Source organism: Zalophus californianus, chromosome 15, assembly GCF_009762305.2.
Source record: "Zalophus californianus isolate mZalCal1 chromosome 15, mZalCal1.pri.v2, whole genome shotgun sequence".
In the NCBI taxonomy this organism is placed as follows: domain Eukaryota; kingdom Metazoa; phylum Chordata; class Mammalia; order Carnivora; family Otariidae; genus Zalophus; species Zalophus californianus.
The window spans coordinates 1603505-1675593 of NC_045609.1; the positions used below are offsets into that span (position 1 = coordinate 1603505).

The 72089-nt window shown below is 41.5% G+C and overlaps 1 protein-coding gene and 1 pseudogene across 4 annotated transcripts; one reads left to right on the forward strand and one right to left on the reverse strand.

Moving 5' to 3' along the window:
* Nucleotides 1-5086: 5086 nt before the first annotated feature.
* On the reverse strand, nt 5087-5300 carry LOC113923855 (annotated as a pseudogene).
* A 9699-nt stretch (nt 5301-14999) lies between these two features.
* On the forward strand, nt 15000-48333 carry ZWINT (ZW10 interacting kinetochore protein). 4 transcript variants are annotated; one of them, XR_003520344.2, is made up of 10 exons: nt 15000-15158; nt 15765-15855; nt 16004-16127; nt 16272-16438; nt 16566-16622; nt 17134-17276; nt 17351-17510; nt 17605-17727; nt 35109-35572; nt 47889-48333. XR_003520344.2 is itself a non-coding variant. In XM_027596297.2 (9 exons), the coding sequence occupies exons 1-8, from the start codon at nt 15118-15120 to the stop codon at nt 17680-17682; spliced, it is 861 nt and encodes a 286-aa protein (XP_027452098.1). In that variant the 5' UTR covers nt 15000-15117; the 3' UTR covers nt 17683-17727; nt 47889-48333. The 4 variants fall into 4 exon arrangements, 3 of the variants coding, with proteins under 3 accessions (XP_027452098.1, XP_027452097.1, XP_035580160.1); XM_027596297.2 differs by lacking the exon at nt 35109-35572; XM_027596296.2 differs by lacking the exon at nt 47889-48333 and having other exon boundaries at nt 35109-43626.
* The last annotated feature ends 23756 nt before the right edge of the window (nt 48334-72089 follow it).

Sequence of the window (72089 nt, forward strand, 5' to 3'; positions counted from 1 at the left end):
ACATTCTTTTGTCTGATTCAGTTGTCTGATTGCTGTGGCTAGGACTTCTAATACGATGTTGAATAGCAGTGGTGAGAGTGGACATCCCTGCCGCGTTCCTGACCTTAGGGGAAAAGCTCTCAGCTTTTCCCCATTGAGAATGATATTCGCTGTAGGTTTTTTGTAGATGGCTTTTATGATATTGAGGTATGTACCCTCTATCCCTATACTCTGAAGAGTTTTGATCAAGAAAGGATGCTGTACTTTGTCAAATGCTTTTTCTGCATCTATTGAGAGGATCATATGATTCTTGTTCTTTCTTTTATTAATGTATTGTATCACGTTGATTGATTTGCGGATGTTGAACCAGCCTTGCAGCCCAGGGATAAATCCCACTTGGTCGTGGTGAATAATCCTTTTAATGGACTGTTGGATCCTATTGGCTAGTATTTTGGTGAGAATTTTTGCATCCATGTTCATCAAGGATATTGGTCTGTAATTCTCCTTTTTGATGGGGTCTTTGTCTGGTTTTGGGATCAAGGTAATGGTGGCCTCATAAAATGAGTTTGGAAGTTTTCCTTCCATTTCTATTTTTTGGAACAGTTTCAGGAGAATAGGTATTAATTCTTCTTGAAATGTCTGATAGAATTCCCCTGGGAAGCCATCTGGCCCTGGGCTTTTGTTTCTTGGGAGATTTTTGATGACTGCTTCAATTTCCTTAGTGGTTATAGGTCTGTTCAGGTTTTCTATTTCTTCCTGGTTCAATTTTGGTAGTTGATACATCTCTAGGAATGCACCCATTTCTTCCAGGTTATCTAATTTGCTGTCATAGAGTTGCTCATAATATGTTCTTGTAATTGTATTTCTTTGGTGTTGGTAGTGATCTCTCCTCTTTCATTCATGATTTTGTTGATTTGGGTCCTTTCTCTTTTCTTTTTGATCAGTCTGGCCAGGGGTTTATCAATCTTGTTAATTCTTTCAAAGAACCAGCTCCTAGTTTCGTTGATCTGTTCTACTGTTCTTTTGGTTTCTAGTTCATTGATTTCTGCTCTGATCTTTATTATTTCTCTTCTCCTGCTGGGTTTAGGCTTTATTTGCTGTTCTTTCTCCAGCTCCTTTAGGTGTAGGGTTAGATTGTGTATTTGAGACCTTTCTTGTTTCTTGAGAAAGGCTTGTATTGCTATATACTTTCCTCTCAGGACTGCCTTTGCTGTATCCCAAAGATTTTGGACAGTTATGTTTTCATTTTCATTGGTTTCCATGAATTTTTTAAATTCTTCTTTAATTTCCTGGTTGACCCATTCATTCTTTAGTAGGATGCTCTTTAGCCTCCATGTATTTGAGTTCTTTGTGTCTTTCCTCTTGTGATTGAGTTCTAGTTTCAAAGCATTGTGGTCTGAAAATATGCAGGGATTGATCCCAATCTTTTGGTACCAGTTGAGACCTGATTTGTGACCTAGGATGTGATCAATTCTGGAGAATGTTCCATGGGCACTAGAGAAGAATGTGTATTCCGTTGCTTTGGGATGGAATGTTCTGAATATGTCTGTGAAGTCCATTTGGTCCAGTGTGTCATTTAAAGTCTTTATTTCCTTGTTGATCTTTTGCTTAGATGATCTGTCCATTTCAGTCAGGGGGGTGTTAAAGTCCCCCACTATTATTGTATTGTTGTCAATGTGTTTCTTTGCTTTTGTTATTAATTGCCTTATATAATTGGCTGCTCCCATGTTCGGGGCATAGATATTTACAATTGTTAGATCTTCTTGTTGGATAGACCCTTTAAGTAGGATATAGTGTCCTTCCTCATCTCTTATTACAGTCTTTGTTTTAAAATCTAGTTTGTCTGATATAAGGATTGCCACCCCAGCTTTCTTTTGGTGTCCATTAGCATGGTAAATGGTTTTCCACCCCCTCACTTTCAATCTGGGGGTGTCTTTGGGTCTAAAATGAGTCTCTTGCAGACAGCATATGGATGGGTCTTGTTTTTTAATCCAATCTGATAGCCTGTGTCTTTTGATTGGGGCATTGAGCCCATTTACATTCAGGGTAACTATTGAAAGGTATGAATTTAGTGCCATTGTATTGCCTGTAAGGTGACTGTTACTGTATGTTGTCTGTGTTCCTTTCTGATCTTTGCTGCTTTTAGGCTCTCTCTTTGCTTAGAGGACCCCTTTCAATATTTCTTGGAGGGCTGGTTTCATGTTTGCAAATTCCTTTAGTTTTTGTTTGTTCTGGAAGATTTTTATCTCTCCTTCTATTTTCAATGACAGCCTAGCTGGATATAGTATTCTTGGCTGCATATTTTTCTCGTTTAGTGCTCTGAAGATATCTTGCCAGTCCTTTCTGGCCTGCCAGGTCTCTGTGGATAGGTCTGTTGCCAATCTAATATTTTTACCATTGTAGGTTACATATCTCTTCTCCCGAGCTGCTTTCAGGATTTTCTCTTTGTCTCTGAGACTCGTAAGTTTTACTATTAGATGTCGGGGTGTTGACCTATTATTGATTTTGAGAGGGGTTCTCTGTGCCTCCTGGATTTTGATGCCTCTTTCCTTCCTCACATTAGGGAAGTTCTCTGCTATTATTTGCTCCAATATACCTTCTGCCCCTCTCTCTCTTTCTTCTTCTTCTGGGATCCCAGTTTTTCTAATGTTGTTTTGTCTTATCGAATCACTTATCTCTCAAATTCTGCCCTCGTGATCCTGTAGTTGTTTCTCCCTCTTTTTCTCAGCCTCTTTACTTTCCATCATTTGGTCTTCTATATCACTGATTCTCTCTTCTGCCTCATTTATCCTAGCAGTTAGTGCCCCCATTTTTGATTGCACCTCATCAATAGCCTTTTTGATTTCGACTTGGTTAGATTTTAGTTCTTTTATTTCTCCAGAAAGCGTTTCTCTAATAACTTCCACGCTTTTTTCAAGCCCAGCTAGTATCTTTAAAGTCATGATTCTGAACTCTAGGTCCGACATCGTACTAATGTCCGTATTGAGTAGGTCCCTGGCTGAGGGTACTACCTCTTGTTCTTTTTGCTGAGGTGATTTTTTTCATCTTGTCATTTTGTCCAGAGGAGAATAGATGAATGAGAGAACAAAATGCTAACAGGTTTACAACGTCCCCAGCAAATATACTGTATACAAATCAGAAAAGACCTGAAACCAGGGGAAAAGAAAGGGAAAGAAATAAAAAAGAAAGAGAAAAAAAAAGAAAAAAAAAGATAAAAACAAAAACAGAACAATACAAAAAAAGGAGAATGTGATCAATATGATCAGGCTAGTGCATAGATCAGTGCCACACACTAGATTTTAGGTGTATTTTGGTCTGTTAGAAAAAAGTGCCTCCTAAAATTTTAAAGGAAGAAAGACATATATGTACAAAATAAGGGTTGATACAATGAAGGGATAGAAGATGACTGTAAAGATGAAAATTATAAAAGATTTTATAAAAGGACTTGATAAGAAGTTGTTTGTAAAACGAAAGAAGATTAAAAAAAAAAGAATAAAGGGAGGGAATGTGATCAGGCAGGAGCCTAGAACAGAACCATACACTAGTGATTTAGGGTATATTTTTATCTGTTAGAAGAAACTGTATCTCAAAATTTTAAAGAGAGAACAACTGATATATATATGCCAAAAATAAGGGTAACTACTATGAAGGGATAAAATATGACTCTAAAAATGAAAAATAAAAAATGTTTGTTTTTTTTTTTTTTAAAAGAGATTGATAAGATGTTGTTTGAAAAAGGGAAAAAGAAAAAGGAAAAAAAACAGTTAACAAAAATTAACTTTGATGAACTATGAATCATGGTAAAAAAAAGCCATGAATTCTATGTGCAGTATTCCCCTAGCGCTGGAGTTCTCCCGTTCTCCTTGATCGGTGAACTTGGTCTTGGCTTGCTGGCTGTTCCTGCTGATCTTATGGGGCAGGGCCCTGTTGCTGTGGTTTCCAAATGTCTTTGCCGGAGGTGGAATTGCCCCGCCCTTGTCGGTCCGGGCTAAGCAAGCTGCTCGGGTTTGATCTCAGGAGCTTTTGTTCCCTGCAAGCTCTCGGTACAGCCTTGGAGGACCAGGGCAGAAATGGTGGCCTCCCAATCTCCACCCGGAGGAGCTGAGAACTTGGGGCGCCGCTCCTCAGTGCGCCCCCAGAGAAAAGCAGTCACTCCCGTGTCCCCGGTCTCCGGCCGCACTCCGTGCTCACCCGGCCTGTGACCGAGCGTTGCTATCTCTGGCACCCGACCCCGTGTGGAGTCTCCAAACCCAGCAGATCCCTGCGGTGCGCTCCCGCGCCGCTCCTCCCCGGGGGAGGAAGGGGAGTGTCCCCAGATCTGCCTCCTGTTGGGTCCCTGCTGGAGGAGCAGTGGCCCGACTGGGCCGCAGATCACAGTTTATGGCCACCCCGAGCTGAGAGCCCGCGCCTCAGCTCCGTCTCTGCAGCCGGCTTCCCCGCTCCGATACCCGGGAGCTCTGGCGCACTCAGGCACCCCCGGTCTTTCTGTGACCCCAAGCATCCTGAGACCACACTGTCCCGCGACGGTTCCACCCCCGCTTAGCCACTGCAGCGACGTCCCTCCGCGGAGCCGGCTTCTAAAAGTTCCGATTTTGTGCTCCGCGGCTCTAGCACTTGCCAGAAGCGGCCGACGGAGGCCCCTCCCCCGCCGTCTATCCTCCCGAATATCGCCTCGGATTCACTTCTCCGCACGTCCTACCTTCCAGTAAGTGGTCGCTTCTCTGTTCAGAGAGTTGTTGCTACTCTCCTGTTCGATCTCCTGTTGAGTTCGTAGGTGTTCAGAATGGTTTGATCCCTATTCAGCTGAATTCCTGAGACCAGATGAAATCTAGGTCTCCTACTCCTCTGCCATCTTGCTCCGCCCCCTGTTTATGCAGTATTTAATCTCCGTGCCTACTTCCTTTTAAATAAGGTGAGTTATTGTGTCTCGTTCTTTGATTTGAATATAAAATTTTTTCCAAAAGTCTAACTGGTCCACCCCTCTGTCCTTATTATCCATTTGCATACCTTCTTGGGTGAAATATCAATTGGTTATTTGTTTTCTAAATATTGCATTTTTTAAAAGAATTTTTAAAGCTTTAATACAGTTCAAATCAGTGGGCCAGGGTCACTTCAGCTCCTTCACTGCCAAACCTGGGGGCAAGGACTGCTTCAGTTTCTCTGCCTTCTTCTTGTCTGTGATGACCAGGGTGTAAAGGTGTCTGCTGCACCGAACTTTAAACTTCACATTATCCTTATTTTTCTTGATCTTGACGGATTTGGCGTCCTTTTCGCCTGGCCGTGAGCAAAAAGTCCTTGATTTCCTCGATTTTGCGAGGCATGGCTACGGGGGGTGCACGGGAGTGCGCGGCGGGCACAGCAAGGACCAAGAAAGGAGGGCGGAGAAGAGCGACACGTCCCTAACTATTGCATTTTAGGAGTCGTTTCTATCCTACATGGAAGTCTTTTCTCTCAGGTATAGGATTTGAAAATATTTTTTCCCCCAGCCCTTGGCTTGTCTTTCATTTTCTTAAATGTGTCTTCAAACTACTAAGAATTCTTGCCTAGCAGAATCATATAATGTTTTTTGTTTTCTTCTCAAAGATTTTTCGTTTTGATTTTTACATTTACACTTACAGTTCATTTGGAGCTAACAGAGGGATTTTTCAGAGGAAAGTGTACATTAAAACCTCAAGATACCACTTCACACCCACTGTAGTGGTTATAAACAAAGCTGCTGAATACACCTCCATTACTAGGTATCTACTCAAGAGAAATATTCACATACGTTCACATACATACTTTTAAGGGAATGTTCAGGGAGGGATTATTTGTAAACGTCAATAACTAGAAACAATCCAGTTTCCATCAACTGGTGAATAGACAAACTGTATGTGGCATATCCACACAGGGGAATATATGCATCAATTGGAAGGTACAAATTACTGATGCATGCTACAATATGGATCATCCTCAAAACATTGTGCCAATACAGAGAGGCCAGACACAAAAAGCCCCTACACAGTATCTGTTTCTGGACTGTCCAAAAAAGGCTAGTCTCTATAGATAAGGCAAAATAATGCATCATTGCTGATCTGGGACTGTGGGTGGGATCAGGGATTACTGCCGACAGGCAAAACAGATCTCTTAAAACTGGTTGTACAACCCTGTAAATATAATAACACCATTGAATTTTACATTTATAATTAAAATTATAATTTACATTTCAATAAAGCTACCTTAAAATGTAAGTAAACCAATTGGAATTCCTTATTCCCAGAGCAAAACTGAAAACACACACACACACACACACACACACACACACAGGAGGATGTATTTATTGGTTGATAAATGCAAAAGAGTTCCTCATCAAGAGTTTGAGTCGCTATGAACACATTTTGATTAACTATTTCTATTGGCTGCCATATGACTAGCTTGCTGCATTCCAATCAGATATACAATTCACCTTAATGCATTCAAACACCTACACCAAAGAAATAATTATTTATCAACTTTTTAGGGAAGATTTTTATACTTCACAGTGCTAGCTATTGAAGAACACCCTAACAAGTTACTATTACCAAAAATAACTTTTTTAAAGAATTCAACAGGCTACATTATGTAAGTTCGGAAGTCCTGCATATAGAATATTTGAGATATAGAAAAAAATCCATCAGTCAATGGTCTAAAATGATATAAACATAGAAATATTCCTATGTTTAGGAACAAAGGAAAGAGGAAATACTTTTGACAGTTACATCTCAATAATGAATAAATTTAATACATTTTTAAGCATTTTTTGAAAATGTCCTGGCACAGATCACTATGCTTTAGCCTCTGAATTAATAAAAATCACAATGGAATTACACATTAGTAATCTGTGCATGATTGTGACATGGGAAGCAAAAAACCAGTGATTCTATAGAGAAAAAAGGCTAGTGTTAAAGTTCTAGGAGAAAATTGAAAGGATTTTGAAATATGCCTTTTCAGTTGATGTTTATGGTGATATACAAACACACATATAAAGATATGTGTGAAGACAGAGACAGGTGATAGATAGATAGTTACGATATATGTACCTATTTATATGCAATGTTTTATTCATTGGATTTCCCTTGACCCACTTAGAGGAACTTGCCACAGGGCACAGAAGGTCTGGAAATGCAACTTCAAATCCTAAAACGATGCTGGGAGAGCTGGACATACCAAATAGAAGTTTCTGTGCCATTGGAAATCAGTGCCCAAAACATGATATATTGTCTTTAATGTTTTATAAAGTACTGGAAGCGTTTTGCTATGGACAATTGCAAAGATGCGTCTTATCGCATTACTTATATTTTCTTAATGCTCTGTGAATTTCAGATGAATCTTCCCCATAATCACTTCATGCATCCCGATACAACAGTTGATGTTCCATTTGAATGCTAGCATAAGTACCATTTTCAAAACCATTTCACATGCATTACACAATAAAAGCTTCAAAATGAGTGAGGAAATTTTCTATTTCCAGGAGCATATGCTTTATTTTTTTATCTGCCACTTGTTCAGTGATTGAATAGATGTCACCATCTTAATAATGAAAATATAATACCCATATCAATTATATGCTTGAGGGAATTCACTTCCTCTCTGGTCGTGCTGTTACTGCTGCAACAGAGGAAGATTGGTTGAGGAACACAAAATTTCTATATATAATTTGTGGAGGGCATTAGAGTAGATTAGCTGCAAACAAGCACTCCTCAAACTTATAAACACATACAATTTGTATATTTGCAATTTCCTTACTACAAATGTGATATTTTTTAAACTATGGATTTTTTTAACTTGTTGGTTATTTTGAAATTAATGTACATGTAAACTTTTGTACATAAAGTATGGATATACATGTCTAATATACCTACAACTTTTTTTGAATCATTACTGTCCAATTGAATCTTCCATTACTGGAAATATTATTTTTTAAAGATTTTATTTATTTATTTGAGAGAGAAAGCATGTGTGGGAGCAGGGGGAGGGGCAGAGGGAGAAACAGACTCCTCACTGAGTGTGGAGCCTGACACGGGCTCCATCTCAAGACCCTGAGATCATGACCCAAGCAGAAACCAAGAGTCCACGCTCACCGACTGAGCCACTCAGGCGCCCCCATCAGTGGAAATATCCTACAATTTTCATTGTCTGGTATGGCAGCCATTAGTTATACATTGCTATTGCTCACTGAAATGTGGCTAATGTGATTTAGAAACTAAATTTTAAATTTTATTTAGTTTACCCTAACAATATTAAATCTAGATGTAAGATGAGGTCATTTACTATGTTTGGGAAAAAAAGGATTCAAAAGTCAAAATTTCCATGGAAATTTGTAATAAATAGATAAAAGGCACCCAAACCCTCAAACATAAACAGATTAACAAAACCAATCCTCATTAGTCTAATCAGATGTGCCTTTTAGAAAGTGTCGTTTAAAGAAAAAAGAAAGTATCATTTGTTTTCTCCACTGTATATATGTAGAATATTTACAAAGTGTTAAAAAATAGATTCATCAAGCAGGAAGGACTCTCAGGAGTCAGGCAGGAAGATTCTTTACTGAAAGCAGAGGGAAAGCATTTGTCATTACAAGTATGTACATAATACAAATTACAGTGGAGCTTATTAAAACCTCAGTGAAAAACTACCCTTTTTGGAAACCTTCTTTTCCCTTGCCTACAGCACATCACACTTGATTGCGCTTTTTGTTTTTTGTTTTTTTAATCACTGTAGACTTTTCTCTCTTCTTAAAAGCCATCCTTTCTCCATAAATCCATGAGACATCAGAGTTACTCAATGTATTGGCTCCAGCCCTCTCTGCTTTTTCACTACATACTATCAACCTAGAAGACGGTTCCCATCTCCATGGCTTCAGTTGCCCATATTGTTATAACTGGGAAGTGCATATTTCCTGTCTGTCCTTCTTCCACATTCTAAAACTACTTGTCCATGCATCTTAAAAATACCCGCTTGGACAGCCAAAACGCCTAGAAGGTCAACAGAGACAAGTCAAGGATCTTTCCCTGTTATTCCCCAAACAGGATTCTCTTCCAGGAATGGTTATTCCAAGAAATTGCAACATAATTCACCCAGTTGCAGAGTCAAAAATATAAGCTCACATTTCATACACAGTTTAGCAACTTCAATATATCTGGACCCACTCAATCATAACACCTATGGATTATTCCACCCAGATACATCAAGTTATTTCTATCTCCACTGCCACTTCACCAAACAGAATCATGCACTCCAAAAATGTTCTCATCTTTTACTAAGACTGCTGGAATAGTATCACTTCCCAGGCTTTTTTTCCACCCAGAATTCAGGTTTAATTTTACTGTACTGAGATCTGACTTGCCATCTAATAACCAAGAAACCTTCAATAGCTTGTAATTACTCTTATGATAAAACCAGCATTCTTAAAATGGCCTATTAAGACTATGCATAAAGCTGCCTCTCTTATAATATGCTATAACAAATTATTATTAATTGCTTACTATTGCTTATGAGCAAAAATATATCCAACTCATGCCCTCAATGAGTTTGCTTATTAGAAAAGGAGAAAGATATCATTCAAATAATTGTATAATCAATTGTAAAAATGCAACTGCAACCAGTATTAAAAAGTCCACAGTTTTGTGAAACTATGATAAAGAGGCTTGATTTAGGCTTATAGGTGAAGGATTTTGAGCAGAAGTCTAAGGAAAGTTTAAGAGTTAACTTGATTTCTTTAAAAAAAGACTACTCCGTGAGAGTATGTCATCATTTTTAAAACATGTAGAGGAAATTATTTGGATCCTTTGCACACATAAAACATACTTTGTATGGTTCTATTCGTCATTTGTATTTATTAAGATGCATTTTATGACCCATAAGATGGGCTTGTTTGATCATTTGGTGTGCACTGGGGAAGAATGAGTATTCTGCCATTTCGTGTAGTATTCTATCAAATATTGTAAATTGCTTACTGAAATCCCAACTGTAACTATAGATTCATTTCTCCTTTCAAATCAGTTTTTAATTAATATATTTTGATGTTCTCTTATTCAGTGTAAATAAACACTTATGATTATTAAGTTCACATGATGAACTGAGCACTTGATCATTATGAAATCACCTTCTTTATTTCTGGTAGTATTTTTTGCTCTGAATATACACATATATATTAAAATAACCACTCCAACATTCTTTTAATTAGCATCAGCATGATAAATTTTTTCCCACCCTTGTATCTATTTGTCTTTATATTTAGTGCATTTCTTTTTTTTTAAGATTATTTATTTTAGAGAGAAAAAAAGAGAGAGCACATGCAAGTGGGGAGAGGGGCAGAATTTGAGAGAGAGAGAGAGAGAGAGAGAGAGAGAGAATTCTCAAGCAGACCCATGCCAGGCGCATCCATCCCAGGACCCTGCGATCATAACCTGAGCTGAAATCAAGAGTCAGATGCTTAACCAACTGTACAACCCAGGTGCCCCTGGTGCATCTTTTAATGTAATTGTTGTGCTGATAATCTGATAATCTCTGCCTTTTGTGTCTTTAAGGCACTTACATTTAATGTAGCTATTCATATAATTAAGCTGAAAGTCTATCATTTTGCTATTTGTTTTCTATTTCCCTCATCTCTTTTTTCTCCTTCATTTTTTCTGTTTCTTTTAGATTTGTTAATATTACTTAGATTCTCTTGTATCTATTTTATTGGCTTATTAGCTGTAACTCTTTACTTCCTTATTTTAGAAGTTGCTTGTATTAGTTTTCTACTGCTGCAATACAAATCACCACAATTCAGTGTCTTAAAATAACACTCATTTGTTATCTCACATTTTCCATGGGTCAGGATTTCAGGCAGTTTCCATAGGACAGAATTTTTGCATTCTTTTCAGGGTCTTAATAGGGTAGCAACCGAGATGTTAACCTGGCAGGATTCTTTTCAGGAGGCTCAGTTAGGGAATAACTTGCTTCCAAGAAACACTTTAGCCTCTTGTGATTGTGTGACAGAGGGCCCCATCTTACTAGCCACTGGCTACAATCTATTTTTGGGTCCAAGAGCCTCCGTGATCCTCACCGCTGGTGGTTCCAACAGGCCTGTTTGCTTCTTCAAAGCCAGCAGGAGAGCTCCCTCTCGGGGTTGCTGCGGAGCATGATGTCATGAAATGACATCATCGGAGTGATGTGTTTTGCCTAATGTAGCCTAATCAACAGATGGATACCCCACCACCAGTACTATATTCTGTCGCTTAGAAACAAGTCCTATGTTTCACCGAGAAAGATTATACTAGAGTAACTCATTGGTGGCCACCCTGGGGGTATCCGCACCACTTCTTAAAGAGTTACAGTTCACGGCTTTATTTTACCAGTCTGCTTTCACCTGATATGCAGCTTTACATAAACGACACAGATGTGTAATTCACTTTTGTTTCTCCCCCCCCCCTTTTTTCCCACTGCATTTTACTTTTGTATATGTTATAAATCCCACATTATTGCTGTTTTTATTAATGTAGTTCATTATATATTTTTTTAAGATTTTATTTAGTTGAGAGAGAGAGAGAGAGAGAGAGCACAGCAGGGGGAGTGGCAGGCACAGGGAGAAGCAGACTCCCTGCTTCGCAAGGACCCCCAGGTGGGACTCGATACCAGGACCCTGAGATCATAACCTGAGCTGAAGGCAGACGCTTAACCAACTGAGCCACCCAAGTGCCCCTGTAGTTCGTTATCTTTTTAAAGATTTTATTTATTTATTTGAGAGAGAGAATGAGAGAGAGAGAGAGAGAGAGAGCATGAGAGGGGGGAGGGTCAGAGGGAGAAGCAGACTCCCCGCTGAGCAGGGAGCCCGATGCGGGACTCGATCCTGGGACTCTAGGATCATGACCTGAGCGGAAGGCAGTCGCTTAACCAACTGATCCACCCAGGCGCCCTTTTTTTTTTTTTTAAAGATTTCATTTATTTATTTGAGAGAGAGAATGAGAGTGTAGTTCGTTATCTTTTTAAAAAAAGATTTAGGTATTACAAAAAGACACATTTTTATTCATGTAGTGACTGTTTCTGGTGTTGTTCATTTCCCTGTATACAATCAGATTTCAATCTAATGTCATTTCCTTCTGCCTAATAAGAGTTCTTACACATTTCTTGTAGTGTGGATCTGCTAATGATAAATGCCTTCAGCTTTCGTATGTCTGAATGTGTCTTTCGTTAACCTTCGTTTTCTGGAAGGTTTGTTTCCTGTATCAGTACATTTATTTATTTATTTTCTAGCGGTACTTTAAAGGTGTTCCTTCACTATGGTGTTTCTTGCATTGTTTGCAATAAGAAAGCTACTATAATCCTTATTTTTGTTTCTTTGTATGTAACATACCCTCTCCCCGCCCCCTCCCCCCAGCTGCTTTCAAGAATTAAAAAAAATTAAAAAAAAATAGATTTTCTCCTATCAGTGGTTTCAAGCTATACAATTATGTAGGTCTTGGTATAGTTTTCTTCATGTTTCTTGTGTTTAGGTTTTATCGAGTTTCGTTTTCATCAAATTTCAAATTCTTTGGTCATTATTACTGACTTATTACTTTGTCCTCTTGCCTCCTTCAGGGACTTCATTTATAAGTATATTAAGCTGTTACAAAGTGTCCCACAGCTTACTGTATTTTGTTCTATTTCATTTTGTTTTAATTTTCTATAATTCATGTTAGTTTCTAAGCCAAAGTCTTCAATTTCGTTTTTTTTTTAAAGATTTTATTCATTTATTTGAGATAAAGAGAGAATGAGAAATAGAGAGCACGAGAGGGAAGAGGGTCAGAGGGAGAAGCAGACTCCCCGGTGAGTAGGGAGCCTGATGTGGGACTCGATCCCAGGACTCCAGGATCATGACCTGAGCCAAAGGCAGTCGCTTAACCAACTGAGCCACCCAGGCACCCTCATTTTTTTCTTTATGTAATGTTTAATCTGCTACTAACCTATCTATTTTCATCTATCACATTGTAGTTTTCACCACTGTAGTTTTCACAAGTTTGATTTAGACCTTTATTATATATTCCATATCTCTGAAAGAGCTTTATGGAGACCCATTTACGTGTAAATTGAATGGCTTTTTGTATACAATTGTGTAACCTCTCCATAATCTAATTTTAGGACATTTTAATTTACCCCTACAAGAAACCCTTTGCAGACCGTCTCCATACCCTAGCCACCACCCCCCTCGCCCCACCAGCGCCCCCACCGCCATCCCAGCTCTGGACAACCACTAGTATACTTTCTCATTCTTTAGATTTGCCCAGTCTGATCATTTCATGTAAATGGGATCATACAATATGGTCTTTTGTGACTTTTTTCACTTTGCACAATGTTTTCAAGGCTCATCTATGCTTCAGCATGTATGCCTCATTCTCTATTACTGAAAAATACCCGATTGAATGGATGTAGATTCTGTTTTCCAAGTCACCTGCTGATGGACGTTTGGGTTGCTTCTACTTTTTGGCCCTTGTAAATAACACTCCAGGGACACCTGCGTACAAGGTTTTTGCGAACATGCTTTCCTTTCTCTTGGATATATACCTGGAAGTGTAATTGGGTCTACATGATCACTCTGTGTTTAACATTTCGAGGAACTCCTAAGCTGTTTCCCAAGGCAGATGCATCATTTTATATTCCCACCGGTAGCTCCAACGTTCCACTTTCTGTGCATCCTCACCGTTTATATTATTTATTTTAACTTTGCTTATTTTTTTGAACATAACTGTTTTCAATATCCTTGCCTGTTTGATTCTAACATCAGTTTCTGTTCTGATTAGTGATTGCTTTTTTCCTTCTCATTATGGGTTTTCTTTTCCTCCTGTTTTGCAAACTTGGTGGTTTTTAATTGGATGCCAGACGTTGTAAATTGTACGTTAATGGCTGCTGGACATGTTTCTGTGGCTATTATTTTGCTTTGGTCTTTCACATATTGAGGCGATTTGTTCCCAGTCTGAGCCGTGAAGTGGCGTTAGAGGGGCGACCAGTCTCCGGCTACCTGCTCCCCACCGCGGAGGCACACGTGTCTGAGCACTCTACCCAGGGCCCCCAGCTGGTGCACCTTTCGGCCGGACGGGAGGAGCCAGTCACGGTTCCCGCCTCTCCGCGTCTGCAGACTCCGCAGGCCTTGTCCGGGCGGCGCCCCGCCCTCAGCGGACCCTCGACAACTCGCGGAAGCCCGGCCTGATCGGTGGGCGGATCCCCGGCTGGTGGGCGGATCCCCGGCTGGTGGGCGGATCCCGGCCCGGTCGGTGGGCGGATCCCCGGCTGGTGGGCGGGTCCCCAACTGGCGGGCGGATCTCCGGCTGGTGGGCGGATCCCGGCCCGGTCGGTGGGCGGATCACCGGCTGGTGGGCGGGTCCCCGGCTGGTGGGCGGATCCCCGGCGGGTGGGCGGATCCCGGCCCGGTCGGTGGGCGGATCCCCGGCGGGTGGGCGGGTCCCCGGCTGGTGGGCGGGTCCCCAACTGGCGGGCGGATCTCCGGCTGGTGGGCGGATCCCGGCCCGGTCGGTGGGCGGATCCCCGGCTGGTGGGCGGGTCCCCAGGTGGTGGGCGGATCCCGGCCCGGTCGGTGGGCGGATCCCCGGAGTGGCGGGCAGGCGCCAGTAGGCGCGGGGAGACGGACCCCCCGGACACGTCGGAAGGCGACTCGCTCCGGCGCTGGCATCACCGGCCCCCTGCACTTACCAGGATCCCTCTTCTTTCCTACGGATGCCAAGCGTCTGGGGAAGCACACCGAGTATTCTCCCTCTACCACAACATAATTTCTTTTAAGGGAACTCCGTGCCCAGAGCCTCCCCTAAAATCCAAACTCAGGGACTTGTTCTCTGTGTCCCGCGACGTAGGGACCCGCCGCACTCCGCGGACCGGGCCCACGCCACGCCTCCAGGCTCCGGCACCGCCTACGGGCAGCGCGCAGGCGCAGGATTCCGGCGCGCCGGCCGCGCCCAGCCACGACCGCGCCCGCGCCAAACATCCAGAGGTCCAACCGCTCGTCCGCGCCTACCAATCAGAGTGCACGCTGACCCTTGGTTCCCGCCCACTGGCCCTGCTGCCAATCACCTGTCCCGGCGCGCAGCCGCGGCGATTCCAAAGGGCACTCCGGGCTGCGGGCGGAAGCGCAGAAGCCCGCCGCCCGCAGGGATGGAGGGGGCAGAGGCTGGCGCGCGAGCCCGGGCGCTAGAGTAAGCTAGCTGGCAGCCGGGGGCGGGCGGGGCGGACCCTGCGGGGCCCGGGGGTACTCCGCCCACCCCCCGGTGGTCCCGGCAGCCCGCCGTGCCGGCCGCGGCGACTGCGGGAGGGCCCTCGTCTCCCGGCGCGCGCACGACTCGGCGGGTTCCCCGCACTTTCACGTTCCCGCGCGGGTGGCCGCGTCCACACAGGACACGTCGGAGGGCCCCTCAGCTTCTGTGTCCCCTGCGTCCGCGTGCATTCCGCCGTCCCTGCCTGCCTGGGGCGCTGCAGGGCCCCGCGGGGAGGCCCAGGAGGGCGTGGAACCAGCCTCAGACCCTGCCCCAGCACGCGCCCTGCCTGCGGCCCCCGCTGCCCGTCAGAGCGGGGCCCCTTATCTCCCTGTTCCTGTGTTCGCCTGACTCCTCTTGCTCTGCTTAGCTTTACTCAGGGCTTGTGTTGCCTTTATACACACGCCGTTCTTGCTTCCGGATGCCCTGCAGCCCCCCCGGTCAGGGCGAGACTCGGCACTGATACGGGTCTGCACGTGCCTGTGCACGCCAGCGGGCCGGGACGAGCACCCCAGGAGTCTCCCGTTTCCCCTGTCCTCTTCCTCTCAGGGCCCTGGCCAAGCTGGCAGACATCCTGGAGCCCATTGGCCGGCAAGAAGAGGCGGAACTGCCGGCCCAGATCCTGGCGGAGTTTGTGACGGTATGTGCAGGATGGGCAGCTGGGGCCTCTCCTGGGTCCTCTCCGGGAGCCAGTGGGCAGCACCGATGGTGGGCACCCTGGAAGGCAGTCTCAGCCTGCGGCACACACAGGTAATGATGTCCCCTGCCTCTGCCCGCTCTCCGAACAGGACTCCCGCAAGAAGGACAAGCTGCTCTGCAGCCAGCTTCAGGTAGTAGACTTCCTGCAGAATTTCTTGGCTCAGGAGGACGTTGTCCAAGGACTAGACCCCCTGGCTTCTGAAGACACCAGCCGTGAGTTGGCACCGGGGTGGGATGGGGAAGTAAGGGGATGTCAGTCGGGTCAGCTCTTTGGCTGACGGGAAGACAAGAAGCCCCAGTGTTGCAGGCAGGCAGCCCATTCTCCCTTATGTTCCCATCCCCCGTGGCTCCTTTCAGGGCAGAAGGCACTTGCAGCCAAGGAGCAATGGAAGGAGCTGAAGGCCACCTACCAAGAGCATGTAGAAGCCATCACAGGTGCCCTGACCCAGGCCTTGCCCACGATGGAGGAGGCTCAGAGGAAGCGGGCGCAGCTCCTGGGAGCCCTGGAAGAGCTCCAGGCCAAGGTGAGCCAGGCTGAGCGGAGAGGAGGGAAAGGGCATGCATGCCGGGCTGGGCCTACTGGCCACCTCCCAGAATCCAACCAGAAAAGCACTCCTCTTCTCCTTGCCCCTCTGCTCTGCTTCCCTACAGAAGCAGGTGGCCACCGAGAGACTGAGGGCAGCCCAGAAGCAGTGGCAGCTGCAACAGGTGGGTCCACACCCCTAGGGGTATCTCCCTTCCTCCCCACCGTGCCACTGCATGGGCCAAACCCTCTGCCCGGAGGCCCTCTGCCTCTTCTCTTATGAGGCACTGTAGCACAGGTACCAGCGTCCTCACTTCCTGTGTCGTGACTGGGCATTCCCCTCACTTCCTGTGCCTCTGGGTCTTGCCTGTGAAGTGGAGGTGACGCTAGCACCTACCGTATCGAGTTCAGGTGATGAACTTGTTAGCAGAGCAAGTGCTTATGTGGACACATGGCAGCACATAGCAGACCAAATAAGTTATCATGTCTGTGCCCCTTTCCTCCAGAATGCTTCACACTGGAGTAGGTCATTCTCACCCTTTTTCTCTAGGGCCCTTGTTTTGCCTAAAGTGGGTAGGGTCCCTCTTTCCATCTGTGGGTCTGAGCCCCAAGTTGGGTCTAGCCTGGAGGGGTTAAGAGAGTGGCTGTAAGACCTGCGCATCTGAGGAGCCGTGTTTGCCTTCTCATTCCTGGTAGGAGAAACATCTGCAGCATCTGGCAGAAGCCTCTGCAGAGGTGAGGCAGCGGCAGAGAGGGATGCAGCAGGAGCTTGAGCGGCTGTCTCAGGAACTTGGAAGACTGCAGGAGCAGGCGGGGCAGAAGCAGGACACGCTTCACAGGTGAGGCTGGGAGTGTGGGCTGCAGACCCAGCGTGGTCCAGTTTCCCTTCTTTACAGCCCACCTCTCCTTCCAGGCACCAGGCCTTCCTCCAGCTGCTACAAACTCTGCAGGGTCAGCTGCCATTCCCCGAGGCAGAGGCAGAGCTGCCACGGAAGCTGGATCTTCCTGAGGCTGAGCCCCAGGAGCAGAACCCTGGGGCTATCATGGGGAAGGACAGGAGTGTGCCATCCAAGGTGAATTGAGAGGTGGGCTGGGGGCTGGGGAGGTGCAGAAAGAAGCTGGGAGGTAGGCCTCACCCACCACCCATACCCTGTCTCCGTCCCTAAGGCTGATGGCCCACAGCCTGCTGGAGATGCGAGCTCGCCTGAGCTTCCTGAGGGACAACAACATGGGAAAGGAACCTAGATCAGGTCAGACTCCAGCTCAGGCCTTCGTGTCCCTGGACTGCAGGTACGGATGGAGGGAGGACCTCTGGTCTCTGTCTCTGGGCTCTATTTTCATGGAGGGGACAGAGGGTGGGAAGGAGCAAAGATTTATCTGTGGCTGAAGCTTATCGCCACATCCTGTGCCCAGCCTGCCCTGGGCTAACCCCTCTCTGTCTTCCCGAACCTCTAGTCCCACCCTTACTGCAGGATGGACTAGGAACTCCTGAGTGCAGCCTGGTTTCTGACCATGACCTAGATGGGGGTGCGCTCTGGATTCTGTTAGTTAAAAGCCCTAGAGCTCTCAGTTACCTCTTTTCCTATGTTGGTGGGAAGAGCCACACTTGAAGCCAACAGTATGACGGGTGCTGGGACTGGTGTGAATAGAGAGGGTGCAGATGGGAAGGGGGCCCTGGCCTGGAGCCTCCGGGGCTGCTTGTCCAAATCCATATGAATCAAACATGCCGAGCTGATTAAATCGGGGAGGAGGAGAGTGCTTTGTGCAGGTGGTTAGATCTGGGAAGATAATTTTAATTGCTGACCCAAACTGATTGAATCCGTGCTTTGTGCCAGGCCCCTTGCTATGAACTGAAGCAACAGCAGCGGGCTTGTCTGATAGTCCTTGGCTGTGGGGAACATAATGACCGTGAACAGTAAACAGGTCAATACCTGTTTGCAGAGTATGGCAAACATGGGAAAACAAACTAAAACAGTAGTATGGTAAATTTAGAGCGGTAGTAACAAGAGAGACCCTCATCTGCAGGGGTGTGTGTGTGTGGGGGGGTATTTTCTGTGTCTTTTCGCCTCCGCTCCTCCGTGGGTCTCTTGCTGGGTGCAGGGACAGTGGGGGTGTGTGTGTGTGTGTGTGTGTGTGTGTGGTGTGTTTTCTGTCTTTTCGCCTCCGCTCCTCCATGGGTCTCTTGCTGGGTGCAGGGACAGTGGGGGCATAGGCGTGTGGGGGAGATCACCTCCCTGATTGGGAGTGTGGGGCTGCTCGTGAAGAGAGAGAGGGATACCCGTGACGGCTGCAGTGGGAAACCCATTCTGCAGCTGAGAACAGGACCCTTCCATGTAAGCAAGACCTAAGCATCCCTGAGAAAGAGACACCGGGGCTTTGCTTTTGGCAAAAGAGAGTTTCAAGAGACCCTGGGCTCCGCTGTGTCTCCGACCAGCATGCCTTCTTGCAGGTGGAGATTGAGATCTTTGTTCACTCTGATCATTTGCTCTGCTTTTCTCAGGTCCCGAGTGTTCTAATTATTCTTTTGAATGTGTTGGCCCCATTGTTTAGGTATGAAATGGCACAGATAGCAGGTGTCTTTGAAGACTCAATCGTGACGGAGTGAGGGGGTCGGTGAGCATTGAGGATACTTCTCTAGGGAGCACACACATACCCGGAGAGGCTCCCTTTGTCTGCCCATCCACCTCCTCGTGGGTGGTTCTGAATGTAGCCTTCTAGCAACCCACATGGCAGAGTCCTATCCTTCCGCTGCTTCCCGCTGGGTGGGCTCCCCTCCCCTGCATTCTGGTTTATTTCTGTAGTCTTATAGACCCTGAAATTTTTATGGTATGCATGGGAGAGCAAGGATACCAGCCTGAGGAAGGCGGGCCTACTAGGGGGTGCTGGGGTATGGGTTGGGGTGGTGTGGACTCACCGTGTCCTTGCACACACGGTGGCTGACAGAGAGTCAGCAGGGACGGGAAGATACTCCCTGGAGCCGTGCAGGTGGAGGTCAAGAGGTTGTCCTGAGATGCTCCACATCAGCGGACAGGGGAAGAGATTGGGCAGATGCACAGTAGTCAGACTTAGACCTCTGAGGAACTTGTGGCAACCCGCTTTGTCTGGAGGAGTATGGACGAGTCAGTGCACACATGAGGCCAAAGGGGAGGGGAGGCTTGAGTGTTTTATTGGCCAGTGTGGTCCTTGGCGTTGGTGTTGTGCACTGACAGCTCAGGAATTGGGATTTATTTTCAGGTAGGAGCTGGATCTCAGCTTCTAGCTGCTCTGTCGTCCCTTAGGTTCCCTTAAATACTGTCCTTGTCACTGTTCTTGCAGCAAGCATCCGTGTGCGAGGTGGGAGCCTCCCCCTGGGAAACTGTGGTCTCTGCTGCCTGCTGAGCATCTCTTCCTGTTCTCCATCTGATGGAGGGACAGAGAGACCAGTGAGGGGCAGGCAGGGATGGATAGTAGTCAGGACTGGAAGTGTCACTGATAAACAAAAGGTGGTAGGCTTAGTCCGATTATAGAAAAACTCTGATTTCCATAAGAATAATGTTTTCCTTTTAAAATTTTCTTTTGTGGTGAAATACTATTTTGCTTTTTTTCCCCGAGTTTTATTTCCATATTTTCTAGCTATTGTCACATTTTTCTAAGAATTTTTCATTTCTAATTTTTTAAGCTCACTGGTATAAAGTGGTGGTGATTTTTTTTAATCCTTTTAATGACTACAGCTTGTAGGATGGCCTAATGTTAGACTCCTAATGTTTTTGTGTCTTACCTGAATCTCCCTTTGATCTATCTTCAGATATTCATTCAGTTTCAAATAGTGAAAGAGTCAGAGATTGGGTTTTGTGATCCAGTGTCATATGTCAGTTCTGACTCATCAAATTGTAGTCCTTTCTCCATCTCCGACCTTCTGTGTTTCGGTGGAGAAGATGAACTTTTTTGGTAAACTTTTGTATCGGTTGATAAACTTGTGTATTTGGTTCTTGATTTGTTTTCTCAAATAAACATGTAAGGCTATACATTTTTTCTGGTTTTCTCTTAAGTATTTTCATGCTCATTCAATTCATAGAACATTTTCTTTCCCATTATAATTATTTGATTTATGAGTCTCTTAGAAAAATAATTTGAAATTTTCTATGTGAGAAGATAATCTTTCTAAGTTTATTCTAATTTGGTCGAAGAATGTTATCTATATAATAAAAACTTTGAAATTTGGTGAAGAGAGTGGTTAGAGCCATGAATGTGGTCTCTCTCTTTTTTTATGTTTCACGTGGATTTGAAAAGAATGTCTCTTGGAATTGTCACGTGTGATGATTTCTATATGTCTGTTAGATTATGCTTGTTATGTGTTCGGTTAATCTTCTATATACTTAATTACTGTTTTCTGATTATCACTTTCTCAGAGGTGTGTTCAGGTCTCCAAGCGTGACAGTGGATCTGTTTATTATTCTTTCTGGTTCTGGTAAAGTTTGCTTTACATGCTCTGTGGCTACTTGATGAAGGCATGGCACGTTGGCATGTGTGTCTTTCTTCTAAATGGAACCTGACAGTCATCTAGTGGCCTCCTTCATCTCTGGGTGAGTGTTCCTTAGCTTGAGATCTGATGAATACCAGTACACCCTAGCCAGCTCCCTTGTCGATCCCTTGCCTGCTCCGTCTCTCCTACAACCTTCTGAGTTTCAACCTTTCTTTATCCTTATGTTTTTCACATTTAAAGGACTGTTTTTAAAGATCCAGTTTCATAATTTTTGTCCCTAAGACTTTGTATTTGTGTCACATTTTTCGCTCACTTTTCCTTTTTTTTTTTTTTTAACTATTATGTTATGGTAGTCATACATTACATCATTAGTTTTGTATGTAGTGTTCCGTGATTCATTGTTTGTGCATAACACCCAGTGCTCCACGCAGAACGTGCCCTCTTTAATACCCATCACCAGGCTAACCCATCCCCCCACCCCCCTCCCCTCTAGAACCCTCAGTTTGTTTCTCAGAGTCCATCGTCTCTCATGGTTCGTCTCCCCCTCCGACTTACTCCCCTTCATTCTTCCCCTCCTGCTATCTTCTTCTTTTTTTTTTAAGATTTTATTTATTTATTTGAGAGAGAGAATGAGAGCTAGAGAGCACGAGAGGGAAGAGGGTCAGAGGGAGAAGCAGACTCCCCGCCGAGCAGGGATCCTGATGTGGGACTCAATCCCCAGACTCCAGGATCATGACCTGAGCCGAAGGCAGTCGCTTAACCGACTGAGCCACCCAGGCGCCCTTCTTTCTTTCTTTTTTTTTTTTTTTAACATATATTGCATTATTTGTTTCAGAGGTACAGATCTGTGATTCAACAGTCTTGCACAAGTCACAGCGCTCACCGTAGCACATACCTTCCCCAATGTCTATCACCCAGCCACCCCATCCCTCCCACCCCCCACCACTCCAGCAACCCTCAGTTTGTTTCCCGAGATTAAGAATTCCTCATATCTGTGAGGTCATATGATACATGTCTTTCTCTGATTGACTTATTTCGCTCAGCAAAATACCCTTTAGTTCCATCCATGTTGTTGCAAATGGCAATATTTCGTTCCTTTTGATGGCTGCATAATATTCCATTTGTGTGTGTGTGTGTGTGTGTGTGTGTGTGTGTGTGTGTGTGTGTGTACACACATATATATATATATATATGTATGTATATACCACCTCTTCTTTATCCATTCATCTGTCGATGGACATCTTGGCTCTTTCCACAGTTTGGCTATTGTGGACATTGCTGCTATAAACATTGAGGTGCACGTACCCCTTCGGATCCCTACATTTGTATCTTTGTCTCCCTTGTTTCTTATATATTCCTTTTTTGCCTTTGGTTTTGTTTATCATTTCATTTTCATTCCTTTTTTCTTTTTCTTCTGAAGTTCTTCACTGATTATTATCCCAGTTTAGCTTTGATAGTTAATAAAGTCTACAGTAAAGTATAACGAGTACTGAAGCTTACAAGACTTGACCGTTGATGATACTCTGAACTAATAATGATGTTTTGTCCAGTTTATTACCTCTAGCCTATTTTGTTCTCGGAAGTTGGACTTCCTGTTCTCTACAGTGTTTTGTTCACGTTCACTCATTTACTTCGATTTTTTTTTTTTTTTGCCTGCTTGATTTTTATATGTCAGAGCTTTCATATGGGATAATGTCCCTACCTGAAATACATGTATCAGACTTCCTTGGTTAGGGTCTGGAGGCTGTATAACACTTCATTATTTTTTACTATGGAATGTTTTTATTTTATTCTCATTCTTTTTTTTTTTTTTTTTAAGATTTTATTTATTTATTTATTTGAGAGGGAGAGCAAAAGAGCACAAGCAGGGGGAGGGGCGGGCAGAGGTAGAGGGAGAAGCAGGCTTCCCACTGAGCGGGGAGCCCCGTGCGGGACTCGATCCCAGGATCCTGGGATCATGACCTGAGCTGAAGCAGACATTTAACCCACTGAGCTACCCAGGCATCCCTTTTATTCTCATTCTTAAAAGATGTTTTTATTATGTAGAGAATGCTTAGTAGACAGGTAGTTTCATTTAAAACATTGAAGATCTTGTCCCATGATTATCTGGCTTTCACTTTGCTGATAGAAGTCAGCTGCTTGCGGCGCCTGGGTGGCTCAGTCGTTAAGCGTCTGCCTTCAGCTCAGGTCATGATCCCAGGGTCCTGGGATCGAGCCCCACATCGGGCTCCCTGCTCAGCGGGAAGCCTGCTTCTCCCTCTCCCACTCCCCCTGCTTGTGTTCCCTCTCTTGCTGTGTCTCTGTCAAATAAGTAAATAAAATCTAAAAAAAAAAAAAAAAAACTGCCTGTTAAAAGCTCTTCCTATACGTCTGGATCATTTATTCATTCATTCTGAAGTTAGTTGGGCTTGCAAAATCTGAAATTACGAGTCTTTAAACAGTTCTGGAGTTTTTTCAGCCTGTTTAAAAAATGGTCTTACCTCTTCTGTACAAGCTTCTTCCACACCAGTTAGACATCAGTTAGTTTTTCTAACTTCGTTCTTCATGTTACATAAACTTTCTTTTATATTTATAATTTTTTCTCTCTAGAATGCATCGCTAGATGCTTTCCTTTATTTTGTTAACTGTATGTTACCAATCTGTTGTTTTATCATTCGTTTCTTAATTTTTGTTCTTAATTTTCAAGCAGATATAGTAGACCTCAGTTTACGTTATTTGGATTTTTGTTGTTATTCTAGCCTACATTTTGAGCTTATCTTTTCTCATCTTAATACAACATACACAGGCCTTTTGTCGTCTGTGTTGGAAAGGCTTATAATTTCCACCTTTGCGGGCCTGGATCCTTTATCACATACACTCCCTGTTTCTTTTTCGTGGTCCATTTTGACGGAACTCTATTTTTGAGAATTCTTGTGGCTGGTTATAGAGTTGAGAAGATTTGTTTTTACTTCTGTCAGTCGCTTGTGGATATCCCCAATACAACATTTAGAAAAAATGTTTAAAGATATATGTTAATGTTCTTTATGTCTCTCCTCATTTTTGTTCTGCTGTTTGAAGATTTTCTTTTTCATTAGTATTTCTCAAAGATTTTTTTTTCTATTTATCAAAAGCACAAGCTTTTGGCATTTTAATACTGCTTTAATGTTCTTTCATTATTTTCTTTTCCAAGGTACCATCCTGCAATTCCTTATTGAATTCTATTTTTATGTGACTTACTTTTCCCAGGAAGATATTCTTGTTAACACTTGGATAGTTTTAGCAAAGTTAATACCTCTCATTCTGTCTTTACAATGTTAAAATTTGTAAAATTAAGGTTTCACTTTGAATATTCTACCCTACTGTGAGAAGAAAGCTATTCTAGAATAAAAGAATAATATAAAACATGATATGTGTTCTATAATAACACTAAAAGAAAGCTATTCTAACCATTCTAGGATCTATGGTTAATATACCCCATTCCTGTCTTATACAATTTATGCAATTTTTTGTATTCCAATTTGTATGTGTCTTCTTTGAGGCAATTATGTATACATTTTGAAATACAGAGTGTGAAATTAAATAAACTAATTTCATTATTACTAGCCTATTCTTTAAATGGCCCATTTGCTCCTTTGAACACTGGGCTCTGAGGAATTTAATGTTTGGGTCTTGATATACTTTGTTTTTGAAATGTAGGGTAACCTAGGCATTAGGTCTCAGGCTCAGGAATTAACATCTTTTATGTTGTTTTAGGCCTTTTTAAACAGTTTTTTTTTGGGGGGGGGATGTACATTCTTTTATTTATGTTAAATTGAATTTCTATAACTGTTGACATAGTTATAAAAAAGGCCTTGTTAATATTCACGGAACTCTGCAATATACAAAAATTAACTGTTGGATGCCATATTCCCATGTATTTCTAAATTTTAAATTGCCAAGTGGGTTTTAGCAAATACACCTATCCAAGGCATGCATGATTCATTTCATCCTGCATTTCTTAATTATTAAATCCTAGTGAAGGAGTTGATAATTACTTAAATGGATTGATTACTATATGCCTAAAATAGTGTTTTGAAATAGAAAAAAGGGGTAAACCCAGAATTATGCTTTCATAGGCTGACCAGACTATTGTAAATAAGAGATTATCACATGTAGGCATTATAAAAGAAATAAACAGAGAAAAAATTTATATGTGTGTGCACAAGAATTTGTTCTATTTACACCATACTATAAAAAATGATAGAAAAAACTAATTGAGTTGGGAGTCATCGAAGTAGGGTTTGTTTATGAAAGAATGAATGAGTTTAAATTATGCTATAGATTCTCAGTGTTATAAAATTGTGTTGCAAAAACTTCAGGTCTAATTTTAATAACCGATCATAAACAGTAAGCATATCAGTTTCATTAATTAAAATGCGAGTTTAAAAGGTAGGTATATTAATTTTCAAGTTTTTCATGTAAGTTATCAGTGGACAGGAAGTTATGCGTTTTATGTGGCTTTGAGGGAAAATACTCTTTAGGGACAGAGGCCAGTCCACCCTCTCCATGTCTGGTTTACCTGGCCCAGATGCTCTAGAAATAAGAGAGGAATTTAAAGTAATGTGTTTAGTGAAGTTTGGCTCTGCTTCTGGTTGTTTGATTGGATCACTCCATGAGGACAGCAGACTGCTGTGGAGGATGTGCAGCTTTGTATTTGGAAACTCTGCTCTTGATGGTGACTGAGACGCCGGTTTATTGCAGTGCGCCATTTTCAACATGAGAAAGATGAGTTCAGTCCTAAACAATATACATAAACAGGGCGAGAGCATGCAGATCCGAGGGAGGAAGGAATTACACTGCTCCTCTCAGGTCCAGATCCTGCCGTTCACCACTGGTGCTCCTCATTCCTCTGTTCAGGAACATGCGTAACTTTCATCCACAAATGAACACACACAATGCCTGCATACTTTGTGAGGACTTAGTAAATGTTCCTTGGGTTATGTTCAGGGAAGATTTCTCAAAAGAGCTGCCTCTTGAACTCAGTTTTAAACAAATGAAATTATCTAGAGGCTGTTTCATTTATTGAATGTCAGCTATGTGCTGAACATAAGTTTGGACGATTAAAAAAAAAGATGATAAAGACAATCTGAGTTTAAATTTGAAGACAGGAAGGAAGAATCTGTTAAGAAACTAATTCTCGGGGCGCCTGGGTGGCTCAGTTGGTTAAGCGTCTGCCTTTGGCTCAGGTCATGATCCCGGGGTCTTGGGATCCAGCCCCACTGTCAGTCTCCCCCTGCTCAGTGGGGGGTCTGCTTCTCTCTCTCCCTCTGTTGGGATCAAGTCCTTGCTTTCTTTCTTTCGTTCTTTCGTTCTTTCGTTCTTTCTTTTTCTTTCTTCCTTCTTTCTTTCTTTCTTTCTTTAGATTTTATTTATTTGGCAGAGAGAGAGCACAAGCAGGGGGAGCGGCAGGCAGAGGGAGAGGGAGAAGCAGGCTCCCCACTGAGCAGGGAACCCGATGCAGGGCTCGATCCCAGGACCCTGAGATCACGACCTGAGCCAAAGGCCGAGATTTAATGACTGAGCCACCCAGGCGTCCCTCTCTCACTCTCTTTCAAGTAAATGAATAAAATCTTTTAAAAAGTAGGTAGAAGAGAGTGATCACAATTATAAGCAAGTGCATGTTATACCTACCAAAGCCATCACTAAAGCGTTTCGGTGACTAGTATTCTTGGATGGTGGTAGTTACCCATCGGAACAAGTGTGTACCAACTAGAAACTGATGAACTGCTTTTCCCACGGCTCACTGCTTTTTGGTGTGTGAGTCACTGAAGGCTCATGACTCTCTGAGAACGTTGGAAACCATTTTCAACAATGCAGAATCATTGTGCCTGAGTAATATTCCACTTAAGGGGACTAACAGCTGAAAATAGGAGGGGAAAAAAACCTCAGCCATAATTTAAGATGGTTATGATAAAGAATGGTGACCGACTTCCTATCAATTTGCAAAATGAGTATGGTTGTTAGACAATACCCTATGACTACCAAAATAACGTTAGTTTTAATAATTATGTTGAACGGTATTCAGAGATACTGGGATATAAAGATAAGAGCAGCTTTACTTGAGGTGCCCGAGTCACCCTCGCTGCTAGCAACAGGCTGTTCTTGCTCTTTTGAAAAAGAATAAGAGAAATCTTTTTTGATTAAAAAAAAAGTTTGGTTGCGATCATAAGAGAGTCTCTCTTTTACCCCTTCCGTGTAGCTCTGTCCCATCTCAGAAATTTTCAGGAACTGATTCGCTTAATTAACTTCAACTCTCTTGGGGTGGCGGTGGCGATCTGAAGAAGTAGGTAATGCAACAAATGTGATGTTTATAAGAACAAAAAGGAAAGGCTAGTAGATATTCAGCTAATTCTGATAATCATTGTTATACGTCTTATGTCTTTTGTATAGGAGAACAAGTAAAACTGGAGGGTTCCATGCACCTCAAGGAAACAGTTTTCTATCTAAGTAATGAAATGGGTTTTGTTTGCTTTTGGATGTTCTACAGCAGTGTTACTGGTGTGAGTCTACCTGTAATTTAGCAGTCACGTTGTCTAGGTTGAACAGGTGATAGTCTGGCAGGTGGTAGTGAGGGTTTCCATAGAAGGTTTACAGTTTCTGGCAAATTTCTTCCTTTGTTCTTTTTCTGAAATTTGTGTGTGCGTGTGTGTGTGCGTGCGCACGTGCACGGAGACCCGGTCATACTCATAAAGCGTGCTCCTTTATATTTTGAGGCTAAGTTGATACTTACATGCAGATTCAGAATTGTTCTAACTCCCTGATAATTTTTTCTATTAGTATGTACTGATGATGCACTGAACAAACTTTTCTCAGCACCTACGTGCCAGTTACTTTTCCATTTCTTTTTTAAAGATTTTATTCATTTATTTGACAGAGACACAGCGAGAGAGGGAACACAAGCAGGGGGAGGGGGAGAGGGTGAAGCCAGCTCCCCGCTGAGCAGGGAGCCCGATGCGGGGCTCGATCCCAGGATCCTGGGATCATGCCCTGAGCCGAAGGCAGACGCTAAACAGCTGAGCCACCCAGGTGCCCCGCTTTTCCATTTTTTAATAAAAATATATTTGATACTTAACATTGCATAAATTTAAGGTGTAAAACATGTTAATTTGATAGTTCATGTATTGTACTGTGATTGCCATTGTAATGTAGAGGTACCATAATTAGCATCTCTGTCACATTATTTAATTATCATTTCTTTTAGCGGTTAGAATAATTAAGTTCTAGTCTCTTAGCAAGTTTGATGGTGATCCTGCAGTATTGTCTTTGTTCATTACACTGTGCATTAGATCTCTAGGGCTCATTTACTGCTCCTTGCAGGATTGTCCCCTAAGCAATGTCAGTCCTATTTTCCCGACCCTCATCCTCTGGTAATCACCATTGTGTTCTGTTTTCATGAGTTTGGCTTTTTTAGATTCCGCATGTAAGTATACCATACATTACTTGCCTTTCTCTTCTGACATACCTCACTTAGCATAATTGCTCAGAGTCCATCCATGTGGTCTCAGATGGCAAGATGTTCTTCTTTCATGTGGCTGGATAATATGTGTAATATGTGTATATACATGAATATATACCATACATATGGATAATATATATAACTTAATATATATGCATCACATCTCCTTTATCAGTTCCTCCATCGATAAACATTTAGGTTGTTCCCATACCTTGGCTGTTGTGAATAATGCTGCAGTGAACATGGGAGTTCAGATATGTCTTTGATATATTGTTTTCATTTCCTTTGGGTGTATACACAGACATGGAGTTGCCAGGGCATCTGGTAGATATGTTTTTAATTTTTTGAGGAAGCCCTGTGTTGTTTTTCATATTGGCTGAACCAATACACATTTCCACCAGCAGTGAGAAGGGTCCCCTTTTCTCCACATCCTCACCGTACTTGGTCTCTCTCCTTGATTCTAGCCAGTCTTAACAGGTGTGATGTGGTATCTCATGGTGGTTTTGGTTTGCCTTTCCCTGATGATGAGTGATGTTGAGCATTTGTTCATGTACCTGTTTGCAGTTTGGTTGTCTTTGGAGAAATGTCTGTTCAGTTACTGTGCCCATTTTTTTTCTATATCATGTTGTTTGTTATTGAGTTGTCTGAATTCTTCATATATTTTGGATATTAACCCCTGTTAGATATGTCTGGTTTGCAAAAATGTTCTCCCCTTCTGTAGGTTGCCTTTTCATTTTGTTGTTTCTTTTGCTGTGCAGAAGCTTCTAAGTTTCTGTGTTCCCATTTGCTGATTTTTGGTTTTGTTCAACGTTTGTGCTTTTAGTGCCCTCTCCAAAACCCATTGCCAAAGGCAGTATGAAGGAGCTTCTTCCCTACATTTTTTTCTAGGAGTGTTACGGTGTCAGGTCTTATGTTTCAATATTTGATCCGTTTTGGGTGAATTTCTGTGAGTGCTATAAGATAGCGGTCCGATTTCTTTGTTCTGCATGTGTTCTTTTCAGTGTTGTCAGCACCACTTGTTATAGATTCTTTCTTCATTGGGTGTTCTTGGCCCCTTGTGGAATACTAACTGGCAGTATATGTGCAAGTTTAACTATGTTCTGTTCTCTTGGTCTGTGTGTCTGTTTTTATGCTAGTAGCATATTGTTTTTATTACCATGGTTTGTAGTATACTCAGGAAGTGTAATACCTCCAGCTTTGTTCTGCCCCAGCGTTGCTTTGACTATCCAGGGTCTCTTCTGGTTCCATATAAATTTGAGGTTTTGTTTTGTTTTCTTTTTAGTTTCTTTGAAGTAGTTGGAATTTTGATGGGGATTGTGTTGAATCTATAGATGGCTTTGGGTAGTATGGGCATTGTAACTATTAATTCTTTCAATACATGAACGCAAGATGTCTCCTTTTGTTTGTGTCTTCAACTTCTTTCAGCAGCGTCTTGTGCTTTTCAATGTACAGATCTTTCACCCCCTTGATTAAATGTATTCCTAGGTATTGGATTGTTTTTGAAGCTATTGTAAATAGGGTAGTTTTCTTTATTTCATTTTTGGATGTTACATCGTTAGTATATAGAAATGCAGCTGCTCGTCATATGCTGATTTTATATCCTGCAACTTTCCTGAAGTTCCAACAGTTTTTTGGTAGTGTTCTTGGGATTTTGTATATACAAAATCAAATCATCTGCAAATAATAGCAGTTATACTTCTTCCTTTCCAATTTGGATGCCTTACTTGTGTTGTTGACTAAATGCTGTAGCTAGGGCGTCCAGTAGTGTATGGAGTAAGAGGGTTGAGAGTGGGCATCCTTGCTTTTTCTTGATCTTAGAGGAAAAGCTTTCAAAATTTCTATGTTCAGTATAATGTTAGTTATGGGTTTGTTGTATACGGCCTTTATTATGTTGAGTTGTGTTCTTTCCGTACCCAATTTGTTGAGGGTTTTATCAGGAAAGGATGTTGCATTTTGTCAAATGCCTTTTCATCATCTGTTATGATGATCATGTGATTTTTCTAATCTGTTAGTGTGCTGTATTGCGTTTATTGATTTGTGTATACTTGAACCATCCTTGCATCCCAGGGATAAATCCCACTTCGTCATGGTGTATGATCATTATTATGTGTTTTAATGTGTTTTGAATTTTTTAATGTGTTTGCTAATATTTTGTTGACATTTTTTGCATCTACATTCATCAGGGATATTGGTGTATAATCTTACTTTCTTGTAGTGTTCTTTTCTGGCTTTGGTTACATGGTAATATTGGCGTGATAGAATGGCATGATAGAATAAACTTGGAGGTGTTCCCCGCTCTTCATTTTTTTTTTCTTTTTTTGGAATTTCTTTTTTTTCTTGGAATCCATTAATTCTTCTTTAAATATTTGTTGAATTCACCAGTGAAGCCATCTGGTCCTGGAGTTTTCTGTGTTAGGTTTTTGATTACGGATTCAGTTACTTTACTAGTTATTGATCTGTTCAGATTTTCTCCTCTCTTTATTCAGTCTTCGTATATGTTGTGTTACTAGAGATTCATCCACTTCTTGTAGGTTCTATTTGTTGGCATATAATTGTTTATATAGTCTGTTAAGATTCTGTATATTTCTGTAGTATCAGTTGATTTTTAATTTTATTTATTTGAGTCTTCTTTCTTTTTTAACTAGCCTAGGAAAGGGTTTGTCAATTTTGTCTTTTTGAAAAACCAGCTCTTAATTTCATTGATCCTTTCCATTGTTTTTCTGGTCTGTATTTAATTTATTTCTGCTGTGATCATTATTATCTTCTTTCTTCTAACTTTGGACTTAGTTTGTTCTTCTTTTTCTAGTTCCTTGAGGTATAAAATCAGGTTTTTTATTTGAGATCTTTCCAATATGCATTTATCACTGTAAACTTTCTTCTCAGAACTGCTTTTGCAGCATCCCATAGGATTTGATATATTTCCTTTTTCCTTTGTTTCAAGATAACTTTTTATTTCCCTTTTGATTTTTTCTTTGACCCAGTGCAGTGGTTGTTCAGAAGTGTGTTGCTTAGTTTCCACATATTTGTAGAATTTTCACTTTTTCTCTTATTTAAAAAAAAAAACTTTTTTTTTTTTTAAAGTAGGCTCCACCCCCAACATAGGGCTCAAACCCACAACCCCAACATCAAGAGTTGCGTGCTCCAGTGACTGAGCCAGCCATGCACCTGTCAGCTTTTCTCTTTTTGATTCCTAGTTCATACCATTGTGGTCAGAAAAGATCCTTGGTATGATTTCAATCTCCTTAAATTTGCTAAGATTTATTTTGTGTCCTATCATAGGATCTATCCTAGAGAATGTTCTTTGTGCACCTGAGAAGAATGTGTTTTCTGCTGCTGTTGGATGGAATGGTGTATATATGTCAGTTAAGCCATTTAGTCTAAGAAGTGGTTCAATTCCAGTGTTTCTTTGTTGATTTTCTGTCTGGATCATCTGTCTATTGCTGACAGTGGAGCATTGAAGTTCACTAGTATTTTTGTAGTGTTGTCTGTTTCTCCCTTCATACCTGTTAGTATTTGCTTACTATATTTAGGTGTCCCAATGGTGAGTGCATATGTGTTTCTGACTGTTTTATCTTCTTGATTTATTGAACCCTTTATATTTTTTGACAACCTTCTTTGTCTCTTGTTAGTGTTTCTGGCTTGAACTCTATTTTCTTTGATATAAATATGGCTACCCTTCCTTTTTTTAGATTTCCATTTGCATGGAATATCTTCTTCCATTTCTTCACTTTGAGCCGATATGTGTTGAGAGCTGAAATGAGTCTCTGTAGGCAACGTAAACTTGGGTCTTGTTTTTTTTTTTTATCCATCGAGTCACTCTGCACCTTTTGATTGGATAATTCAGTCCACTTACTTTGTAGTGATTATTGATATGTAAGGACTTGCAACTGCCAACTTATTGTTTGACTTCTGGTTATTTTTCATGGTGATTTGCTCAGTGCCCCCCCCCCCCTTTTTAATGTTTTTGAATCGAGTCTAGATTTTTGCTTTGTGGTTACCATGGGGTTTATGTAAAACATCTCAGAGATGAAAATAGGTCATTTTATGCTGAAAGCAGCTTCTCTTCATTCCTGTATAAAAGCTCCACCCTTTTACTCCTTCCCTTTTGTTTTTAGTGTCACAGTTCACTGATTTTATGCTGTGAATTTGTTAACCAATTATAGTAGCTGTAGGTTTTAATACTCTTTTCCTTTAACCTTTATACCACAGTTAAGTGGCAGCAGGGCTGTTCTAACATAGTTACCATTTTCTAACTCTGTAGCAGAGTAGAGTGTGTTCTTGTGTCACTGATTAGCATCTTTTCATTACAGCTCGAAGAATTCCTTTTAGCATTTCTCGCAAATCAAGCATTGTGGTAGTAACCTTGCTTTAGCTTCTGTTTATCTGGGAAATCCTTTATCTCTCCTTCATATCTGAAGGGGAATTTTGCCAGGCAAAGTGTATTTGGCTGGCAGTCTTGATCTTTCAACACTTTGAACATGTCATTCTACTCTTTCCAGGCCTGCAGAGTTTCTGCTGAGAAATCTGCTGATAGCCTAATAGGGTTCCTTTGCAAGGTTACTTTCCTTTCCCTGGCTGCCTGTGAGGTTCTTTATCATTGATTTTTGACAGTTTCATTATAATGTGTTCTGGAAAAGATTTTTTTGCATTGAGATAATAGGCTGTTGTAATCGTTTTGTGGACTCGTACCATTTCTTCCCAGGTTTGGGAAGTTCCCAGCTATTATTTCTTTAAGTAGACTGTCCCCTTCTCCCCCTTTTCTCCTTCTGGTACACCAGTTACTTTTATATTTGCCTTTTTGAACTTTTGGATTGAAACTGATAGCTCTTGCTGGGTTTCTTCACTATTCTAAAATCTTAGTTTTCCCTCCTCATAGAACTGAACTGTTTCTCTATTCTTACCCTCCAAGTTGCTTATTCTCTTTAACGTCTCATCTGCCCAGTTACTGATGCTTCATTCTCCATCTCATTTATTGAATTTTTCAGTTCTAGTATTTGTTTGGTTTTTCCTTATAATTTTAATCTCTTTGGTAAAGAACTGTGTTCATTAATTTTGTTTCTGAGTTCACTGAATGACCTTTCTGCGTTTGCTTATAGCTTGTTAATTTCTTCATGACAACTATTTGGAATTCTTTATCAGTTAGAGTGCAGTATTCTGTGCCTCTGAGTTTGGTTGCTGGAGAATTATTTTCTTTTTGTGATACCATATTTCCTTGATTGTTTATGGTGTTTGAAGACATGTATTTCTGCTTTAGCATTTGAAGTAGCAGTCACCTTCCCTAATTAAGGTTTTTTGTTTACTTTGGATCTTACAGTTCAACAGGCTGGCCATTAGAAACCTTTCTATTCTATTATGGAAGGTGGCACTGTAGCTCGTTTGTGGTTTCTCCTGTAACAGCTGGCTCTTGTGGATGCACTTGGCTGGTGGCAGAGTGGGGGGCGTTGTGGGCTTGGCAGCTGGGGCTCTGGGGTGCCGCTGGGCCTGGCGTGGCATCAAGTGGGGCATATCCAGAGGTCTGTGGGCGGTCCTGCTGAAGTCTTGAAGCCGGCAGCCGGAAGCCCATTTCTTCACTCTTTCACTGCACTTTGGTGTTCTCAACTGCCTCCTTCCCTTTCCTCTTCGACCCCCCAGTCCCGGGTGTTCCTCCTCAGAAATCCACGTGCTGCTGGGGAGAAACGGGTCCCTCCTGCTGCACCTGGACAGCTGCCTCGAACGTCACTCTCCCGGCCAGTGACAGGTGTTGTCCTTTGCCTTGCAGTCTTTGTATCTCTAGAACTTAGTTCCTGGTCACCAGGGTGTCACTTACAGGAAATACCTCTGTTAAATGACTTCTCCACCAAATGGTGTTTTCTGTCAGACATGTACCGAAGTTACAAAGCTGTTTAATCTTGTGTTTTGTTTTTTCTAGTTAGGTATCCTGAGTATCATATTTTTTAAATATATGTGCATTTGCATATATTCTGAACTGTGAAGGCAGGTACTATTCTCTTTATGATGTAGTTTTATTTTCTGTTATTTTTTAAGGAGTCATTTATTCCAATCATGAAGACACCCGGACGCTATGGGAAACCTTTCTCACTTTATCGCAGTGCTGACTGCTATCCATAGTCTGCTGTTTTTTATGGGTGTCCAGTTTATTTGTAAAGAAGTTGAGTGGACATCTTGGCTCATTTGAAATTTTGTATTTGGAACAGAGTTCACATTTAGTGCTGTCAACAGAACTCAAGAGATGTTTGCTTCTTGGATGTTGTGATTTGGACAGTGTTAAGGTTCTGTGACAAGAACAGTACACTTATTTTGTTTCATGTCTGTTGAAGCCTATCTGATATTTCCTAGATGGTTAATAAGTATATGAAATTATATATAATACAAAATATAGAAAAATTCAAAATCTAATGTCTTCCTCTAGACATTACTCTCTTCACAGAAATATATATGCTTGGCAGAAATGTGGATGAAGAATCTCCATCCTTGTAACAAATCCTCCAGAGATTTCCAAAAAGTTTCATACTTTAAGTCCTCGGTCCCTTGATTTGCAGTTTCTCTAACCGCTTGTGGCATTTGTATTAACATTGAACATTCACATCTTTGACAAATTGTCTCATTGGTTTTACTCTTCTATGAACTGGTACTGCTTCTTTAATGATGGTTTTTGTTGAACAGCTGATATCTGAGAAAACAGAGAGAAACCTGAACTTGCTAACTCTCTATTTATTTAACCTCTGCTATCCTCAGTATATCCGGCATGCGAACAGCCCTGTGAAGGCAACCAGAGACGCTTTGAACATTGCATTTGCCGTCACGAAGTGATCTTTCAAAAATCCACTTGAAATACATGGAACAAGAGAATGAAGGCCTGAGAGAAGCAAATGAAACTCTTGTGGTTTAATCATAACAAACAATTCGAGTATCCTTTGAGCACAGATTTCACTAACAGTGTATGACAGTAGGTTTTATATTGTGAATTTAAATGCAAGCTTGCTGCAATGTTATGGTGTCCCCTATTCTAATTGTCTGTGAGCCCTGTGGGTGTGAATTGTTCTGTGTAGGAGTTACCACCACTGACCCTTCTCAGCCCCACTTGCAGAACAGACGTCTGGTCAACCCTGGCTTTTCCCTGACGCCCATAAGTATGGAAGATCACCTCCCTCGTGCCCCAGTACCCTGTTCAGCTACTCCCAGTTGATAGACCTTGGCATGTAAGAAAAATATTTCTGCTCTGCCTACTAAAATATGTTGAAATCAGCATAACATATATATGTTATATATCTACATACACACACATGCTCCAGAAATATGTGAAGTGGGGAGCTAATTCCCTGGAATTAATCCAGGGGATGTTTGGAAATAGTGGGATGGGAAACAGGCCTTTGTAAAAGGTACAAAACGGCGTTTTGTTGGGGAATTGTAGAGTGAGGTAAACTAAGCAGGATTCCACATCCAGGGTAAGTAGGGTAACAAAGGACCGTGCGGAGGAGCTGTGAAGGTGTGATGTGGCCACAGGAAGGCTGTGGTCTGTGGTGTGACTGGAGGGCGTTAGAGGCCGTTGGTTGGACAAAGGGCGCTGAGTGACATCCTCAGATGTTCGAAATTTAGAGACAAAAGCAAATAGATGTTGAAACTTTGAACCTTTATCTGCTTGTCTTCCTATTGATTTTGTCACCTTCCAGGTTATCTTCTCAGGGAAAATAGCAGATTTTTTTCGGTTCACAATTTTTAAACAGATTAATGGTCAATCCTTAGGTAATAAACATTTAATGCTTTTAGGCATTAACTGGTTAGATAGTATTGTTACTATTTGTAGACTAAGTAGCTGAGGATCAGGTGCTTTCCCTAAAGAAAAACAATTGCAGCAACAGCCGTGATATTCGGGGCCAGTATGCTCTGTTTCTTCCCTCATGTCATCGTTGACACACACACACACAGACTCACTGTAATGACCCAGATATGTTATCTGGGAAGACATAGAGCTAAACCTTTAGTTCTTAAAATTTGAGGTGCAACAGAGTCACCTGGAGGCATTTCTTAAAACGTTGATTTCATTTGTCTCTCTGGAGGTTCTAACTCCCAGTGGCTGGTTTAGATTTTGCATTTTTAACAAACACCTCCAGTGATTATGATGCACTGGATTTAGGGACCGTTTTGTGAGAAACACTTCACTCTTTCCCATCGAGACTTCCGCATATGTTGTATTATCAGTTTGCCGGGTTGTCCTGGAGACCATGAAACAGTGGACCCACCCATTTTGAACAGGGCTGGGGCCCCGGACGAGCTGGAAGTGATGTGGGGATGGGGGCGGGGTTGTGTCACGGCAGAGTCTGAAGTGGGAGGAGAGGGCGGCGGAGGGGAGAGCAGTGAGGGCTGAAGGGAAACATGTGCTGTGGGGGGTTCCGGCCCACCTGTGTGCCCGGCACACGAGCCCGGAGGGCAGACGGGACAGTGGAGGACACGTATCCCTCCTGGTCCTGTTCCCATGGAAAGCAAACTCAGGAAATGAAAATGTTGATCTATGAAGAGATAAATTGCCTAAGTTTATTATAAATACACTTTTATGAATTGTGCCCCAGACCCACAGCTGAGCTCATTTCCTACCGTCCTGTGGCGTCAGGTGAGGTCCTGTGTCTGGACTTCAGCTAAGATGGGGACAGCAGTGTGACCTCAGGCCTGGCTCGTGAGGACCCCGAGGCTGGCTGACTGGGGAGGATGCTGAGGTGGCGGGGAAGGGGACGACAGTGGAGGGGCCTGGCTCCTGGGGACAGCTGTGAGTCAGGAACAGACTTTCATATTCAAAGAGCCACTGAGGCTTGGAGGTGGTTTTGTTAGAAGCTGACACCTTATGGATCCACTTCTGGTTTCTGCAGCCAAACTTATCTGGAAAACCCCTTAACTTTTGGTGATAATTAAACATTCACTAGACTAGAAAAGCTGCTGCTCAGAGGATCTCCAGGTCAAGTAAATAAAAGTTTGCAGGCAGCAAATGGAATGCTGGTCAAAGGCAGCGTAGTAGTTGGATGAAGTTGTCTGTTGCCCGCATAAAGATGCAGTGGGTTACCACAAGCTTCACTCGCTGTCCTGCAGTCTCTCCCGCTTGTGCTGAAACCTCAAGACATGCCTGATCGGAAGAGACGGATGCTGAACTGTTCAGAGCGGAAAACATACAAGTCCTACAATTACCCCGTGTTTTAGGAAAGCTGAGCAGTTTGAATAATTTTGCCTCCCACTTGGAAAGGAGTCCAAAGTTTATAAACCCTCCTAACGTGAGTTTTAAGGTGACCGATGAGTCCTTCCTGAGCTGCTTCTGCTCTAGACACCAGGCAGGAGGTTTGTGATCTGCTCAGCGGCAGCCCGTAAGCCTGAGATCGCTGAGCCCCGTCATTCTGAGCTGGAAACACCTTATGCTTGTGGCCTCCCGTTTGCTTGTTGGCTCGGTGGCTGCGTGTCCTTGGCCGTGAGGCGGTCAGGCACGCTCGTGCGACGCTTTGTGCCCCTTTACTTCTCCCCTTGCTGCGGTGCTTTTTTTATTGCTGGTTGCTGGTCTCCTTACTCCAGCCCCAAGAATCTGTGAGATGCTGGGGAATTGCCATCATGAGTGGTTCTCAGAAGGTGTGCTTAGCGGTACCTGCAACATCCTAAATCCGTGTTGCGGTTTTGGATTCAAGTGCTCTTGAAGAGTTCATGCTCCAATGGGAAGTTAAAAGCTGTGATGATTTCCTCTTACCTGCTTTCTAATTTTCAGAAGCCACGTGTCACATGTCACATTTTAATACTGAGTTTGTAATTACTTCCCCGGCGCCTCTGTGCCCTCACCTCACCCCCAGGCAAACACGCACACATGGGGCAGAGAGCTCTTTAGGGTGATGAGAGTTTGGGGGTGGCCATTTTTCCTCGTTTCTGTTCCTGAATTCATTGGTCTTGAAGACTGTTTACCTATGAACAACATCTTCTAATATTGTCTTTTAAAAAAAAGATTAATCTCCAACAGTTGTCATCTTTTTGTTAAAAGTATAATTAATAAAAGTGGAAATGTAGGTTTTCAACATTATGGTGTTTTAATCTAATCTCTGAGTATCTCAAGATAACTGAGTTGCCATAGCAACCTGTTAGATGTGCAAACGCAAGAAAACTTTAAACAAGAAATGTTTCGTTATTATGTTAATCACCATACATCATTAGTTTTTTTAAACACTTTTTATTGTTATGTTAATCACCATACATTACATTGTTAGTTTTGGATGTAGTGTTCCATGATGCATTGTTTGCGTATAACACCCAGTGCTCCATGCAGAACGTGCCCTCGTTAATACCCATCACCAGGCTAACCCATCCCCCACCCCCCTCCCCTCTAGAACCCTCAGTTTGTTTCTCAGAGTCCGTCGTCTTTTGATTGTATCTGTTCCTAATTGGTATTCTCTCATCTCCAGTATTTCCACTGGATGTTTTTATAACACTTTAATGGAGTAGATATTTATCAGCAGTTAGAAGTTGTTTTATAGACAGTAAAACTATTACAACTTTATAATTTTTATCTTAAAAATATGAAATACATCTGCAGTACTTTGACAAACCTTTGAAAAGTTGTACTTACCATAGCTATATTTGGCATTTCTCAGAGCAGAGAAGATTTGCTCCTCTACCTCCACACCCTGAACACGGGTCCCACCTGGCCCTCACCGTTTTACGAAGCGCCGTGCTAACATTGCTAATTTTGTGCTTTGTCTTCATTGTGTGTTATTACTACAGAATACACTGCCTGTTGCATGATAGGTATCCAAGGGTTGTTTCTTTGCTTGTTCTTTTGATAACTTTTGAACCTTATGTCTCGGGGGCTTGGACTGGGTTCAAGCCAGGCACTCTGTCAAGATCCATAAATGACCTGGGGCAGATGGAAATCTTCAAGGAAATCTCCAAATGAACGAGGGAGGCTTGTTCATGCTACAGTGAAACACTTTGAAATATATAGGTATTGCAATTTTTATTTTTGTTGTTGGTGGAAAAACCTACATAACAAAATTTACCATTTTAACTATTTATAAGTGTACAATTCAGGGGCATTAAGTACTTTCATGCTGTTGTACATCCATCACTGCCATCCACCTCCAGAACATTTCCATGTTCCCAGGCTGTAACTCCTTCCCCATGAACCAGTAACCCACTCCAGGGACCTCGTATAAATAGAATCATGCAATACCTGGTCCTTTGTGACTGGCTCACCCTTGGCACAGTATTTTCAACGTCAGACTTCCTTTATTAAGGCTGAATAACATTCTGTATGAATATACCACTTTTGTCTATTCATCTGTCAGTGGATGCTTAGGTTTCTTTGCCTTTTGGCGCTTGTGAACAGTGTTGCTATGAACATGTGTATACAGATATCCATATAGGAGTCCCTGCTTTCTCTTATTTTGAGATTCCAGAAGTGGAATTGCCGGATAGTATTGGGTAAGCCTATGTTTGATTTTCGGAGAAACTACCATACTGTTTTCTACAGTGGCTACACCATTTTATATTCCCACCAGCTGTGCACAGAGGTTCCCGTTATTCCACGTCCTCACCAAAACTTGTGTTCTAGGGGTTTTTTTGGTTTGTTCTTGGTAATAGCCACCCTAATGGGTATGAAGTGGTATCTCATTGTGGTTTTGATTTGCATTTCCCTCTCAGTTACCAGTTACCAGTGTTGAGCATCTTTTCAAACACTAGTTGGTCATTTCTTAATAGAAATGCCTGTTCAGTCCTTTGACTATTTCTTAATCAGGTTGTGTGTTTTTTTGTTGTTGAATTGTAGGAACTCTCTCTGTATTCTTGATATTAATAGCTTATTAGATATATGCAGGAATTTTCTCCCATTCTGTGGATTACTTTTTTATTCTTGATTATGTCCTTGATGTACAGATCTTTTTAAATTTGATAAAATCCAGCTTACCTATTTTTTTCTTTTGTTGCCTTGCTTTTGGCGTCATATCCAATAAATCGTTGCCAAATCGAATGTAGTGAAGCTTTTCTCCTATATATTCTTCTATAAGTTTCATAGTTTTAGTTCTTTAGGTAAAGACTTTGATCCATTTTGAGTCATTTTGTATGTGGTACACGTTGAGTCTAAAACTTCATTCTTTTTTGCATGTGGATATCCAGTTTTCCAACACCATTAGTTGGAAAGAGTCCTTTCCCTCTTGAATGGTTATGACAGTACTGTCGAATATTTTACCATACACACGAGAGTTCATTTTTTTGTAATGTTGCTAAATTTGTTTATTAGTTCTAACGGTTTTTTTTGTATGTGGAATCTTCAGGGGTTTCTGCATAGAAGGATATGTCATCTGTGAACAAAGATCATTTTACTTCTCCCTCTTTTATTTGGATACCTTTTATTTCTTTTCTCGTCTCATTACTCTGGCTGGGACTTAAGATTTCTGTGTTCAATAAGAGTGGGACGAGTGGGGACCCTTGCCTTGTACCTGATCTTAGAAGGAAAGCTGTCACGTTTTTACGTTTGAATATGCTGGTTGCCATGTGTTTTTCCTATATGGCCTTTAATGTGTTAGTTTTCTTGTATTCCTAGTTTGTTGAGTGCTTTTATCAGGAAGGATTGTTTTATTCTGTCAAAAGCTTTTTTTTTTTTTGCATCAGTGGAGATAGTCATGGGGTTTTTGCTTTCATTCTGTCAATGTGGTGTATGTCCTTGTTTGATTTTCATATGTTAAACCATTTTTGCATTCCAGGAATAAATCCTACTTGGTTTGTGAATAGTTCTCTTAATATATTCTTGAATTTTGGTTTGATGGTATTTTGTTGAAGATTCTTGTATCAGTGTTCATGAGAAATAATTGGTCTGTAGTTCTGTTGTTGGTTTTCTTTGTCTGGCTTTGATAGCAGGGTAATGCTAGCTGCATGGAATGAGTTAGTTCAGGCTGCTATAACAAAAATACCATAAACTGGTGGCTTGTAAACAACAGAAACTTATTTCTTACAGTTCTTGAGACTGGAAAATCCACGATCAAGGTGCCAGAAGATTCAGTGTCTGGCAAGGGTCCTCTTTCTGGTTCATAACCAGCACCTTCTCATTATGTCCCGACATTGTGGAAGGATGAGGGAGCTCTGTGGTTTTCCTTTATAAAGGCACTAATCCCCTTCACAAGGTCTCCACCATCATGACCTAATCACCTTTCAAGGACCCCAGCTTTTAATACCATCCTTGGAGGTTAAGAGTTTCTACATGTGAATTTTGGGGGGACACAAACAATCTATAGCAGAAGTGTTTCCTCTTCAGTTTTTTGGAAGAAGTTGAAAAGGATTGGCTTAATTCTTTTTTAACTGTTTGGTAGAATTCATGGAAGACACCCTCTGGTCCTGGGCTTTTCTTTGTTGGGAGGTTTTGATTCCTGATTCAATCATCCTGTTCATTATAGATTTATTCAGATGTATTTCTTCATGATTCAGTCTTGGTTGTGTGTGTGTGTGTGTGTGTGTGTGTGTGTGTGTGAATGTTTCAGTGAGGGAATTAGGACCTGGAACTTCTTAGTCTACCATCTTGCTGGCATCCCTCTCTACTACATTATCTTTACATTGTGGTACTGTCCTGTAAATCATTGGCGGTAGTACAGAGTGGTTCATGCAATGAGAGCTTCCTTTTCTTGGTTTCCAGCAAGTGTTCTCTCACTTTTGCACTGTTACATATGTATGATTGCACCCCTAAAATCAATGATTCATGGATATCACGGTCGTGCTGTGATTAAAGTCTGTATTTTACACTCTAGGTACATGTCTTAGTGCAGAGAGTGGTGACCCTGCTTTTGAGAAGTATGGGTTTGTGTTCCAAACCTGGTCATAAACAGCACTCATATTTTAGTGAATTATCTGTAAAATGAGAATGTTAAAGTAAATGATATTTAAAGGCTCTTTTATATCTAGTTCTCTCTGTTTCTATAATGTAGATAGCAATTTAAATTTTGAAACTATGTAAGTGAGCCTAAGAATATTTTTATGTGTACCTACTCAGGAGTACATCTACCTGAAACACTTTGGATTAGGTCAACAGGTAGCCCTTATGAAAATAGTGAAGAGGGCCCTGGGATAAATTATTGGGACCTAAGAAAATCAGACTCCTAAATCAACGTGCACTTGCCCCAGCCTTTCAGAGGGTGTTGTAGGTTGTCCGTGAACTTTACCCTGAGGGTAAAATAGAACACATCTCTGGACATTTTCCTGGAGGAAATGTTCATTGTTGGCAGGGAAGATCTTTGGAGAATAACAGTATGTGATACATCTCCAATACCCCTTGATTTTGTCCTAGGAGAATATGGTTCAAGTTCTTTAATAAATGGGGTTATAAGAATGACAGAAAAAGCCCCCACCCTTGCTGTAAATAAGAAAATATGGAAGGAAAAAAAGACAGTAAGAACTCCAATGTCAATAGAAAGAGAAACTAGGGGCACACCTGGGTGGCTCAGTCGGTTAAGCGTCTGCCTTCGGCTCGGGTCGTGATCCCGGGATCTTGGGATCCAGTCCCGCATCGGGCTCCTTGCTGTGTGGGGAGCCTGCTTCTCCCTCTGCCTCTGCTCCTTCTCCGGCTCATGCTCTCTCTCTCTTGCTCTAGCTTGCTCTCAAATAAATAAAATCTTAAGAAAAAAGGAAAGGAAACTAGGTTCATAAAGGTGGAAGAAACTATATGGTGTTTGCATGCAAGATCCATCCAGAAAACTCACAAACTGGCCATTCAAACATGAGAGAAAATAAGATTGCTTTAATATTGCTTATTGCCTAAAAAATCATTATTGGCTATTTTAGGACTTGAGGCCTATGTGTTTAACACTTCTATGAAGAAAATTTGTGTACACAAAAGGAGATTCTTCTTTATTTTCAGAAATCATAGCTCGGAAAATACAACAAATACACTTGAGGTTTCTGAAAGCAAACAAAATTCTATAAACACTCAGTTTACTTTAGATGTTAAAATGTACTGTTTGTGAATAATAGCCACAAATATTTTTTTGGCCAATATGCTTTTCTGTTTGCTTATAAATTATACGTAACTGAAGATGGTTACACTTTATAAATGTCTAATGTGCGTTGCCATTTATATGATGTTGTTTCTTTATGCTATTAATAAAATGTGCAGTGCCACTGTCTTCCATTATTTTCAGATATTTCTTTAGTTCACATTTTCACACTTATGATACTGTTAATTTATGTTTTTTCGGCTCATGAATGTCAATAATGACAGAGAAAAGAGAACTGAAGAATAATGAAAATGGTGAAGAGCCCATCAAAGTGCGATTAAAACGGTCCAAAAATAGGTGAAAGTTCATGAATTTTGCAAAAGTGTTTCATAAAAGTGAAGTTCACCGATGTGAATTAAAGACTAGTAAATTTGGTCAAGATACGTGGTCCTCATATCTGCGTAAGTGGGATTCAGGCAAAATATAAAAGAGCCAAGTGTGGGGGAGTGTGGTGGCATCGTGCTGGCTCTGCCCTTCAACCAGGTGCGACTCACTCGAGCCCCTGTGGGAAGTCACAGATGAAGACACTCCACGGGGAGGACCCAGGAAGAAGGCGGAAGAGGAAGTGCCGGGAATCCGTCCCCAACCCAGGCAACCAGTCATGCTGGTAGAGTCTGTCTAATGTAACTGTTGGGGAACTCTGGAGACTTCACAGCTTTTGGGGGATGGCTTTGATAGTAAATGGTGGTTAATTGTAGTCAGTTTCATCTCTGAGCCCCAGCCCCAGGGCAGACAGTGATGCACGCGTTCCTGGGGCACATTGCCGATAGCTTGCAGGAGGCCAGGGTGAGCAATAAGGAACCATCCCCCCAGTATCGATCGTCTGTGTTCTGATCACTAATTGCTGCCTTAAACTCTATCCTGGATGTCTGGAATATGACCAGCTGGCCCTGCTCGAGGCTTGCGCACAAATGACGGAGTCTGGGTCCCTGGGCAGCGTGTTTGAATCTGTTACTGTACATTGGCCTCATCTTGCTGCTTGAAGTTCTGTTGAGAGTAGCCTTAATTATATTCTGTACAAGAGAAATTAAATATAGTTACCTCTAGTCTCTGTTAGTCAGATTGATCAGAATGGCAGATGGAGTGGTATACTCATGTGACTATTCGAGTTCAGCCAAGAAAGTTAGGGTCAGCTACTGGAGGAGGCAAACTGCCATAGTTCCTGAGCATCCCTGAACATTGTTGCTGGGCATGCCAAGAATACAAAGCCCTGACCACTCTTCGCTTACTGCCTTCTGTAAAAGAGGTGGGTTCCCCATGGTCGGTGTTCCTCAGATGTGGCACAGCCCCGACTACCTGTGTAGCATAGAGAAGGACCATAATGGACCCGTGGGACTCAGGGCGCCCGGGGAACCAACAGAAGCATGATGCTTTTCTTCACAGTCTGCTGTGAGTAATAAAACTCTTTGTCACTGGAAAAAAAAATCCAATAGAAGCCTGAAAAGAAAAATACATGGTAAAGGAGTGTATAAAATAAGGTAGAAATTAGTCCAGATAATTGCTAATAAAATTTTTATATAAATTAAATTTACTTGATAAAATGAGATTTTGAGAAGGAATTTTGAAATGATCTGTGACATATACAAGAGACACAGATTATATAAAAAGATGAATGATGAAAGTCATGGAGTGGTCAAACATCATATCAAACAAATAATTAGAAAGGTTTCTGCTAATAAGAATTTAATACACACCAAATATCGTGTTATATTATTTAATATTTGTGAGCTATCGTAAAACTTGAAACAATTGGTCTTGTTAGAATGCTGCCAGGTGACATCTATATTGATCTTAAGGTTTATAACAAACTTGAAAACCAGGTATTTTTAAGAAGCGGAGAATGAAGTTACGAACACTCAAGTAATTTCTCAAGCACTTACATAGAACGTATGACCTTAACTAGGACTCAGTTTGCCTCCCTCCCTCCCTCCCTCCCTCCCTCCCTTCCATTCTGCCTAACTCCAAAGCTGTTAAACTTTGTCACTAAGTCTCTTATTCATGCACTAGGTGTGAGTACCTTATAAATATGAGACCATTTGGCAACTGTCTACAATGTTATGGTAAATGGAAAAGGCTGTGTTAGCTCTGGAGACATAACCAAATTATTCCAACCTATTCCCTTTTGCATTCTACATCTCGCATTTTTTTAAGTAATGAGGTTATCTAATAAGTGCACATCATTTGTCGTGGTCTTGGAAGGTATGTGTTGTGTGGGGGGAAGGTGCAGGCAGGTGTCCAGAGAGGAGGCTAAAAGGCATCAAGAGGGTGCTGATATCCTTTACTTGTAGACGAGGGACTTCTTTGCTTTTTTGGGTCTCCTAGAGCTTGAGGTGAGTGATTTCCCTTTCATACCCTTACCATCAACGATTCCAGTGACAAGCCTGGTTTCAACTATGTAATCCCCTTTGCATATCTTAGGTGGGAAATAAGGCATAAAGTTACCTATTGCACTTGCAAGATATTGAATACATTGTATTCGGTAAGCCCTCACGAATGAATGAAAGTATTGGGAGTTACTTATAGAAATGTAGCATAAGTACAATAGCGTCTTTCCTCTCTCCATTGTTCAGTTTTTTGCTGTGTTAAAGTTCCAGAGCTATTCCTCTCCACCTCCTGCTTCTGCACTTTCCAAGTTCAATTTGGTAGTCAGAACTGCACCTTCTTCATCTGTATGCCGGGGAAACCAGTTGTCTCTCTAACCGTAAAATTCTACGGATTTCGTGAAATATTACTTGAAATAAGACCAATTCATGGTGATGGATGTGGACGTTTAAGGTTGCAGGACTGAGCGGGACAGGAATCTCATGAAGAAATGATCTTGCACGATAAGGAGCTTTTTGTCCTGGACAGAAAGAATGAAAGGAGGGGGTAAAATAATGACCCTGAAAAAATAATGAGGATCTATTCCCTTTATCAACAGTGGAGATAACTTTTGGGATCATGTTTCCAGTAGAGGATGGGCCACAGGGGAAGTAATTCCTTTGTAGCCTGTGGATTTCTCAAAAGAGAACAGATCGCCATCTTGCTAACTAAAGATTTCAGGGACTGGGAATAAAGAGTGGCTCAGCTGGTGGGCACAGCAGAGGGTTCGGGCCCCTGGTAGACTTCACAGTGGCCCACGAGTCTCTGCAAAACCGGGAGATTTACTAGAGTTGTGAGGGTGTACTCACAACTGCCATGCACCTGCTTGGAAGCAGGACTAAAGCCACAGTGCTGTGTTCCTCATTGTGTTTCCTGATGTGCTTTGCAGTAAAGCATGTTTGTCTCATATGTCAAATATTCCCCGAAGTGCTAGAGGTAAAACCAGGGCCCCTCAGAGAATTTCATAGCATCCTTGTCTTTGCTTCAAGCCCCCTGAAGGAGACCTGTGATAAAGATCTGAGCACAAGTAGTTTGTTCAGGTGGTTCTAGGAAGTTTTGGCCTTGAGTGTGAAAGAGAGAGGGAAAGGAAGAAAGTTAATACCCAGGGTTTACTGCCCACGTTACTGTTGTAGGTGATCGGGGCACCCCCACTGTGATCCCTGGGCGATGGTTGGGAACATGTTTAGAGCTGTGCTAAGCGGCAGGAGAGCCAGGGTACATGGGCATTTTTCGGTTGTCCTGTGTTAGGTTGTTCAGAGGATGAACTTCCTGGTGCTTCCCCTCGGCCCCACTCACGGAGTACGTGCTTCCAGCCAGACGCAGCTGACAGAGTCCGGCACAAGACACACTAGTGTGAGGACACGGATGAGAACACGGTCCCCGCTTGTGCTCCCCAGACCCGTCTGTGTCTCACATTCGCTTCCTCACATCTCATCTTTGCTTGAGCAAGATTGTGGCCCATCAAGACTTGGCATACATACTTACAAAACCTTTTTATTTTGAAATAATAATTGTAAGATCATATGCACTTTAAAGAAATAACACAGAGATCCCATATTTCACTCATTTTTCCGCAATTGCAATTAGCTTAGAATAGATCGTTAATAATCATTTTTTCCCTTTTATGCCACAGATTCCACATTTACCTCAACCAGCATCAGCACATCTGATGATCTTGGTTGCTTACTCAGCAAAGTAAAGATATATCACATTAAAGTATATGAACATCTGGGGTCTGTGCTCCTTCAGACCATGATTTCTGCAGTTGGCCACTGAAGGTCATCACCAAGGACGGATGTCCTAAGGGGCGCCCACGTCGACCTACTGAGCTCCAGATACATACATCTTTGTCCTTGCTTGCCACAGTCCATCTCCGGACCCGAAGGGTTCATTGTTTCCAGCAGTATAGTATTTTATCTCCTGGCCACCTGCAGGTCGACACTAGAGAAACCTCAAATGACTAAGTGGTTATCATAGCTTTATGTTTATCAAAACTCAAGTCTCTTCTAGGAGGAATGTCCCCCACTCAGCCTTCTTCTAAGGCAGACCCTGATGGCGTAGACTCTAATGTTAGAGGGATAGGAAGTATAGATTATGCCCTGGGTCACTGAGAATGATTGTGAGATGAGCCACTCTTAACCACCATTTATTTCTGTTCCAGAGACACGGGACCACTGATGCCCAGGACTCTCACCCCACAGGTGTCTTTCCCAAACTGGCCATTTCATCTAAGCTGTCCGTCAGTGAAGCCCTTCCAGCCTTCCAGTATTCCATTGGGAAAGAAGTTTCTGGGTGAAGAGTACATGCTACAACCAGGCCATCCTGTTGTCATGAGCAGTCTGGGTTCTCAGAAGCATCCACTCGAGCGTCCCCTGCCAATCTTGACATCTCCGTCCCCCTTAGCACGGCCGCCTTACCGCGGCTAGCGGTTCAGCCTTGTTACAACTGCGCACTCTAGCATTAAATTCTTCGTCTTCATTTTTAACACGTTCTCCTCTTTGGCTTTAGGAAGAGGAAGGGAAGTTCTTTCAAGCCTACCAAGGAGGCCTTCTGTCATGCACAGCATGCCCTGAGTTAAAAGGCTGGCATCAGCCTGTTGTTTTGTTTTGTTTAAGAGCTCTGGCTTACAGTTACTGTTGGCTTAAAATATGATAGGCCTTAGAATACTGTGAAGGCAAATGCAGTTGCTGCCAGACCTCATCCCGGTTCATTAGAGCTGAGTCTTAAAACTTCGTTGCTTCAGTAAATCAGAGGTTAACACCGTGCAGCTCACCATTGGCAATGGTGACCTTGTTAGCATTTTGTGAGAGAGCTCATAACCCCATCCTAAAAATCTGATTTCTGAGGCCACGTGTAGTACCAGTGGTCTTTGTTTGGGTCTCACCACAAAAGACCCTGATGCATAAATTTGAGTGCAAGTCGTTCATTTTGGCAATGATCCAAGCAGCGCTGTGATGAAGTGAGCTGTTTGGGTAGGGAAAGGAAGTAGTCAAGTACAAGTATGCTAGTAACTGCTCCCTCCATGGGTGACTGATTCACACACTTTCTTGAGACCCCGCTGAGCTAGAGTATCTGAAGAATGAGGAACGGTTATCATCCTCGGTTGAGAACTGCTGTGTCATCAGCGTCATCATCTTGGCAAGTTGCATATGTGCCCAGAAAACTTCCTTGGGCAAGGAGAGTCCTCATTCATCACAGAAAGAATGGCGGTTTCTTGCAGTAAGAAATAATTGATATATATAGAAAAGTTATGAGTCCAGGGGTGCCTGGGTGGTGCAGTTAGTTAAGCGTCTGATCTTGCTTCTGGCTTGTGTCGTGATCTCGGTCATGAGATTGAGCCCTCTGTTGGGCTCTGTGCTCAGTGGGAAGTCTGCTTGGGTTTCTCTCTCCCTCTTCCCTTCCCACTCATGCTCTCTCTCTCAAATAAATAAATCTAAAAAAAAAAAGTTAGTACATATGGACATGAGGTCCTTAGTATCTGTTACACCACTCTAAACAAATTAATGCAAACTTTGCTGGATGAAAAGTTATCTATTTTAAATATAACAAAGAGAAAGAAGTTATGCTTTATTTTACCCTTTAAGCATTGAAGTCTATAAACCATCACTACACTTATGAGGTGAGCTAAAATTTCTAGCATCACAAAAGAAAGCAATAATCTAGGATCACTGAGAACATGTGGCTGAATAGAGATTTTCACCAAAATTTGCACCCATTCACCAAACAATCCCAGGTGGGAGCCAGGTCAGACCATTTTCGTTATGTAATTTTAAATTGTGCAACTAATTATCAGTCTCTTGTCTGATGACCCCAAACACCATATATAACCAAGGAAAATAATTATTTTCCGTCCAGTTTCATAAATGGGAAATCCTGAATTTCAGACATCTAGTTTCAGGTAGTGACTAATAATACCAGGAAAACTCAGAGCTCTGTGTAATTACCCACTGAAGGCACAGATTTACCCAGGTTTAAATGACCTCAGACACTATGACACTATCAAATGTATGTATTTACTACAAGCTCTCAGTATTAAAGTATACAGAATATTCTTAGTCAAACAATCTTGCTGTACGTGGTTTCTAATTATGGAAGCAAGACATCACCATTATCATCAGTCACCTCCACCGGCGCCACCACCAACATGACCATCACTGCCACCGCCACCACTACCGCCAGTACCACCACCATCACCACCACCACCACCTCCACCATCACCACCGCCGCCACCACCACCACCACCGCCACCTCCACCATCACCAACACCGCCACCATCACCGCCACCAGGACTGCCACCACCACCTCCATCATCAACACCGCCACCACCATCACCAACACCGCCACCACCACCTCCACCATCACCACCATCACTGCCACCATCACCAGCACGACCACCACCACCAGCACCAGCACTGTTTCGGAAGAGCACGTATGTGGCAGTGAGAATGGTGAAGACATCCCATCTTTGCACTCGGGTTTTGGGCTCCTCCTACCTGGATTTCTTGTATTTTCTTTTTCACCTTTTCAAATGTGGCTGCATTTCTGTTGACTCCAGCTCTGCTGGAAAAATATACATGTTTGTAATTTGGACCAGTGATTCATCTCAGTTCCTTCTGTTTTTTTGATTTGCTGAAGTACGTTTAAATAACAGCAGTAAGAGTATTCACTCTCAGCACATTCAGTGCTTACTAAGTGTGATGCTTTGTTCTCATCATGTGGGATACAGTGGTGAAACCAAAGTTCCTGACTTCAGTGACTTATAATTTAGTGGAGGAGACTGAGCAAACAGTCGGGAAATATGGATTATAACATCCTATCATACTGTGAAGAAAAAACATAAAGCAAAACTTAAAGGGATATAATGAAAACTTTCATATTCGATAGGTGGCCCGCCCTGACAGGGTGACATTTCAGCAGAGACAGGAACAAAATGTGGCAGAAATTTAAATCAGTGACTGAGGGAAGCAGGGTCCTGGCAGGACATAGTAGAGCAGAGGCCCTGACACAGGACAGTGGGCCGTGTCTTTGTGGGAGGGTTTGACATCTGGGAAGCTTGGAGCAGAGAGGAAGGACAGAAGTGAAGAATGAAGAGAAGCTCAGGGCCAGACAACAGGGGGCTCTGTAGCTCATGGTGAAGAGTTATATGTACTTTAAGTTAGGGAGCTGGTAAGAATTACGAGCAAGGGAGTTGTATGGTCCGTCTCATACCTTAAAAGAGCACATGGCTACTATATGGAGAATCAAATGTAGATAAAAAGTAGGAAGGCAAAAGATGATGGTGCTTGGATTGTGTAGTACCGTTGGAGATGGTGATAAATTGCCAGATTATGGACGGATGTTGAGATTATGGCTGGTGGCATGCGTTTGCCCTGGGTTCCTGACGTGTACGTGGTCATATTAATGTTGTCTAGTCAACTGAGGGCCTGCTCTGGCCCTGCTTTATCTGATAGAATTTATCTAGCCAGGGTCTCGATATTCCTTAAATACTTCCAGTGACGCCATGTGGCATATCCAAAGGGTTAGATATGATGAGATACAAGAGCTGTCTTGAAACCATATGGAGACTTTCTCAAAATTGGGAACGCTGTGCCTGGAGACGAGAGGATGGAGTCGCTCTACCCGGGTCGACCTCAGACTGCCTGCCACGCCTGCCCTTGCGTGTTTGCTAGCGATTCCCCTGTCCTGCTTGCTGGCAGTGGAGTTTGATGGTCTGTGATCAAGTGTATCGGCCTTACCTTGATGTTTACAGACTTGATAGGGAGAGGGATGCAACCACACAGGCAAGGAGGGAGGGCTGTGTGGGGGAGGAGCCTGCTGCACTTCCTTCTGGAGGTTAGCCTCCCCCTCGGTACCTCCCAGCGTGGATGCCAGCGCTCTCACTGACGCATCACGCGCCACAGGAAACCTCTCCCTGATTCTGAGCTTTCCTGTGTTTGGGATCAGAGAATCTTGGAATTTAAGTGCTGGGGAGTGCCTTAGAGATGATTGTATCTGACAGAGAAGAAAACTAAGGTGTAAATGTCAAGGATAATTCGTTGTCGCCACAGAGTAGAACAGAAGCAGAGGTGGGACCAGCTTACACCTTCAGTGGCTTTTCCTTTAAGAGTCTGGCTGATTACGTGAAGATTTAATTCCGCAGGAGTTGTAAGAGGAGCGCCTTTTGGACTGCTTTCCATCTTTAACGCCAGGACATGTAATTATTCACGTGAGTGTGTTATTTTTAGCTTTGACAAAAACAGTTCCATTCATCTATTTTGGACACTTATCAGAAAATTAGTCCCAGATGTTTCCTTCTGTCTCATTATAAGAATAGTTTAAAATAAGTCATGATGGAGTCCAGATCAAGATGGCGACATAGGAGGCTCCTGAGCTTCTGCCCTCCCACAGATGCACCAAATACATAGCTCCACACAGAACATTTCCCTCTGAAATCCTGAAACTAGCTGAGGGGCATAAGAGCCCTGAAACAGACACAGTAAATACTCCAGATCTCAAGGGAGAAATGAACAGCAAGGCATTAAGCACAGGGGATTTCGGTGCTCCGCACTCAAAATGGATAGATGATCAAGACAAAGCCACTAAGGACAAAATGAGGCTCAATTAGACCAGCTGGACCTAACAGACACATAGGGAACTTTCTATCCAACAGCAGCAGAACACACATTCTTCTCAGGCACATGTGGAACATTTTTCAGGGTCGATCATGTGTTAGACCAAAAAACAAGTCTTCATAATGTTTGAAAAACTGAAATTATGTTAATTATCTTTTCTAACCACAATGGTTTGAAAATGAAAATCAATTATGTGAGAAAAATTTAAAAATCCACACACATATGGAGATTAGTCAACAAGCTAGTGAACAACGAATGGGTGAAAGATGAAATCAAAAGGGAAATCAAAAAATATCTTGAGACAGAGGAAAATGGGAACACAAAAATACCAAAACATATGGGATGCAGCAAAAGCAGTTCCCAGAACTTTATAGTGTTGAATGCTTACATTAAGAAAATGTATCCCAAATAAGCATATATTTACATTTCAAGGAACTAGAAAAAGAAGGACAAATTAAGGAAGGAAATAACTCAGATCATGGGATTCAATATGAAATAGAGCCTAGGAAGATAATAGGAAAGATCAATGAAACTAAGAAACAAAATTGACAAATCTTTTGACAAAAAAGGGAATACTCAAATCAGAAATGAAAGAAGACATTATAGCCGATACCTAGAAATACTAAGGATCATAAGAGACTGGCTGCTATGAACAATTAAGCCAGCAAATCAGATTACCTAGAAAGAATGGGCAAGTACCTAGAAACCTACAACCTATCAACACTGAATCATGAAGAAATAGGAAACTTGAATGGATCAATAACGAATAAGAAGATTGAAGTGTAATCATAAATTGGATGTAGAAGGAATGCACCTCAACATAAGGCAGGTTTCCTCCGGTATCCAAAAGTAGAGCGTTCCTGGGAGACCTTTCATAAGCTGAAGTGATTGTAAAGCAAAGAAGCAATTATTTCATAAAAGCAAAAACCCTCTTTGAATTTCTTTTGGTTAGCAAAAATAGATACTAATGTAGGTCTTTCTTAAAGTAAAATGGCATCAAGGGAACTTTTGGATAGCAGGGGAAACCTGTATAGGTCATATATGACAAGCCCACAACTAAAATCTTACTCAACAGTGAAAAGCGGGAAGCTTTTCCTCTAAGATCAGGAACAAAAAACAAGGATGCCCACTCCCACTATTTTTATTCAACATACTACTAGAAACCCTAGCCAGAGCAGTTAAGCAAGAAGAGCAATAAAAGGCATCCAAATAAGAAAGGAAGAAGTAAAATTGCCTCTCTGCGGATCACATGATATTGTACAGAAAAGCCACAAAGACCACCAAAAATCTTAGAATTAACACATTCAGTAAAGTTGTAGGATACAAAAATCAATATACAAAAATCATTTGCCCTTTTATACACTAACAATGAACTATCAGAATTTTTTAAAGTCCCATTTACAGTAGCATCAAAAATAATAAAATACTTAAGAATAGGTTTAGCCAAGGAGTGAGAAGATCTGTACACTGAAAACTAAAAAAATCAATGAAAAAATTTAAAAGATACTAATAAATGGAAAGATACTTGGTGTCCATAGATTGGAGTAAGTGGAAGAATAAATATTGCAAGATTATTATGACTCTCTAGTTTCCCCAAAGTCTCAGGCTTACATTTCTGTTTGCCTTTGCATGGTTTTAAGAAAATGAAAAGGGGCGCCCGGGGTGGCTCGTTTGCTTGAGCATCCGACTCTTGATTTCGGCTCAGGTCGTGATCTCAGGGTTCGGAGATGGAGCCCCGTGCTGGGCTCCACGCTCAGTGGGGATTCTGCTTGAGGTTTTTCCCTCCCTCTCTTTCTGCCCCTCTCCCTGTTTGCAAGCTCATTCTGTCTCCCTCTCTCTAAAATAAATGCATAAATCTTAAAAAAAAATGAATGTGAAAGTGCAAATTGACTTTTTTTCTTTTTGTATGTATTTATATTTATATTTTTGTCATGATAAGTGCACTTTTTAATTCCTATCACCTATTTCACCCATCCCCCTCACCCACCTCCCCTCTGGCAACAAGTTTGTTCTCTCTAAGTCGGTTTCTTGGTTTCTCTCTCTCACTTGCTCGCTCGCTCATCTGTTTTTCTTAGATTCCACATGAGTGAAATCATACGATAATTGTCTTTCTCTGGTTGAATTATTTCACTTAGCATAATACCCTTTAGCTCCATCCATGTCATTGCAAATAGCAAGATTTCATTCCTTCTTACGGTTGAATAGTATTCCATTGTGTATACATACCACATCTTCTTTATCCATTCACCTGTCGATGGACATCTGGGCTCTTGCCAGAGTTTGGCTATGGTGGACGTTGCCGCTGTCAACACTGGGGTGCATATTTCCCTTTGAATTAAGTATTTTTATATTTTGGGGGTAAATAGTAATGTAATTCCTGGATTGTAGGGTAGTTCTATTTCTTACTTTTTTGAGGAACCTCCACACTGTTTCCCACAGTGGCTGCACCAGTTTGCATTCCCACCAACAGTGCATGAGGGCTCCTTTTTCTCCACATCCTTGCCAACGCTTGTTATTTCTTGTATTTTGATACAGACATTCTAACAGGTGTGAGGTGATATTTCATTATAGTTTTGATTTGCATTTCCCTGTTGGGAGTGAAGTTGAGTATCTTTTCTTCACAACTTTTAAGAAGAAAAGCACTAACTTTAGCTAAGTTTGCCCTTTTGTATCTCGTAAATATGGACAGTCTAGGAGCTAGATGCTAAGTAGTGATGAAGGCGTATAAAGCACACCGAGGCGCTTTTAGAAACTCAAAGATAAATGGACCTACAGTACAATGCCATTTCTAGCTGCTCGACAAGCTGCCATCCTGCTGAGGAGAATCTGGCATATTGTCATAAGCGAAAGCCAGGTGTGGAGGAATGTGAAGTCTCCCCGCCAAGCCGCTGGCCAGTGAGGGCCGCACAGATGGGAGCCCCACCCCTGAGCATGACCGTTGGCACATTTGATGCACATTGTCTCCATTTTACATTTGACTCTGCTCATTTGTGTGGTATCTCAGGATACACTTAACTTGCCAATCACACACACAATAGCAAATATTTTTCCCAGTAGCAATTTATAAAAATTCAGATGAGAGACTACTTTCAGAATTGTTAATGAGGTCAGATACAGAGAATGTCAGCTTTTCTTTTCCCCAAACTCACCTTCTTTTTACAGTGCCAGAAAGCTTTTCCCAAAATGTCTCGTGCCTTAATAAATATCACAAAATGGAGCTAACTGAATAAAACAAACTCTAAGGATTAGCATAATGTGGTGTTCTTAGAGTCCATTGTTTTCTGATATTTTCTACATGACCTATAACTTCATAAAATGAACCCCGGTCAACATGTATTGAGCCAAGATAGCGTTGCAGAAATGTGGTTCTTTTTGTTTTTTCAGGTTTTTTTCAGCTTTATTTCCTTTCTCATATCACTTCCTAATTCTAGGACCTCATTAAACTAACTCCCTGTGTGGTAGTTCGTGTTAAGAATTTCTTAACTCCTTTCCCAGTTTTCTGCTGCTTACACCTCAGTGCAGATGTTGAAACAGACTGATAAGTAAAACAGCAGCAAAAGTGCCGTGAATAAAAATACAGCAGAGGGGAAGGAGGGTTGCCGGGGGAGGGGGGGACTATCATGGGGTGGGCTGTTGCTTGAAGACCCGCTAAGTCGGGGCTCTCGGCGGAGCTGGGAAGATGGAGTTACCTCACACAGATGTGGAGGGACGGTGTGGAGTGAAGATGTGGGCCACCTGCCAGGAGCTCAGCTTTTGGGATGTGGTGTTTGAGGTGTCTGTTCAAACTCTAAGGGGTGCATGAGCCGGCAGCTGCCTTTGTGAGTGTGCAGATCAGGGGTGAGGTCCACAATGGAAATCAAATTTTGAACGCTTCTGCAGTAGATCTCATTTGTAGCTGTCAGGGTGGATGTGTTCAGCAAGCATAGGAAGAAAAGAGCAAAAACCCAGGAGGACGCCAACATTTGACGACGGGAGATGGGTGTCGATGGAGGGAGGGTCTCTTCCGAAGGCTTCTGTTCGTCCAGTGGGGCAGTAGCATCAACCTTTTACACAGTGACTTGTGTATGTTATATTTTACAAAAAAAAAAAATACATATTGTCCTGGGGGATTGACATTATCAGCTGAGAATGAGAACTCAAAGGATGTGCTGGAGATTTGAGAAGAGAGAATGGTCTGTAGATGTTGTCCAGGGCAGTAAGAATTGTTGAATCATGGAGATATGGTAAGATTGCCTGCTCCAGGTTCATGGTGATGGGTTCAGCATTACTCCCCTTGGCCATGTTCTGCTGTACACGTGCAGACACAGAGTAGGCTAAGGATTGAATTTAACCAGAAGTTTGGACCAAGCAGACACTATGATTAAAAAAAGTATGCCCTTAGCGATTGGTATGACCATGTGATTTGCTGTAGCCGAAGAGTTAAGAGTCGTTTTCTGACTCCTGGGCTGAAGCATTTATAAGCAAATTCACATAATTCTCCGTGCTTTTTCCTTGATGCTGCGGAAGCTGGCGTGTCACGTTGAAAAGGACTTGGTCCACATGGGAGTGGCCTCGAATGCTGAGCAACTGCATGGGGAAAACTTCCCTGGAGAACGCAGATTGATGGAGAATTTTATAAGAAAAGGAATGAACCTTTTGTTTCCAGCCACTGAGCTTGGGGCCATCTTGTCACTGTAATCCAGCGTGTCCTACCTAATAACAAGTCTTGCCTGTGGGAGCAAACGGCTGAGGTCAGGTGAAGGACGAGCTCAGAAGGACCGAGATGTAGAAGCAGCATCTGTGTGAAGGTTTAAATCACCAAGAATCATGAGGGAGGAAGTGAGGTTGAGTCAGGAGACAGTGTGATCAAAGAGCGGGGAAGGAGAGGGGCTGAAGGCTCGGGGGTGGCTGTGGAAGGCGGGGGTAATGAGGGTGCGTCACCCCAGAGCGTGGAGGGTGGGGCGACCGAGGAAGGTTCTGGAGGGAGCTATAAAAGCAAATGGAGGTAATCACTAGACACTAACATTAACTCTAAAGGGTGTGGCCATTAAAGAATTGGGTGACTTTTCAAAGGGAATGCATCTGAAGCACATAACCTTTATCAGGATTTCAAGGCCCATACCAAATGGAAACTTGAAAAATGGGTCATTCTCTTGGATTTTTAGACCTCGGAAGCAACATCAGAATATCCTCCCAAAGTAAGCAGTTTCCCACGTTGGAGTCTCCAAACAATAAAAGACTATTTGGACTGAAATTATAAGGGGCTCACACAGTTTACAAACCTTGACCTCCACTAATGTTGCTTGAAGGTGGTGGTGGTTTTCTTTTTTTTTTTTTTTAGATTAATTCACAGTTGTGCTATTTGTCTTTTTTATAAGTATGTCAGTTTCTTATGTTATTTGGAAAGAAAAACACAGTCTCTATACCTTCTACTCAATTTTACTGTGAAATTAAAACTGCTAAAAAGTCTCCTTTAAAAATACAGTCTGCCTGATTCCATTTACATGAATTTATATTCATTACATTTTTTTTATTTAAAAAACTTGGAGTCATATATTTGACAGTGTGAATCTTTTGTCACTATTATGTAATGATCAGTAGTGCTTCTTTTTTTTTTTTTTTCCCCCTTAAGATTTTATTTATTTGAGGATGCCTGGCTTGCTCAGTCAGTGATCAGCTCATGGTCAGCTCAGGTCATGATCCCAGGGTCCTGGGATTGAGCCCCGCATCGGGCTCCCTGCTCAGTGGGGAGTCTGCTTCTCCCTCTCCCACTCCCCCTGCTCATGCTCTCTGTCTCTCTCTCTCTGTGTCGAATAAATAAAATCTTAAAAAAACAAAATAAAAAAAAAAAGATTTTACTTATTTGAGAGAAAGAGTAAACAAGAGTGAGCCTGAGACACTTAACTGAGCCACCCAGGCACCCCTCAACAGAGCTTTTTTAAAAAAACATCCCTAAAAAAATGCTATCCTTTTGCTTTGAATATAGGTAAGAAACTGCTGAAAGTTACTTTTGTAAATAAAAATTATATACATTTGACTTCATCAACGACCATGACGTGTGACTGAAATAATTGAAAAAGTTCATCATAGATTCTCATTAAAACACAGTTGAAGTTATTTGAAGTATTAAAGTTTTTACAAATAGACTATGATAACAATTCCATTTTTATTTTTAAGAAATGTTTATTACTTTCTATAGTCCCACAACTATTTCTTTTGCCTTTGCTATTAATATTAGCCTAAGTGGATGCATACTAGCTGAAGCTTGATCTTCATTCTTTGAGAAATACCTAAAAAGGACGTAATTATACAATACTACTTGATATAAAACATCTAGAACTTCTCTATTTCCTTCATGATGTGAATTTTTATACAGATTGCTTTTATCCTTTCCTTTAGAATTCAGTTTCTCAGTCACTGTTTACTACAATCATGTTTTCCTAGAATAATCTTGGTTAAACGTTAGCTGTGCTGTCCCAGGGAAACGGGAGCATGGGCCCCTCACCCCAGAGCACCAAGCCTTGATCCATTCTTTATAGTGTGCCCTGCAGCGTGCGCCCATGTTTTTAAGCTAAGTGGTTACGTTTGCCCCGTCAGAATGAGAGTACAACATTTCATGATGATTCCACCACCAAATATTTGTCAGGTTTTGCCTGGTCCTCCCATAATGATAAAAAGGAAGCTCATTTGTTATAAATAATTTCTGAGTGTTTTCTCTGTGCCATGCCCTATTCTTAACGTTTTATATGTCACCCTCACAGTAATTTTTTGAGATAGGTTCATTACCCATTTTTACTGAAACTGGGAGAGTGTAAGTAGTACACTCTGCTTTTCCTCCCACAGTTAGGATGCGGTGCAGCTGGAACTGAAACACCCAGTCCACCTCTCATCCACGCAGTACTTCTGCCAGAGTGTGGTCTTCAGACCACGTGACATGCATCTTCTCTAAATACAGATGCCTGGGCCCCAGTCCAGATCTGATGAGTCAGACTCCGGTGGGCGAGGATGAGTTAGGGATCGGAATCTGAATTTTCACAAAGTCCCCCAAGGCATTCTGCACTTGAAATTTGAGTGATCACCTACCTCTTTGCCTTAATTCCCCCGACGGTGGGTGGTCTGGTCCCACGTTCTGTCTCCGTCCTGTCTCACTTCCCGGAGCTGTTCTTACCTGACGTAAGGGAAATGGAGAGCTCTGACATTAAAAGGATATGTGTCCCGGGCGCCTGGGTGGCTCAGTTGGTTGTGCAACTGCCTTCGGCTCAGGTCATGATCCTGGAGTCCCGGGATCGAGTCCCGCGTCGGGCTCCCTGCTCAGCGGGGAGTCTGCTTCTCCCTCTGACCCTCTTCCCTCTCGTGCTCTCTCTCTACCATTCTCTCTCTCTCAATAAATAAATAAAAATCTTAAAAAAAAAGGGTATGTGTCCCATGCTGTCTGTCTTCTGCAGATGGACTTTGGCACAGTCCCTCTTGCCTCAGCGGTTTTAGCAATGGGGCCGCTGTAAGATCCTTACAGGCTCAGCAATTTGGCTTAGAGTGGAGCTCTTCTGTGTTCCCTCAGGAAGTTCTGATGATAGTGTTATTTTGCTGGATTCAGGCTTCTCACCCCCTTACTTCAAGAGAACCCAGTTTTCTAGGCACTTCCCATGACCCAGACCCCGATGATCTGTGTCCTTTGGTGTGTTAGGTATCATCTGTTAAAACAGATCACAGCACAACTCTCATATATTATTAAGGGGGCAGATACCAGCAACGCAAAACTTCAGTCTTAGTCCCACAGGAGAGTCAGAGAAACAATGTATTTTCTGGATCCAGGATCAGGATATTATGAAGAGGTTTTTTTTGTTTGTTTTTTAGATTTTATTCATTTATTTGACAGCAGGAACACAAGCAGGGGGAGAGGGAGAGGGAGAAGCAGGCTTCCTGCTGAGCAGGGAGCCCCATGTGGGGCTTGATCCCAGGACCCTGGGATCGTGACCTGAGCCGAAGGCAGACGCTTAACGACTGAGCCACCCAGGCGCCCCACTATGAAGAGTTTTAAACATTGCATTTATTACATGTGTAAGCAGAACTTCTCCGATGCAACTTCACAGGAGACAAAACTGGACACTCTGACTACCTGCTTTAACTACAGTACTTTGCTTGGAAGATTCCATAATTGTATCTATGTATATTACATCTTTTTCCTAAAATCACCATGGTGATCCCATTAAAAAGACTTTTGGCAGGAAAACAAGTATTTTTTCCCTCTGGATTTGGTTTAAATATGTATATTTAATATATATAAATTTGTATATATATATATATATATAAAATCTAAACAGATCATTTAAAAGTGAAATTTAAAGGGGACATTTTTAAACTTTACAAAATGAACAGTTTTCACTGTTTACATTTTCTGTTTCTTAATCACCAATACTATTTGTATGACTTTGGTCAAGATTTTTTACAACTTTATTTAAATGCGATTAACTACACGTCTTTAGAATGTACAATTGGATTAGTTTCCGCATGCATGTTCACGAATGAAACAGTGGTGACCGTCAAGATGAATCTATCACCATGATAGAATCTGTCGCACTCCTTCAGAACCCCTGCCCCCCGCAAGCTTCTGACCCTGACCCTAGGCCACCACTGATGTGCTTTCTGTCACCGTGAGTTTGCATTTTCCAGGATTTTATATAATCAGAATCATGTAATATACAGTACTTTGTTGTTGTTGTTTGGCTTCTTTTATTTAGCTTAGTCAGTTTCAGATATACCATGTGATTGTGTGCATCTTTTGTTCATTTTATTTTATTTTTAATTTATTGTATAGACATACCACAGTTCTTTTATTCAATCACTTGTTAATGGGCCTTTGGGTTGTTCCTAGTTTTAGCTATTTTTTTTCCCTAATTCTAGCTATCATGAATAAATTTGCTGTGACCTTTCCTGTGCAGTTCTTTGTATGAAATTGTGCTTTTATTTCTCAAGGGTAAATCCCTGTAACTGTCCAGGGTGAATTCTATGGAAGTGTCAGGAACTTTTGACGAAACTGACAGACTGCTGTTCAGAGTGTGCCTAGCATTTTGTAATCCCATAGTAGCATAAGAGAATTCTAGTTGTTCCTTGTCCTCAACAGTTGGTACAGTCGGTTTTATTAATTTTAGACATTTTTATAGAGGGTAGTGCTATTCCTATAGGTATGTCTTTGAGGTTTTATTTTTTAATGAGTTTGCAGCTAATAATGTTGAGCTTCTTTTCATGTGTATATTTACTGTTATGTATCTTATTTACTAAAGTGCCAGCTCAAAGAATTTGCCTATTTATGAGACATTAGTTGTTTGTCTTCTTTATTTTGTGAGTCTTTGTATATTGCAGATACAAGTTCTTTATTAAATATATAATCTGAAAACAATTTCCTGTGGTTCTATTTTTCATCCTCTTGTCCTTAGAAGAGCAGAAATTCTGGACTTTGGTGCATTGTAATTGATCAGTTGTGTCTGTTTATGGTCCATGCGTTTGGTGCTGTGAGTGAGAAATCTTTGCCTGACTCAAGTATTTCCTCTGGTCCAGCTGGTGGGAAGAGGTGCTATAAATCTCAGCCCTGTGTGGCTCTGCTGTTATGCCCAGTGCTCTTTCCAGGTGGTCCTTTCTCTGGAGGCCAGTAGTCTCTTCACACACACAGTTCAGTACTCGTCTAAAGTCACGAGATGGACTCATAGCCCCAAAGCTGGTGTCCCTCTCTGCATGCTTCTTCCTCTCAAGTCCTCGGCCCCATGCGCCCTAGCTCCTGTAGCCTCCCTGGACTTCTAGCTCCATCTCCTCATTTCAGGAGGACTTCTGGGCTGGAGGTTCCTTCGCGCTGAGCCTCAGCCCAGAAGCTCTTGAGGCAGTGAGCTGAGGCAGTCATGAGGATCACTTCATTATTTTTCCCCTCCTCAGGGAAGTCTGCCCTGCATCGGCAGCTGTACACGGTGTGGTAACAGTTGTTTCATGTCTTTGTCTAGTTGTTCATCTGTTCTGGGTGAAAGGGTGACTCCTATCCCTGTTAGTCGGCCTCGGCCAGACGTGGAGGACCCAGTGGCGTTAACCCGATGTTCGTTGCCTTGGCTCTCCTCTCCTCATCTGCTTGTGCCTTATAGTCGTTTTGCATTCCCGATGTGACTCCTGTGATGCATGTTTCTTCATCAGCATCATTAATATTGAGTCCAGAGTTGTTAATGGAATTGATCCAAAGTATTACTAAATCTCCATAAATCGGCTAAGTAATTTATTTCTAATGATCACGCAGGATGAATTAATTGCATGCTTTTTGGGGGAGACAGCTCTATCTATGGGTTCTTGTATTTCTACATGTCATGTGAGCAGAGGAACTACTTTTCTTCCTGATTATCTTTTCAAAGATGTTTGCATAGAGACTCTTCTTGGAAGACAGAGATGATGTTGTCATCTGAAGCAAAGGGCATGTTTGCTTACAGTCTTGGAAGATAGAGATAACATCTCTCCCCAAAGCAAAGGGCAGGCATGCTTATTGCCCATTATAAAACATTTAGGTTATCCAACTTCAGGTTTTTTTCTCTCATAATGAAAGCTACTCTGTACTCACCTGTAATCTGGCCCTTTCTGTGTAGCCCTTTGGGAATTAGGACCCAAGGAACCAGCACAAGAAAATGTTAGTATTCTGACTACTGCTATTTCTGAGAGTAAAAATCCTTTGTTTCTGACCAAGGAGTCTTATGTCTTCTGACAATGTTCATGACATTTAAATTCTTATTTAAAAGTAGGGCAAATTCTCAGACTTTTACAGTTTTAATGTATTTTTGCAAATAATTTGCAAACATAAGTTGAATAGAATTATTAGTTGGAATAAGTTTCTTCTCTAGGTTTTAAATCATTAATGTGTGACAGCTACTTTTAAAGGTTGTTTTAGACCACATTGGTGTACTATAACATATTATGCTAACATCTCTTAAAAATGAGTAAATGGAATGAAGGAAACATTTTGGCACACTAAACTGAATTGATTGTCAAATTTAACATCAAATGCATAGAAAGAGATTCACTTAACCATTAAGTAAGTCTTGAGGAATTGTTTTACTGCTTGCCTCACCATTCTGTCCAGGACATATGAAAGCATAGGGAGTGTCAGGAGGAAAGAGCTTCTTGGATGAAGAGAAATGAATTTTCCTTTTCTTCTTTGGTTCTTTCCAGTAGTCCCTTTTTCTGAGCAAGTGGAAAGTATGAACTATAACAAGATGTTTAGATAGTCCTGCCTGAGAGGTTGTAACTACTTTGATTAAGCAACCTGACTCCCAAGTAATTCACATTTATTTTGAGTGGTTTGTAACATATCAAGCAAAATGAAGTCAATATGAAACACAGATACCCATCAATATGAAAGACAAACAAAAGTAACTTACCCAAGAAAGTTTTGTGTTTCTTTGGGCACAATGTTTAACCTTTGTGTGATTCTGCATCCTCATCTATAAATGGCAAAATAATGGCATTTACCTCAAAGGATTGTTGTAGGAATTAAATGAGTTTGTATATGCAAAACAGAACATAACCTTGCACTTAGAGATATTATTCTATAATTCATCACTGACTCAAGTTGTAAAGGAATCAACATATTACCCAAGTTTTACACAATAAATAAATGAAGGAAGAAAGGTGTATTATTTTCCTGTGGCAGCAGTAACAAAGTATCACAAATTGGGTGGCTTAGAGCAATAGAAATTTATTGTCTCACAATTTGGTAGGCTAGACTATGAAATCAAGGTGTTGGTAGGACCATACTCCCCCCACAATCCACAGGGTTGCATCTTCTACCTTATGGCATTCCCTGACATTCATTGGTCTGGGCAACATAACCCCAGTCTCTGCATCATCATCCCTCTATATGTGTCCAAGTCTATGTCTGAATTTTTCCTTTTCATAAGGACACTACCATATTGGATTAGGGCCCATTCTAATGACCTCATTTAACATTTGATTACCTCTGTAAAGACCCTATTTCCAAATAAAGTCACATTCTGAGGTAGTGGGAGTTAGGGCTTCAACACCTCTCTTTTGCAAGGAAGAATTCAATCCCTACCAAAGGGAATTATGCTACCTATGTAATTAAGTAATAAGGACATTTTATTTTAAAGAATGTATCTAAAAATATAAAACTACATTCCAGAAAACTTCCCATTACTTAAAATACTTAGGATAATCTTGACAGTGTACAGAGAATACTTTGTTTATTAGTTAAAGTGATACCACCCATGTGGGAACAGTGTAAATGCAATTTACAATTCAATTCACTTGGCCACATTCCCTTGAAATTGTATGATTGGTGATCATGGGATGGGATCACAGATTAAAAGATATCACAGTTTTTGTATTAGGTCAGTTTTTCTTAATAAACAATATTATGTTTTATAAAGTTAAAATAATTTGAATGAGATAAAATACAACTACACTGAGCAGCTAGATCACTCAATAGATTTGTATAGAGCCAGCTTCATTGTAGGTGATACTTGTTGATTTCAAAGACTGAAGTCTATGTATCTTGACATTAAATCCCACTAAATAGTGGGGTTTCTTATACTTAACTTGGTCCTGATTAGTTGGTGATAGTTAGGAAAAATTGCTTAGGTCTTCACATCCCAATAATTTGGTACAATAAGGCTTCATTCACTCAGCTATGAAAACAAGACCTAAAGATATACATTAATCAATTACTTTTATCACTTTTGGATTCAGATTTTATTATTTTGTACATGCAATTACAGGGATTAGGTAAGCTAATTGTAGTGCTAAAGCATATAGTCATAAAAATATGCCCTCAGGAGGGAGTAGAACTTTTCAGGCATTTCATTCTAGAGTCTTCATTTTCAGTCTAGCATGAATTGGGGAAATACCAGACAGCAGATTATTAGTGCTCTTGATCAAGCATTCTGATAAAGAGAAACATAAGAAGGATTGAAGAATATAACCTTTGCCTCAAAATCTAGGCCTTTGTGGATCAAATGTTAAAATAATTCAGATGTTTTACCATACACCCAATCAGAGAACCACATATGGATGGGTATTGTTTCTTCCCTACATCTTCTCAGAATAAGACTTTTCTCAGAACTCCAGGGATTGAATACAGTCAGCTACAAAAGAACAGAATACATGAAGAATACATGAAGGTAAAATATTAGAATTTCATGAGTAGAATATTCTGAACCTTTTGTATAATTTAAATTTAAAAGAAGGCTGATTTGCATTGTAAGATCTAAGGTATCACTTAGCCTTAAATTATTTTTAACAAATTCAGATTGGCCTAGGGTGGAGCAAAACCTCACTGTCCTAGGAACCATATTGTAAATCTCTTTTGTACCGTTAAAATTCTAGAGCAATCTCAAATGTACAAGGTGCATTGCTTTATTTAAATAAACAACAGTGTGAGATACTCTGACATTTCTACAAGTATCTATGAATAAGAAGGTTAAAGAAGCAAAACCAAGTGGAGTAAGGGCCCAGAGAAAATTGCTGAAATGTGGCATTTGCCTCTATTATGGTAGCTAAATCATCCAAGGCTTGAGGAAAAAAGGGACATGAAGGGCCTGAACATGGTTTAGGAATATTACAATATTCATTCATGTATAATGCTAAAGACGATTGTAATTATAGCTGTGATATTTGAATAGTCTGTATGTGTCGGACATTGTGATAAATGTTTGGTGATAGACATTTAATTAAACAACCCATTGTGTTAATAGTCTTGTTTCCAGCGTAGAGATGAAGGAAGTAAGACTTTTTTATGTCAAACAACATGCCATATCCAACAAACTCCAGGTTAGTATCATGGTAGAAATTGTTCAGGCGGCCAACGGCCATCAAAGTCATCTGTGGCTCTTGGTGAGAAGTCCACATAGAGCGTGAGACCGTAAGATGGTGGGGCATATGGGAGCCACTGTCCAGTCCCCCACAGAACTAGTCTGAAAAGAGAGATGAAAAAGATAAGGATTCCAGCCAATGGCCATGAGGCTACCATGAGGAATTATCATGTCTTCCTGGGACTTAGAGTGTTAGACGCAAAACCTGAGTCTATTTAGCAGTAAAAACCCACCAGACATGTGTTGTGAATGACTGTGCTTTACGCTTTGCATTCACGCTGCCGAATCTTGACGAGTGACTTACTCTGAGTCACACACGTAGGGACCATCTCAACTAGGATTCAGACCCAGGCCCACCAAACTTCCAAAACTATGGAATTTCCATTATATGTTAATAATTTACCTATAGGGACCAGAGTAACAGGCATAAAGACAGCCATGGCCCCTGAATGTTCAGGCTATTAGGAACTGGTTGAAAGTGATGTTAGCTGGCAAAAGGACTTATCTGATAGAAGATCAGGGCTACTCTTTATCTTGGAGGGTGAGAAAAATGTCATCTATTGAAGTAAACAATTTAAGTAAAGAAATGACCTGTTGGCCAATCAGCCAGTCAGCAAATAAGCAGATTAATTAATTAATTCTGATATTATCAGTTTCTCTTTTCTTTTTTTGACTTTTTCTTTTTTCTTTTTCTTCTTTTTCAGTTGAAGTAGAATTTACAGTGTTATGTGAGATTTGAGGGTACAATGTAGTTATTCAACAATTCTGTACATTACTTGCAGCTCATCATGGCAGGTGCACTCCTGAATCCCTGTCTATTATGTCACCCATGCCCCACCCACCTCCCCTATGGCAACCACCAGTTTGTTTTCTGTATTTAAGAGTCCATTTTTGTTTGTCTCTTTTTTTCTTTGTTTGTTCATTTGTTTTTTCCTCAAATTCCACATATGAGTGAAATTATATGGTATTTGTCTTCCTCTAACTTATTTCACTTAGCATTATACCCTCTAGCTCCACCCCCATCATTGCAAACGGCAAGATTCCATTCTTTTTATGGCTGAGTAATATTCGTGTGTGTGTGTGTGTGTGTGTGTGTGTGTGTGTGTGTATACCACATCTTCTTTAAACCATTCATCTATGGATAGACACTTGGGTGGCTTCCATACCTTGGCTATTGTAAATAATGCTGCAATAAACTTAGGAGTGTTTATATCTTTTTGAATTAGTGTTTTCACATTATTTGGTCAAATACCCAGTAAAGGAATGACTGGATCGTATGGTAATTGTACTTTTAATTTTTTTTTAGGAAACTTCATATTGTCTTCCAGAGTGGCTGCACCAGTTTGCATTCCCACCAACAGTGCACGAGGGTTCTCTCTTCTCCACATCCTCATCAACACTTGTATTATTTCTTGTGTTTTTGATTCTGGTCATTCTTACAGGTATAAGGTGATACCTCTTTGTGGTTTTATTTTGTATTTCCCTGATGAGTGATATGAAGATCTTTTCATGTGTTTATTGGCCATCTGTATGTCTTCTTTGGAAAGCATTTATTCAGGTCCTTTGCCCATTTTTTAATTGGATTATATGGGGTTTTTGGTGTCAAGTTGCTTAAGTTCTTTATATATTTTAGATATTAACCTCTTATCATATATATCATTTGCAAATGCCTTCTCCCATTCAATAGGTTGCCTTTTTGTTTTGTTGATGGTTTCCTTTGCTATGCAAAAACTTTTAATTTTGATATAGTCCCAGTAGTTTAATTTTGCCTTTTTCTCTTTTTTTTTTTTTAGCCAAAGCAATCCTGAGAAAGGAGAACCAAGCATCACACTTATTGATTTCAAACTATATTACAGAACTATAGTAATAAAAGACAGTATGAAAAATACACACATAGACCAATGGAACAGAATAGAGATCCCAGAAATAAATCCATGCATATGTGGCCAACTAATTTATGACAAAGGAACCAGGAATATACAATGGGGAAAGGACAGTCTCTTCAATAAATGCTGTTGGGAAAGCTGAATAGCCACATGCAAAAGAATGAAACTGGGTCATTTTTTATACCATCTACAAAAATTAACTCAAAATGGATTAAAGAGTTATGTGTAGGTCTGAAACCATGAAACTCCTGGAATAAAACATAGGGAAAAAGCTCTGTGATATCCATCTTGGTAATTTTTTTTTTTTTTTGGATTTGACACCAAAAGTAAAAATAAACAAGTGGGACTACATCAAAGTTAAAAGCTTCTGTACAGCAAAGGAAATCAACAACAAAATGAAAAAGCAACCAATGGGAGAAAATATTTGTAAATTATAGGTCTTTCAAGGGATTATGATCCAAAATATATCAAGAACTCATACAAAAAAGTAGCAAAAAAAAAAAAAAATTAAAAAATGGGCAGAAGGGGGCACCTGGGTGGCTCAGTCAGTTGAGCAGCCAACTCTTGATTTTGTCTCCAGTCATGATCTCAGGGCTCTGGGATCGAGCCCTACATCGGAGTCTACTTCAGGATTCTCTTTCTTCCTCTGCTCTTCACCCTGCTCACTCACTCTCTCTCTCTAAAATAGATAAATCTTTAAAAAAATAGGCAGAAGACCTGAATAGACATTTTTCCAAAGAAGACATAAAAATGGCCAACAGGTACATGAAAAGGTGCTCAACATCACTCATCATCAGGGAAATGCAAGCCAAAACCACAATAAGCTATCACCTAACACCTGTCAGAATGGTTATTATCAAAGAGACAACAAATAATAAGTGTTGGTGAGAATGTGGAGAAAAGGGAACCTTCATGCAGTGTTGGTGGGAATATAAATTGGTGCAGCCACTCTGGAAGACAATATGGAGATTCCTCAAAAAACTAAAAATAGAACTACCACATGATCCAGCAATTCCATTTCTGTGTATTTATCTGGAGAAAATGAAAACAATGAATTCAAAAAATTATGTGCATCCCCCATGTTCATTACACCAGCATTTACAATAACCAAAATATGGAAACAATCTAAGTGTCCATAGATGGATAGATGTATAAAGATGTGTGTGTGTGTGTGTGTGTGTGTAAAATGACACACAATGAAATACTATGCAGCTATAGAAAGGAAAGAAATCTTGCTATTTGTGACAATGTGGATTGATTACCTTGAGTTCATTATGCCAAGTAAAGTAAGACAGAGAAAGAAATACTGCATGAGCTCACTTATATGTGCAGTTTTATTTTATTTAAGATTTATTTATTTGAGAGAGAGGGAGAGAGAGAGGAGGGGAGGGGCAGAGGGAGAGAGAGTCTCAAGCAGACTCCCGCTGAGCACAGAGTCTGATGTGGGGCTAGATCTCAGGACACTGAGATCATGACCTGAGCTGAAACCAAGAGACTGACAATCAACTGAGCCACCCAGGAGCCCCAGAAATACTGTTTTAGATCATCATAATTTAAATAATACACATGCCTATCAGATTCTCTTATACTGAATTTCTTTAAATCATGTATTTTTAAGGATATATTTAGAATACTGTATTCGTTGCCCTTTTCCATAAATGGCCCATTTGACAATTTCAGTCTGTAATGTATTTAGAATAACACTTCACTTATTGTAAAGTTGTGTCATCATGACTTAAAACTTGTAGATCATGGTTCAAAAATAAGAAATGATTGAAAAGAGACTAAAAACAGCCAGAGTAATTCTTTTAGCTTTAATATTTGTGTAATTTGTTATTCAAGACTGAATTTGAAGGTCAGTACTATGTAATTACTTGGCATTTCCCTGAAACACAAAATCTAAGCATGATTAATATTTGAGGGGGCACAGAGCCAGAGGATAAATCTAGGCACAGTCCAATCCACAACTCGGTGTTACATTGTTTTTCTTTAACTGAAATGTATGGAATGATTTATAATACACCTTACCCCATTAGATAAGCTAAAGTCCTTAGCAAAGTGGTAACAAAACATACAATTAAAATGGCATTAGAATCTATTCCTTAAGAACATCAAGAATCTGTTATATTTTCCATTGGAAAAAATAAATTGTTATAGTGGACATTAAAGATTTTGCTCTCAATTATATAGAAAATTCACACTCACTGTTGAACTCATTATCAGAGAATGGAAGACTATCGATAAACTGTACTATAGTCATTTCTATATCTCTATCTTTATTTTTTAAATTTCACTGAGTATATTTCAGGACCAATGGCAAACTAGAATTATGGGTTAGAGGAGTCATCTGACACAAAAATTAAAGGTACACAAGTGTAGGTACACATATATGGACATATACAAGCATACACATAAAAGAGATCCATAGTAAATATTCTGAAACAGTTTTGAAACTAAAACTGAATGGATTCTCTCCTTCCTAATAGTGTATTATAGATGTCTATACAAACTACAAGAAATCTGGTGTCCAGATGCATGTTTCTTTCCTATTGTTAGATATAAAACCTCCCCTTAGCAGCTGGTGACTGCAAATGAGTTGAGGAAACAGATGATGGCAATAACTTAACTCAGTTCAGAAACCCTCAAAGCAGCCAGCTACTCTTAACTGTTCCTATCAGACCCCATTACCCACTGAGCTACTAAACATGACAGAAAAGCGTCTTTCAAGAAGTTCCATTTTTACTGAGTCCCAGCTAAAAGCCGTGCGAGCATCCGGTACTCCTCACAGGGATATCACTCTAGCTGCCAGACACCTCGGCTGGAGTTTAGGGTGGAAAGGAGACCTACCGTCTTTCCCCAATTCTCCAGGTTGGCCTTTGACTGTAGCACTTGCTTATATCACACAAAGTAGACTTTGATTCGATACTCCCCGAACTGCTTCAGTTTTGAGAGGGTAAGCAATACTGGACGTGTGGGTGTGTGCCTCTCACTGTGTACTGGGAATGGGGGATCTGGGCACCACGGGGCCGCCTGCTCACTTCCTTCCTGATCCAGTTTCAGAAGGAAGTGTGTCATAGGAAGCCGAGCATGGAGCTGGGCTCTAGGCTGGAAGCTGGACGTCCAGCAGACTGCCCTTCAGACGTCTGCTTCTGCAACCACCGCCCTCTATAAAGGAGAGAGGGTTATACCATCTATCCAGTGAGGACACTGGACCCGAGAGCACCTCGGTTCAGACAGGTAATGCATTACTCCACATTAAGTGCTCCATTCTAGTAACAAGTAATGAGTCCCACTGAGGACAGGCACCTTGATGTACTTCCTGTGAAGGGCCCCAGCCTGGGTCACATGCTCTGTGGATCCTCGGGAATTTCATTCAGCACGTTGGCCTCTGAACTTGGTGCTGGAGACACGGTGGGTGAATAGACGGGGCAAGAAATAGTCCACCTGTCGCTTTCTTTGTCAGGCTACGTCCTCAACAAGTAAACTGAACTGTCTCAAATACTCAAGCTTTCACCATAAGAAAACATGAAAATATGTAAAGAGACATAGAGATATAATAGCGATCATCTGAAAGTAATTATAAAACAGAGGACAGAGTGTGTTCATCTACCTACTTGAAAACCTGTCTTACTCTAGGTGCTCAGGAAAGTAATTTGCACCATAGAAGGTGCTCAATAAATGCTTGTTGGCTTGATTTTTTTATTTAGTTGATGATGGCACCGATGTAATGAAGCAAGGAAGCAACACTACCCCCAGCAAGATGATATAATCCACATATGGAGAACTCTTTGACTGTTTTGGACCATATCAAATGATCATTATCCATCTTGTCTTTTGTAGACTCTCTGTCCCCTTGTCTTGTGTCTTCCTGTATACAACACGGCCCAGAGGACAGAATATTTGAAAATACAAGAATTACGTTAACTGTGGGGCGCCTGGGTGGCCCAGTCGGTTAAGCGTCTGCCTTCGGCTCAGGTCATGATCCCAGGGTCCTGGGATCGAGTCCCCCATCGGGCTCCCTGCTTCTCCCTCTCCT

Bases quoted from the DNA above. Each gene is read 5' to 3' on its own strand.
- ZWINT (XM_027596297.2), top strand. From the start codon at position 15,118: ATGGAGGGGGCAGAGGCTGGCGCGCGAGCCCGGGCGCTAGA. The intron at 15,159-15,764 runs GTAAGCTAGCTG...TCTTCCTCTCAG, and splicing joins GCGCGAGCCCGGGCGCTAGA to GGCCCTGGCCAAGCTGGCAG. The intron at 16,623-17,133 runs GTGGGTCCACAC...CATTCCTGGTAG, and splicing joins AGCAGTGGCAGCTGCAACAG to GAGAAACATCTGCAGCATCT.